Source organism: Drosophila rhopaloa, unplaced genomic scaffold, assembly GCF_018152115.1.
Source record: "Drosophila rhopaloa isolate 14029-0021.01 unplaced genomic scaffold, ASM1815211v1 contig_163, whole genome shotgun sequence".
NCBI classification, from domain to species: domain Eukaryota; kingdom Metazoa; phylum Arthropoda; class Insecta; order Diptera; family Drosophilidae; genus Drosophila; species Drosophila rhopaloa.
In genome coordinates this window covers 2,130,573-2,187,093 of record NW_025335043.1, presented here as the reverse complement: position 1 = coordinate 2,187,093, position 56,521 = coordinate 2,130,573, and the positions used below count along the sequence as shown (strand labels likewise).

The following is a 56,521-nucleotide window of genomic DNA, read 5'->3' as shown; positions in this document are numbered from 1 at the left end:
TTCGACCAGAAAATTCCAGCGACATTTGAAAGACTTTGAAGAAGGGGCGGCCGCCTTTAAGTGGTTTCCACAAATTATTCATGAGAACAAAGCAGTTTTCCTGGGGAAGAGAAAAAAGGATATGCGGAACCACCGAGAAGATTGTCGGAGGTGGCTCAAAGCTTTCCAAATTTAGACTTTAAACCATTTTAATTTAATTTAAATAAAAAACTTGTTACTTTAGTCGAAATTTCTAAGGAAAATTGCAAATAACCAAATTTTATAAATGGCATAAACTTTTTAAACTAAACTAGATGAACATTGTTGGGATTTAGATTTAATAGGGTTACAAGTAACTATAAAAATACTTATACACATTTTTACTTTAGCATATCATCTTAGATTTAGATTTTATTGCAGTAAATATAAAATAGCATAAAAGGATTTTTAGGTAATAGCTTTTACTTTTTTAAACTTAATTTATAGAAAAGGTTTTTACTTTATATCAAACAATATACACCTTTGAAATAAAGTTAGAAGTTAGAAGTTTATATTATACACAAAAAAGTAACTATTTAATCCCAACACTTAATTAATGTAATTTAATTATAATTATTTAATGATTTAGCTCAGCGCTACCAGTTAACAAAAAACTTATGTTTGTTACGCTAGTCAGATTTTGTGTTTAATGTCTCAGAAAATTCGTCTGCTAATAGTTTGTAGTTCCTGAATAATGGAGGTAAACATCAAAATCCTCCGCCATTTGAATAGCCACCCCTCAAGTGGGATTCTGCGATCATAATTGCTTTACGGCCTTTGTTCCGCCCTGCGGGCTGACGCATTTCAATTACCCAGCCCCCGGTTACAAAGTCAAACCGAATTAGGCCCGGCACGTGCCAAGTGTGCGTGTGCACCAACAACGGATCGCATCGGCTTGGATTGGCCCACTAAACTGGAACGGAGTCAAAGACTTTGAGCTACGATGTCAGCGATGCCAGCTGCATGGGTAAACGTAAGCGCGGCCTTCGTGTCCAAGTGGCTATGGCCACTATATAAACTGGCAGGCTCGATCGACTCAACATCAAATCAAGCTCACAGCTTCAAGTATTCACTACTAGCCAACAAAACACCAACCAAACCATCAACATGAAATTCGTAAGTGCTGTCAGGACTTGAACTATCTGAAGGATTTTAATAATTAAGGAGTATTTTGAAACACAGTTCGCCGTCTGCTTCTTCGCTGTTGTGGCTGTGGCTGCTGCCAAGCCCGGAATTGTGGCTCCTCTGGCCGCCGCTCCTCTGGCTTATACCGCTCCGGCTGTGGTGGGCAGTGCCGCCTACGTGGCCCCCTACGCCTCCAGCTACACGGCTAACACGGTGGCCCACAGCGCCGCCTTCCCCGCTGCCTACACCGCCGCCTATACCGCTCCAATTGCTGCCGCCTATACTGCTCCGGTCGCCGCTGCCTATACCGCCCCTGTTGCCGCCGCCTACGCCGCCCCTGCTGCCTACACCGCCGCCTACACCTCCCCCATCGCCGCCGCCTACACCGCCCCCATCGCCCGCTACGCCGCCACCCCCTTCGCAGCGCCCATCGCCGCCCCCGTGGCAGCGGCCTACACCGCCCCCATCGCCGCTCCCGTTCTCCTGAAGAAGTAAACAGGCCGTTTGTGCGTCCCATCTTGACCAATCTGTGCAAATAAAGAATTGTGAATACCAACGAATCCAAGCATTTATTTTCTTTATAAAAATATTCACACTGAAAAAAATTTTATTAGCAGGCATAACATTATGAAAACTTTAAAGACAGCGTTTGGGAAGATGGGAAGATGACTTAGCAAAACTGAACGACCAACAGAAATGAAATATATTATTATATGGTTTTGGTTTTTAGAAGACTTTATTTTCTACCAATATATTATATTATAACATTCTTTTTAATTCAGAACCACTTTTTGGAACATTTTAAAAATATCTTCTACTATCCGAAAATTTCCGATGAATATTGGATCTTTGCTTGTCGAATGCTTTTTTTTCTATTTTAAGTAAAATGTTCGTATATGTAGTGGGATTTATAAACCAAACATTAAGTTAATGATATTTTTAGTGTACTACATCCCCTACCGCTATGCAATTTTCCCGAACAAAATGAACTCCTTTGGCTTTGAGCAGTGATGGGGAGCAATTTGTACTCCGCTTTTTCCACTCGGTTCAGTTCAGCTTAGCTCTTATCGAAAGCCCGGCATCTGGCGTCCCCTTTCCGCGTTTTCTGCTCCATCGGCACCTAGGCGGCAAGTCTGCGCTTTGCCTTGGCTAGGATTAAACTTTCCATTTAAAAGGATTTCTTTTCTATATGAAATATGCTTCCTTTCAGCGTTTCCTGCGCGTTCTCTCCTTTTTTTCCACCCATCCGCAGCCAGCGGCTCCAGTCAAGTTTTCTGCTTGACTTTGTCCTGCGCGTTGAAAGGCCCGAGTGGAGCCTTCTGCCCCCGGCGGTCTCCTGCTGCTCCTTATCATAACTTTGGCATCGCCCCCGCCCCCCCCCCCCCTCTCTCAGGTGGTAAATGCCAAGTAGTTGTAAAGTTTGCTACCTAAGCGGAAAAGGCTAGTAAAATCCAGCGAGGGGAAAGTCGGCCGAAGGGAAACTGGTTGCTCCATTTTCGCAAGTTCTCGCAACAGATAGCGTCCAAATTTAATGACCTTTTATTCAATAAAACTGCGTTGAGCTCAGGCAACTTTTTGCCTCTCCTGGTTGAATATTACTTGTTGTCGCCCTATCGTGTTTGTCATCCCTTTTTTATTTTATACCTGTTTTTTGTTGGCCAAAAGTTGTCAAAGGTAAGCGAAAATATGATAAGCATGATGGCAAGTTTGTTGAAAGGATTTTGTTCGCATAATGAGCAAAACTTTAGGGGCTTCAAATAAAGTTTAGATTATTAAAAATGGTTTTATTTTATTTCGAAAATGGTCCTCCATATAAATCAGAAACGGTTTATGGGTAAAAAATAATTTATATAAAGTAAATTTGTGAGTAAAAAATAATTTACATTTTCTTATTCCATACCCGCCATTATTTTTAAAATTTGCCGACACTTAAACTTATTACGCTTTTAAGTGGCAGAATCAATCCTACATATATTAATACAAAACCAATTTTTTTAAGATATCCTTATTTGGCTAAATTTATAAAGGCAAATATTGTTTTTCCTTTTCAGGTATTTATATTTGGATAAATTTGAAAACACAAATACTTTCGGAAATCCCTCCAAATATCAAACTCTTTTTTCGAATTTACTCTACCTTTTGGCATTGTACACAAAATGATTATGCATCCCCAGCCATCCCAATAAGTAATCCTTTTCAAATCAAAATAGCTTTACCCATCGTTAGTGCCGTGGCAAAGCCGAAGTGTAACTATTTTGATTACCAACGCTGTGGCATTGGCAATTGGCAACCAATGTTTGTATGGCAACTGGCGAAGCAATAAAACCGAGCAAATGAAATTTGTATTCACTTTATATAATTTTGACGATTTTTCAAATCAAATACACACTCGCACACAAATACACACCGCACATATGTCGGTTGGCCCATACATACATATGTTAGAAAGATTCCCTTTTTCGAAACGAACACAATCATGTGCAAACGTGTTTTTCAAATGGATTACATGAATAAAAGATTTATACACGTAAGGTAAATCAGTAGCGGGTTACCAAGATACTCACCGACATCCTGCCCGTAGTCCTTCTTTTTCCCCGCCCACAACTCCCTATTCCCAACTGAAGACGTGCAAGTGAAAATATGCGCAGATGTAAGCAAATTTGAGGAACGACCAGAGGGGAAAAGCTGGAAAAGAGAAAACCCAAATGGAAAATCCCGCAGAACCCGGCTGAAGGTAGATGATGCCTCTTGCCATTTATTGATTTGTTTATCATTTTATGTATTTATGCCGCTTTGATTTGAGGCGCCAAATCGAATCAAGCGCGAGGGAAAATAAAACATTACCAACAGAATTATTCCGAGCACACAGCAAAGCGGCATAAAAATATTCACAGTGAGGCCTTGGCAGTTTATAAACTTTTCCTTCTTTTAATTTCTGGGTGTTTCCGAAACTTTTAGTAGGCACATTTTCTTCATTGTTTTGGTAATTTAATGTTGTTGGTTATTTTCTGATAAGAAGTTTACATTAAAACTTGCAATTGGCCATGGTTATGATTCATTTCATACACTTATATAAAAGGGCACTTGTTTAAATAAATATCATATTGAATTAAAAGTGAGTACACTTTCACTGATTGTTTGAAGCACTTTATATTGAGCTTTATTATAGATTACATGTCAGAAAATTTAACAGCATTGTTCAACAAGAAAACCTTAAAAGAAGTTATTTACTTAGATGAAATAAGATAAAACGTTGCATATCTTAATTAAATTACACGTCCTATAATTTGTGGAACATTCCGAAATGCCCATGTCTCCTTGTAGTACGAATAACTACAAATTCACTGAACGCATAAGTTAGCTATCTGAAAGGACAACAGCAACAGGCATCAGATTCACCGCCTTAGATACGGGTAGTAGGGATACGAGGCGTATGCGCCATAAACCGGTGCATACGCATACGCCGCGTAGGCCGGATAGCTGGCATACGCGTACGATGGATAGTAGGCGGAGGAAGGAGCCAGCCAAGCGCCTCCCGCTCCGGTGGCATAACTCACTGGCGTCGTGACCAGCAGCTGGGGCTTCGCCTGGCTCAGGACCGCGAGCAATGCGAGCTGGCAGGATTATTGATACGTTTTGAAATATCCACATATATATCTCGATTCCGCACTCAGGACGGCACACTCACCATTAAGACCTTGACCAACATGGCTCCCTTTCGATTACTGCTCCTCCGGCTGGCTTTACGTACGAAATTCAAAATTTAACTGCTCGATTGGTCCGGTTAGTCAATCATATTTATAGCCTCTGGCTGTATGGGATGACATGGGACCGGCGAAGAGAATCGCCGAGAATCGGGGAGAGAGCCGGAGAAGTTGCGACATCATTAATATTGCTAGACCTGAGCGCGCTGAGTGGCATAAATTATATTCTTAATGCTATTTGAAATTGCTGAGAAAGAATAAATATACGACAACGACCAATAAAGAACTTAAATTGATGAAATTCAGAATACTCTATGGGGCATTAAAATGTTATTAAAAAGTGCTTAAGATAAGAATAATTTGTGAATAATGACAGCCAAAAAAGGAATACTTCAATGTGGTATTTTAAATGAATCACGAGGTCCTTTTTATTCTTATATATTAAAATACAATAATATTTCAGTTTTTTAATGATTTTACCATGTAATATAAGCCCAAATTATTATACAACATTTTAAGAGAAGTACTTCTAACAATACCTTTTCTGATAGAACCAATTAACAAATTTAATATTATTATAACTAATCTAAAATAATCTATGTTTCTATGTAAATATTTATAACAAATCAGTCATTTGGATATAAAAACAAACCTTCAAATTAGCAGCAAATTATATTTTATTCATTATATAAGCAATGTTAAGAACAAGCAATATTATATTTTATATAAATTTTTTTTAGGTATTGGAAAAAGGAGCAATAAAACGTTTAAATTTAAATTACTTACATTTTTATTAAACAAAATAAAGAAACCAAGCACTGTAATGCACACAATGAACAATAACCATCCTTTCGCTTTTTCTAAACGAACTTTCTCCATATTTAGAATCACTTCCGGCTGCGTCACAAAGTTTGGCAAACGCTAAACAATTCAATTCTCAAGCTGATACCCTTTGTTTTTTTTACAATTAATGGCCAGCAGCGAATGTCGCGCTACCTTCTTTGGACTGTCATTCAGTACTACAGGTAGCACCGCCCTACCTGACTCACTGTAAAACCCCTTCCTCCCTCTGGGCATAACGTATCTGAGTTTATTTAGACGTTGTAAAAATTATAATTATGTGTGCGTGCCTGCCATGCACATGAGCCTGATATCGGGGATTGAAACAAAACCATATTTTGCGATCACTATGGTTAGATAAGACCCGAGGGTGACGTCTTGCTTAAAGCCTCCGGTCTAGGACGCAACCTTTAAGCCAGCAAAATTTGCAACTCGGCAAACATGGCCAACGCTGGGTAGCTTGTTTCGCAAGCTATAAATAATTAATTAATTCAGAGGCAGACAGGCGGGTGAGACGACAGCGTTCTATGCAAATTTCTGAATATAGACCATAAATTCACAACCAAACTGAAAGCCCGATGAAGCCATCATTTATGCCCTACCTATAACTGTGTACTATGTACAGTACAAACTATACAGATGCTTATGCTGGCCATAATTATATATGTGTGTCGTCGATACTTGCGGATATTAAGTTGCGGCAAGTTCACTGACCACCGATGGACTCCAACGGCCAACTCCGCTTGACCACGCCCAGCCAACTCGGTGGAAAGTACTTTGGAAAACTGCTTTTAGCGACAGTTTTCCCATGCTTTTTTCCGCCCTTTTTTCGTCGCTGGCTGGTTTTTGCTGCTAGTTCCCAGCTTGCTTACAAAATGGCAAATAGTCGCAGCTGGCAGCCATTTTTCTTGTATTTCGCTTTGTTATTGATACCCTGGATAAGTAAGGGCTAATTGGGGTTTATGGGCTGGAAAGCCAAGAATATAATACGAATGATCGATAATTATATCATAATTAGATTTACTTAAATTTAGTTTATTATAAACTATAGTATTGAATAATTTTCTAAAAAAAAAATCACATTATGTCTTATTTTTATGTAACTTAAAAAATAATATATATTAATATCCAGATATTCCTACAAGTCTCCATCCCCTTTTTTAAGCCAAAAAACTATTTATATTAAAGTGCACTAAATTGGAATACATATATCCATTCGAATTGGAATCTCAAAAGGTATACCCTTGTCCATTTTGCAGCACAGCTCAGCTTACTGTTTGTCGCAAAGCTGCAACGGAAACATTGCATAATTAAAAAATAGCTGCTGTTTACGAGTAGATTGTTTATTGTGTAGTCATCTCCAGCTTTATCCCTCCCCCTCGACCCCCCTCCCCTTACTTTGTTCCCTTTTCGCAAGTTTTTAATTTAATAAAGCGTAGTATTTAAATTAATTAATGAGCAGCGCAGCTGGCGGTGTTAATGTTGTTAAAAGTGGAAAGGGACTACACAAACAGGTACAAGGAAAGTTACGAATTCGGAGGGTCCTTTACTGAAATAGCTGCTCCTTCTGCCGGAACAATGAGCTGAGATCTCCGGACAGCTGGGCGTACTCTTCGTCCAGGCGGCTGAGCATCTTCTGAAGGACATCCGATCGGATGACTCCGCTGCAGTGGGTCCTGCAAAGCTCTATGATCTTGGCTAGGTGGACCATTCGCTCCCGCTGCAGTTCCTCCTGCAGCTCCAACTGGTGTCGCATCTGGAGCAGATCCGCAATGGTGGGTGATGGTTTCTTGGCCAGCATATTCCTGCGGTAACGACGCCAAGTGTTGCGTCGGCAAACGAGCATCTTCTGCCGTTGCCACTTGAGAGCCACCTGCTCAAATCTTCGATCCAGTGCCTGCAACTTCCCGGAGTACTCCAATCCACATCCCCGGAAGCAGGTCTTGAAGAACTTCAGCTGCTTGGGTTTTCCCCGCCAGCGTTTTAAACGTTCCAAGGCTCTGTAGGATCCAACTATAAGGCCATTAGCCCTAAGCTCAGCTTCCTTTGTATCATTTCGGGGAGCAGGCATGTCCTTCAAATCCTTCAGAGTGCCATCCGACTTGTAGTACTGCAAGCACTGAACACGCAGCTCCTCCCGCCGAGTTAACAAATCTTGAACAGTTTTATCCTTGAAAAAATTTGGGGGAAGGGACTGACCTCCAGTTTTCCTGGGCATCAAAGTGGAAGCATCCTCCTGGCAGCTTCGATAGTTCCTCGGGGGCACAGGTGGCGGATTCATTGTTTTGGGTACGGGTAAGCCATTTTCACCATCGGAACTGTTCCTCAAACGTTCGGCCATTTCTTCGAAACAGTTTTTTAGACTATTAACAGCACTTGATCGACGGGTCACCTGATTTATGACATTGGTAATCCTCTTAAGTTGCTCTTGCGACTTGGGCTTGGAGCCATCGGCTATTTCACTTTTAACAGGGCAATATTCTGGTTGCATATTGGAGGCCGAGTCCTCATCACTACTTGAGCTCTTTCGATAGTACTTTCTGACATTTTCCAAGGATCTTGTACTTAAAGTAGCCCGCTTGTCCTTTGAAAGCTCCTCCTCTAGAGCTTGAATTCTCTGCTTTACACTTTGTCTTTTTGCCTCTTGAACGCACTTTAAGCAAGTCTCGTTCAAGGGGTCCTGCGAAGAATTGGAACGGGAGTCTTCTTTTCGGATCACCGTCACCAAGCTGGCAAAACTGCTGGTTGTGCGTTCTTTTTCCGAGGGTTCAGTAACCTCCAGGATTGGATCCAGCTTCCTGGGGCGCAGAATGTGACTGGAGGTCCTTTTGAAGGATGCAGTCCGGGAAAGAGTAGAGGATCGTTGCTGCTCCTTTGCTTGAGTTTCCGAAACTCTATTGGTAGTTTTAACAGACGAAGAGCTGTTGATTTTGTCCTGAAGAGATGCCCCTTTGCATGATTCGCCCCTGTATTCGTCCAAAATATCATTAAGATTCCTGCTGCAATTCCGCACATCTGCGAAGGGTTCCTTGAGATAACCAAAGTCCTTCAAGTGGCCATGCATCAGCAGCATCAGACCATTTCGGGCCAACTTCTGGCTGAGTGGAGTCCTCTCGAACACCTTCATCCACTTGGCTATTATCAGGCGATCCGACTGATTGGCCCGCGACTGGTCCACATCCTTGTAACTGGCCACCTGCTGCCTGAAATGGCGATCCAGCAATTCCTCGCTTGGCTCTGTCATGGCCATATTTGCATTTTTAGCCAGATTGGACTATTTTTAATGCCAAAAATTTGTTTTTAGTTTTACCAGAAAATTTGTATGCTTCGAATGAAATCAACCCGCTGACTGAGATTGGGAAAGGGCAATGGAGTGGCACAATGTGGCTTTACTCTGCGGCTGTCACCGAGCGTTTCTCAACCGCAGGCTGCGGAATGGGTTAAAAGTGGAGCTCAGGGCTTCTCAGGGATGCATCAAGAAGTGGGCCCAGGTCTGGTAACAAGCACAAGAAGCTTCAGCTGTACACTATAAAAAAACAAAATATATATATATTTACAAGAACTGCAAGGAAAAATTAAAAATTTTGAATTTAATTTAAGTTTGGGGTAATATTGACATTACATCTTCAAAATTTCAATATCTATTCATTGTATTAAAAATATTATTTGCTTTGCCTTGCATTAAAATGTCAGGAATTTATAAAAAACAAGAAAGGAAAGCTAACTTCGGACGGAGCCGAAGTTGATATACCCTTGCAGAATATTCTGTAAATTATATTCTTCAAAATTATTCATATGATGTATTCTTAATACTCATAAAATGTCCCAACTTCCTAACTTTAAAAACACCAAAGTTATGTCATTTCCAATCGTTCAGTAATATGGCAGCTATAGGATATAGTCGGCCGATCCTTATAAAATTTGGTAGGTCGGATTGATTGGCCAAATATAAAACCCATAGAAAATCCCAACTTTCTAACATTACAAACACCAAAGTTATGGCATTTCCGATCAATCAGTTATATGGCGGCTATAGGATATAGTCGTCCGATCCTTATGAAATTTGGTAGGTCGGATTAATTGGCCAAACATAAAACTTATAGAAAATCCCAACTGCCTAAATTTTAAAAACACCAACGTTATGGCTTTTCCGATCGTTCAGTTATATGGCAGCTATATGATATAGTCGCCCGATCCGGCTCGTTCCGACTTATATACTACCTGCAATAGAAAGACAACTTTTGGGAAAGTTTCAAGCAGATAGCTTTAAAACTGAGGGACTAGTTTGCGTAGAAACGGACGGACGGACGGACAGACGGACGGACAGACGGACAGACGGACATGGCTATATCAACTCAGGAGGTGATCCTGATCAAGAATATATATACTTTATAGGGTCGGAAATGTCTCCTTCACTGCGTTGCAAACTTTTGACTGAAATTATAATACCCTCTGCAAGGGTATAAAAACTTCGAAAAAGATTTTTAAATTTTGAATAAGGTCAATAAAAAAATTTTACTTTAAAAAGGGGTTAATACCTATAAAAACATACATTTCTTATTACAAATTATGAATATAAAAATATGTATTTTTAAGAAAAATAATAAATGGGTATTTATAAATAAGGTATTGTTATGTTTAATAAATTAAAAGAAAGACATGACTACATAAAATGTTTTAACAAAATGGATTAAAAGAATGCCTCGCCAAAATATAGGTAATTTATGGAGAACATTTAAATTTTTAATGGCAATTTACTAGCGATATTTTAAAAGTGTAATAGCAGCGGCAACAAAACAGTGTGCAGTTGCGTTACCACGTAAATTTTCATTAGCACAACGCGCGTATAAATTAGGAAAATGAAGCAGCAGCGGCAGCAGGCACTTGAGTGCACCACAACCTCCATCAAGATGCCCCCTGGTGGGATGAGTGGGTGGTGGGTTAAGTGGGCGGTGGGTGGTAGGCAATGGGCGGCTTAACCGCAACGACAACAACAACGGCGGTACGTATGTATGTAGGTGCTGCGGCTTGTGGCGAACTGCGAGCAAAAGTTGCAAACGCCCGCCTGCATGCATAAATTTATATTGTTAAACATGAGCTAGAAAAAAGCACGCGCAGCCTGTCAAAACAAAGCAAAAAGCAGGCAAGAGCAAAGAAATGGCCTGACATGCAAAAAGCGGTTAGAAAAAGTAACGTTAAAGCATAGCGTACCTTGCAAAAATAGAATACCTTATTAATAGTGCAGTTCAGAGTTCACGGCAGGACTCAAAAAAGGCCTCACAGGCAATAGGGGCCTCTCGAGCTTCTTTTTTATAAAAAATCCGGTTTGTGTTATTACAAACTCGTGTCAAGCTGATGACAGAAAGAAAACTGAACTCTTGACAATAATTTTTTGGAAAGAACTGCTGGAAGAATCTAAGCCATATAAAACACAGAGAAAACTTGTTAAAATTTGTGGGGTTGAAACATTTTAATAAGAAAATCGATTTTAATAAAAGTAGCTTTGTAATTTCGTTTTAAAATGTTTAACTGATAAAATGTTTATAAATTGTTGTTGAGCCAAAAACGGTGTATTTTTTTAACATAAACTTCAATTGAACTTATTTTATATTAATGCTCTCGATATTTCAATTGGGTTTTTGATCGATTTCAAAGGAAAACCCACGATCTGGCAACACCACGACATCAATCTGTTATCAGTCTTATTTGGTCACACTGGTTCTTAACCTGCATTCTGCGCACGCGTGGCGTGGTTAATTTTTTATTTTATTTTATTTTTTTTTGGTTTAACATGGATTTTGAAAGCTTGTATCGCACAAGTCAGATCAATGGCACCATTTACATAACCACACGTAAGGAACTGGACGAGGAACTGAAGTGCTCGCTGGAGGAGGGAGCCGGTGAGGTAATTTCTAAAAAAACGCGTAGAATCAGAAAAAGTTTCGAACTTAATTGGTAAATTGTGCAGCTATTTCTTACTTCTATCCCCAAACATCCGCATTGTACTCCGGAAAAGATTGTGGAGTTGGCCAGCGAACTGGGTGAGATTTACGCCCTTCGCTTTAAGATCGATTTTTCTGGGCAAAGTCGTGGCTATGCCTACTTGCAATATATCAATGCGCCTCTCAAGGAGGCGGCATTGGAATAGTAAGTTATTTAGGGTGCCTGTAAGATACAATAATAACAATTAATTTGTAAAACCTTAGCCTGCCGAGGAGATTCAGCCAGAGGAACCTCAAAATCAAGGTGCTCACATCGAACAATAACCGCGAGTTGTTGCTAAATCGGGTCGAGAAGCTCAGTCCGTGGCAAGTTTACCAGGAGATGCGCAAGATATTTCCCTTCGCCATCCTTCGAGTCTACGAGTACCAATACGATGCGTTCATCTACATCTTTGGGTATCGAAACAACGATGCGGCTGCCAGTGCCCACCAGAGCATAAGAAATGCCATCAGAAAGTTCGGAGCACGTGCCCGCATCTCCTGGTTTAGTCGCGGGAATTTCTTGAGTGGTGCCAAGGTAAACTCCTATTGCTGTCGGAAATTGGACTTGAACAATATGGATTTCGTTCCAAGCATTGAAACTGATTGTTTCAAATTTTAAAACGAATTTATAAGTTTTTCGGATATATTGAGTTACTCTCTCGGTTGCACAAACCTAAGCTTGTGGGAGAATAACGTATAAAAGGGATTGTGATATGGGGATACTTCTACATAATTCCAAAATAAGTATATTAGACTTATTTTTTTTATTTCATAAAACAAAGTCCCCCAACAGCTGTAGCAATGGAAAACCTATTTACCCAAATAATAATAATTGAATAACAGATTATTGCTCCGAAACAAGTAAAGTAACAGTTTATTATTGTCAAACAGATAAATATTTTTTTTTGACTATCATCTATTTTTGATATTGAAATATCGAAAAATCCATCACTGCTATGAATGATTTTTTGAATAAAACAAAAAAAAATAATAATAAATAAATATGTATTATTTATCATTTAATGTTTTAGTCCAAAAACTTAAAAGAAACCTGGGACATGGAATGAGCTCTTTAGCGATTTTTAGACCACTCATATACAAAAACTTCTGGACATTTCTGTAACAACCCAGATATTTAATGGGTTTGCTTGACTATTCAAGAAAAAAAATGAACTTTCCCCAGATGTTGAAACTGACTAAAATTTCCATTGCATTGTTTCTGGAAATCCTTTTGCCCCGAAGCTCCTCAGTCTGACGAAATGCAGCCGCAGCTTGTTGACTTCATTAACTCTGGGTAAAAACAGAGAGCAGCAATAAAAATAACAACAAAAACAACAGCGGGCTGCAGTTTTTCACATGCAAATTAATGCAGTGTCTTTGGAGTGCCGGAGTGCCAGGACTTTCAGGGCAATGCGACAACCTGCGGCATAATGCAATTAAATGAGTGCAGCGAGCAGGAGTCGCAGCCCCCGGCTGGCATTGTATTAGACCCGGAGTCTGGGGTCCGTACCATGGACTACGGGCACCAGGGTGCAATGATCGACGGACAGGAGATGGGAGCGAGGCGGAGCACCTGCCAGCTCATCCGTCAGGCGTAGGATGCGATGCGAAGGACAGGTCCGCTGCGCATTCTAATGCGATTGCCGCACTTGACGGGATGTCGTGGCAGGCGGAAACGGATGTTGTTCTCCTGCTCACGCCCTCCTGGCTGCAATTAAATTAGAGCCTGAAATCGAAATGCAGTCAACACGATGATGCAAAAATAAGAAGCGGCAAAACAGGCACGGTCTCATAAATATTCATTAAATTAAGCATAAGTCGAGACATCTTCAGGCGGATGCGAGTACAAGAAGAGCTGAAGAAGAATGTTTTCCGAAATCATTTGCATTAATTTGTTAATTCAAGCGCGACAGCCACGCCCCTGTTCACTCACTTAAAAGCCATTAAAATTTCAAAGCCATGTGAGCGAGTGTGCGAGGCTTAGCTTAACCCATGGCAATCTGCGGCGCAAAGCTCTCCTCTCGCCGTTATAGGGTTAAAGTCATGAAGCCGCATCTGCGAAGCAATTACAAAGGCTCGAAGTTTGCTTCCAATTTTCATCTACTTTCCAAAACTGCGCTAGCATATTTCGACTTACAGATGAGATCAAAACAATAGTGTTTTCTAGGACTCGAACACAATATTTTGCGACAGTTGCACCTGTTAAGAAAGTTTTTAGATGTTCATTTTAATTTTGTATAACATTTACAAATTAGCCATTTTTAAATTTGGATTTACTATTTCTTAAGCGGTTTTTAAGAAAAAGCGGAAGAAAATGCTAACCCAAAAAAAAAACAGCTTTAACAAAATATTCTATAATTTTAACCATAAATCCATATTGCCAGTCAGTGAATACTTTATTTGTTTGTTATTTAAGTTCCTGTTTTAATAGGTTATTTTAATCTTTTAATTCTACTTTTTAAGACGTTATGACCTTGTGACCCATTACTTATTAATTTATTGTCTAAAAAACGTTCTTATTCTTGTAAATCAAAATTTAAACTTCGCAAGCTAATATTAAAGCGCATTCTAAAGTGAGTGGTTTCGTAATAAAACCCCTGTTTACCTGGTCACCACTGTAGGGTGACCCATTTTCGAGTCTGTGATAGAGGGCAACTCAGCCTGCGCTTACCTGGTTATTGCGGCAAGTGCCAATATTTGCCTTTTGATGCGAGCAGCGAAGGATATAGAGGGGATATGGTGTGGGGCAAAAGTCAAGTGGGGTGGTGGAGGAGTGGAGGAGCGGAGGAGCGGCTGCCAACTGACACAGTTTGTTTTAGGCTTTAAGGCGGTCGGTCTTTGGATTTGGGTCACAGATTGCCTGGGACAAAGGAGCCGAGGGAGCGGGTTCAGGGGGATCCTGTCACCGGAAAGCGAAAGTTATGCACATATTGAGTTCAAGCTTTAAGGGGAATGTGCCAGTCCAATTTCTTGTTAGCTTCAGCTTTTTGAGTGCGGTTTAAGTTTCGTTCTTGGCCCTTTACTACAATTTTCGTGCATTTCTCCAACCGCATCTGCAGCAAAGAGCATGACAGATGTGGATGGGGATGAGGATGAGAATGGGGATGTGGCGTTGGATATGGACGCGGATGTGGCGAGGGACGAACCGCCAACCTCCAGCACTTAACGCGAATTTTTTGATGATTTTTTAAGCAACTTGTCGTTGGCTTGGAAATGCCATTACCGACATGCATCATGCATATGGATGACTTTGCTTGTTTTTCTGTGCTCCTCCTCCTCCGCTGGTTTAGCCAGATGGAATACGAATAGTGGTTTTAGGGGAGCACGAATTCCGGATGAGCTGGAAACCATCTTTAAAAACTTAACAGATAGTTTGCCGCTGAAATTTGCATGTTAACCAGCCCAGAAAAACTGAAATGTTTTCATAACTGATGGAAGCACTGCAGCTGTGAATATAAGCACTGCGCTTAACTTCTGTCGCCAGCAAAATAAAAAATATGTAACAAAAAATAAAGTTTTTATAACAAAAGAAAATAAGAAAATAAATAAAGAAAATAAACTGCAATTACCTTTGTTGTTCCGAATCATAGTTTCAATTATGAGCTTACACATGTGCTTTACAAAATTTATTAAATGTTTGCAATTCGTTTAAAAGTTGTAATTGTTCCCTTTAGTCTTCATTTTTATACCCGTTACTCGTAGAGTAAAAGGGTATATTATATTCGTGCAAAAGTATGTAACAGGTAGAAGGAAGCGTTTCCGTCCCTATAAAGTATATATATTCTTGTTCAGGATCACTAGCCGAGTCGATCTAGCCATGTCCGTCTGTCTGTCCGTCTGTCTGTCCGTATGAACGCTGAGATCTCGGAAACTATAAAAGCTAGAAGATTGGCATTTTGCATGCAGATTCTAGGAGTTTCTACGCAGCGCAAGTTTGTTTCAAAAAGGTGCCACGCCCACAATCGCTTATATACGATTTTAAAAATTTAAATATTTCGGAAAAGTAAAAATTCAGTTTTATTGTGTTTATCAATACCTATCGAAATGTAGAAGAAATTTTTCAAATCGGACCATTCGTTAAAAAGTTATGCGTGATCAAAGTTTCTATCTCCATCTCCCTCGCACTCCCTTTACCTGAGTAACGGGTATCTGATAGTCGGGGCACCCGACTATAGCGTTCTCTCTTGTTTGTTATGAAAACATAAATATTAGTAAACATGTTATAACCTGAAAAACATTTTCTGCATTACCAAATTCTTTAATGTTTTTTTATCTCACGTGATATAAATAAAATACTGTGGTAATCTTAAAACTAATATAAATAAATAAAAGCAATCAAAACAATACTTCACCAATTCAAAGTTGTGTCTTTTACGCTTTTAAAGTGCACAAAAAGCTCAAAAAGAAGATTGCTATTTTAACAGGATTACATTCCTATAAATATGCCTGTTTCCTGCCTAAAGCAACTTCATAATCGACTCCGTGCAAATGGTAAAGAAATATTTTCTTGTATTTTGCCGTTGCAAAACTTCCTCTGCCCATCAGCTCATATTTTATTAATCAATTCAATTTCGTCGCCAAAAATTATGAAAATTTCCCCAGATGCTGCCTGGACTGCGATGACAGCACAAGTTGATAATGACTGGCGTGAAGAGGGCCAAAAGTGCCAGAAGTTAAAACAACACTTTTATTGACTTTTTCGAAATGCCTTCCGAGGGTTTTTGGTTTCTTGGTCGGGTACTAATCGCCACCTCCTTTTGGCACTCTGGATGTTTGCAAATTAATGAAAAAACTTGTGGGCGTTGCCGTCCGAGTCGGATATAAAACACAAAAATATTTATATTTCATAAGGCGAGTGGGTCCTTGAGGTCGTATTAAAAAATTCCCAACAGCAGCAAGTGGGAACAGTTGTTTTCGCTGGCAAATGAGTTTACGAGCGTGTCGTGTCCTGGCTGCTTTGTTTATGCTGCATATTAAATAAATTTGACATCAGCCACGACAAGTCCTCCGGCTCTGGCTTTCGTCTTCGGAGTGTTTTCGGCAACTTTGCTTGTTGACAATAAAATAACATTTTGCACTCACTTAGCCCAGCTGGGCTTCCCCACTTCTCGGCCAAACTTGCCACCATTCAAGAGTTTTAATGAAAAAAGTTTCAGACTACGAACCATATTTATGACGTTACATACAAACAGGCTCATATTTTTATTCCGGAAATTGGCATGCAATAGAGTTGATTTCTGTGCGCAATTTATTGTATTTATACATATATTTACGAACGGAGGCGGGTTCATTAAAATGTACACTTGATCATTGCTTGAATTTCTTGTGCAAACTTTCCATGGAGGAGCGTGCAAGGATGTGCCATAACAATATTACGCATACGCAACGTGAGCTGGAGCTGTTGCTCCATCGGAAGCCCGAGAAGCTGATTGTCAGCCGCTGGTGGGCATTGCAAATCAATCAATAAAACGCCAGGCCAAGTCAATCGTAAGGAATTTTGCGCAACACCCAATCAAACGCATATTGCGTACTGAAAAACACACTGAGGAAAGTGATTAATTCGTGATTGGTTGAATAACTAGCATTAAGCTGTTAAATAAAAACTGTTGTATGCACTTGTTAAACTTTAATTAAATTTGATTTCCTGCTAATTTAAAATTGTATATTAATTTGTTACATTCTGATTTTTGTTCCTTAACTTTTAAAAGTTTGGGTACTCGACACTTTTCATAAATAAAACCGTTTTGGATTGCAAATTAAATATTTATGTGTATATATATCAAGACAACAAAACGTGTTAAAACATTTTTGTTTTATAAATTTGTTTGTGCTGCAAATAAATAAAATAAAAATAAAAATGTATAATCATTGGTTTTGAAAATGTATTTAATGTATTTGAAAATTGTTCTGTGGTAGTATGTATATTAAAATAACTATTATTGATTTCATCATCATAATCCTAATTCAGTTTTGCACTTCGAGTGACCTATTTTGGGTTTTGTGTTAGTATAACAATTGACCAATAAATGTGTGTCAATAAAAGCGATATAATGCAAATAGTATTGTCAATTAATTTAAGTGTGTTCAAATTAATCAAGTGACTTATGGGAACCATTTAAATTAGCTAATTGAACTGTGAATTGAACTATTTGAAATGGTCAAGAGTGAGCCGTGGATTTTGCCCAATTTTTCAGCAGTGTGTGAAATTTTCAAATGCTATGCGCAATATTGAAGCAGCTGCTCATACTTTAGCTAACATTCCGATGGAGAGTCAAACGGCCCGTCAGTTGGTGCTGACTGACAATCGATTATTTGCAGAGTGCAAAATAAAACGTCAAATGAAATAAAGCAGAGCGGAGTGGAGTGGAATAAAAATATATAGAAATGTATTTACTATGTACCGATGAGTATATATAAGATCTGGTTGGCTGCCGGCATCGAATTCCTTCAGTCGGACGGCAATTTAATTTCAATTTCTCCGTTGCCAGGCTCCGCTTTCTCCTCCTTTCTCCGACCAATTTCAAATTATTTATGGTGCAATAAAAAAATATATATACCGACGTGCGGAGGCAAAACTTTGCATTAGCATAGCAACAATATTTGCCGACTCTTTTGTCCTTGCCACAATTTTGTTGCGAAATTTCATTATGAACGGATGTCGCTTAAGTGCACATGGAATTCAATTAGAGCCCGACAACCCATGCGATTCTACATTCTCCCGGTTATGTATAGTTTGTGGATGTCAAGCCATTTCTACAGGATTCAACCTGCCAATTGAAAATTGAATTATAAAATATTTCGCACACTCGCACACAACGGAATGCAAATATGTCCGATGAGATGTCCTTCTGAGACAGGACATAGGAAGCCGCAACCAAATGCTGTCTCTGTGTGCGTGGGTGCGGTTCTGATTGGAATGCGCTACATTAAGAAGTCAACTCAACCGGGTGTAAATAAAGCTGTTTTCCAAGAAATTTCGATTAAAAATGGTGCCGGGAAAGTTTCCCAGGGAGCATTGTTTCGCCAACAAAAAGTTGGCTAAAGTATGTGATGTGAGTGAAAAGTTAAGGAAATTTGGCAGTTAAAAGTTGACCATTAACTTGAACGTCAAGCCAGAACATTCCCTTTCTTCTATTTAGAACTTCTTAATTTGTTACCAATTTATTTGAGTTAAAATTCGCTCAACAGCCGCAAACGTTTCTGCGAAACAATAATGATTTTCGCATTACTAACTCATAATAATTTTGTAAATCAAACCTTAAGCTTTACTAGTAAAACATGAAGTTTATTTTATCGTAAGAGGTACACTTTTGGCACTCTGGATAAGAATATAAAGGAAAATCTGTTGGAATTTTGGATAGTTTGTAACCAATTCTACATTAAAAGTGAAAAACTAATAATTAGGAAATTTAAGTAGCAATTGAAAAATTAAACACTCTTTCTTTAGCTAAAATAAGTTTCTTTATACACTATAATTATTTAATTTTTCCACAATCATCCATCCTGAAATACTTGAAAGACAGATAGTCCCAGGCACAACCCATTCGTTTCTGAGATTCCCCTGGGCAATCTTCGTTTAATGTGTCTACATAATAGCATTCACCGGCTTCCATCTGGCCGAATGTTGCTGAATTCTTTCCGTTTCTAAATTTGCTGGCCAACAGCAGGCGGCTGCTGGCCGACCAAGATGCTGTGCGAGGGCTTCCTGCATCCTGTCCTTTCCTGTGCACCACCAGACCACCGATCCGCCTCCGAGACACCGCACCAGCACCAGCACCAGCACCACCCAGCTCCAAGTGGGGCAGGAGCTGCTTCTGCTAGTGCTGTGGTGGCCATTATTTCCTGTATTTAATTGCACTACTCTCGGCTGCGGTTTTCTGCTACATTTGTTGCCGCCTGCAACCGACCAAGGACTATAATGTACTTTGGCTAACCATCCGGGCAGTGCAGTGCAGTCAGGACTCCAGACATTTTCCTTTTTTTTGGGCTGATTGCCGGTTTCTTCTTTGTGACGTATTTGTTGGTCACTTTGCAGGAGCTGCCATCAAATGATTTATACTTTAATAAGCGTGCCCAGGACACGCAGAGAAATTAGATGTGACCACACCAACCAACTTTAGCACTCCCCATCCTGCTGACATTTTTCTTTGACGCTCACAAAAGGAATTTGCGCAATTTATGAGTGGCAGGCGGGCAGAAAAAATACCAACGCAGCATTCGAGAAATTAATAAGGAAGTCGGGCAGATCGGAAGTGAGAGCAGTGAAGGGACGAGGAAGGTGGCTTCTCGAAAGTATTTCCGGTATTTGTGCCATTAAGGCAAACGGCAGCGAAAGGTGACAAAAATGCAGGCAACCTCAGCCCGTGCGATTTTTAAGGGTTTTACAGGATGTGCGTCCATAAGTATGCAATGAATTTTCACCTAAAAGCCTTAACTTTTGTTCGAAAATCATCAAATCCCATTAAAATTTAAATATATAATTTAAATATTTAAAAAAAGGTGCAACACCATGTATGCATAAGAAGCGGATTATTTAAGCAATTTTACTATGTCAAGATTTATGTTTCATTTCAATGTCTGGTTAATCACAAGTCAGCAACCCTGCGTATGAGTGATAAATTTCCGAGGCATTTGAAACATTGCAAAAATACATCATTTTAGAAGGCATTAGAGAGATTTTGTGAAGGCGAATATTTTATTTACCTCATTTCGATTCTAATCAACACTAAAAAAGAAAAGATTAATACACTTTTAATGATAAGATTTCAAAATTATTTTTTAAAAATGTTGAAAAAGATTTTTAATTTTTTTTTTCTAATTTACTACAGGTTTGACTCCTTAAAAATCATCCCCGAAAGAAAACAGTGACCATTAAATTTTAAAATGTTTTATTTATTTTCAAAATCGCATGTTGTGGTCCGGGAAAATAAAAGCCAAGCCATGAGCAAAGCTCACGGGGTAATATTTTCGGCAAAGTTCACAATCCATTGAGTTACTTCTTCAGCAGCAGAGGAGCGGCTGCGGTGGCCACATAGGGCGAGCTGTAGGCCAGAGGGGAGGTGTAGGCGGCGGCGTAGGGGGCGGCAAAGCGGGCCACTGGAGCGGTGTAGGCGGCGGCAACAGGGGCGGTATAGGCGGCGGCAACAGGAGCGGTATAGGCAGGGGCGGTGTAGGCGGCGGTAGGCGGGGGAAGGCGGCGCTGTGGGCCACGGTATTGGCCGTGTAGCTGGAGGCGTAGGGGGCCACGTAGGCGGCACTGCCGACCACAGCCGGAGCGGTATAAGCCAGAGGAGCCACAATTCCGGGCTTGGCAGCAGCCACAGCCACAACAGCGAAGAAGCAGACGGCGAACTGCGGTTACAAATTTTAATTAATTATTTGATCCTTTAAATAATTCAAGTAATCATGTCACTTACGAATTTCATGTTGATTGTTTGATTGGTTTTTTGTTTGCTAGTAGTGACTACTTGGAGCTGTGAGCTTGATTTGATGTTGAGTTGACCGGACTGGCCAGTTTATATAGGGCCCATGCCCGCTTGGTTATCCAGCGAAGGCCGCGTTTACACATGCAGCTGACGTCGCTGACATCGCAGCTCAAAGTCTTTGACTCAGTTCCAACTTACTGGGCCAATACAAGGCATTGTTGTTGCACACGCACACTTGGCACGTGTGGGCCAAATTCGTAAAGGGCATTGCCGGGTTCCCTAGGCACAAGTGGCCTTCAGAGAAATGGCATTTAAATTGTGCTAAATTGAATACATATGTTTTTAAGCAATAAAACATTTTTTTGTTTTAAGTGTCCAGTTTGTAGTTTGGATTTTGAATAAAATAAATATAGAAATTAGATCAGTCTCTTTTGTTGGGAAATTAATATCATAACTCATTTAATACAAATGTTCTTAAAAACAAGAATCCCACAGATCCTATCTATCCTTAATTTAATTCATCAAGAGGATACATATTTGAGGGAATCAGAACCATAATATATTTCTTAAATATTTTTAAAATGTGTATAAGAAAGGATAATAAATATGAAAGTCAAATCAGTCTTATTTGTTTGGTAATTAATATCATATCTCATTTGTTACAAATGTTCTTATAATCAATAATCCTTCATATCTTACAATCAAATAATCCCAAAATATACCCTTAATTTATTTTTTTAGGAATTATTTATTTTTTTAAGGCAATCAATATATTTCTTAAGTATTTTTAAGCTGTGTATAAAAACCAATAAATCTATCAATATCGATCAGCTGTGATATTTCTATACCTTTTTCACATTTTCGATCAACTCTTCATTCCCAGCCTTTCACAAAAATCAAACCAAAAATAATACCCAAATTTCAAATCGAAATTCTAAAAACCTATAAAAAGAATTCCAAGGATGAACCCGCTCACAGAGTGCGGGTTGGACCGCCACTTTGCCACCCAAGTGCGCAATTTGCGCTTGTTCACGAGGGAACATCCAATCAGCCAGAAGGACATCGATCTCAGCCAGCGATGGCTGGATCACTTGCAGCAGGCCACGGGTCAGGACAAATACGCCCGCAACTGCATAATGCTGATGATGAACGACCAGTTACGGGAGATTGGACACTTAAGGAAGCCCTTCACCGAAATGAAGAACGTGCAGCGCTGCATGGATGATTTGCTAAATGAGTACGACGGGGGGACGGTGGAGGAGCAGCCGATGACGGCGGCCGTGAAAGAAGCCGAGGAAATAATGTCCACTGCCTCGAGCTATGGCGGAGGAAGTAGTCGGTGTTCAAAAGAAGCTACCGTAAAGAATCCCCTTCCCGAATTCGACAGCGTGAAGCAGGCGAACCAGGACCTCCTCAAGGAGATCGACTCGCTGCACAGCCGCACAGTCGAAGCGGAGCAGCACTACAGGAGCAGAAGCCTAATGCTGGAGAAGAAGATGGCCGAGAAATTCAAGGTGGACCAACAGGAACTCCAACAGGAATGTATCTATCAGGCCTGCCGTGAGGCCATAGCTCTTTTAAAAAATTGGTCGGGAGGAGAAATGCCACTCAACTTCCTGGCCACCTGCTTTGAGCCCTTTCTCCGGAACGAACTGGTTACCAGCCCGCAGATCTCGAAATTGGATTGCAGCTTGGAAGACATTTTGAATGGTATAATGAATCAGGCTTGCGCGCGAAGAGAAAAGAACGTACGCATGCTGTATGACCACATCCAGAAACATCAGCATGAGATTCTCAACGAAAAGGAGGGAAAAGTCCGCCAGATGCAGGAGTACTTGAAGCAGGAGCGGCAAAGGCTTCGAGTGCTCTCGGACGATTTGAAACGCCGGGAAGTTCTAATCTGGAGCCACCAGTCCGCAGTTACAGGACGTCCTCTTGAAGAGCCGTCCAGCCCTAGGATCACGGAGTGTGAGTACTGTCTCTGGGAAAAGTCCTTAAAAGCAAGGCCAATAGATCCAACGTGCAGGATTTGCCAACTGGAAAAATCCAAGAGCGCCGAAGAGCTGGAAAAGTTATCCGATGTACTCAGCGATCTGTCCGTCGACAAGTGGTAATCCTCCTACGAAAATCTCCTGCCCACACACATTTCTATATATTTTCCATTTTCTTGTTCGAATCAATAAATCGTTAAGTTGTTTTGAAAAGTTCTGCCCCCTCTCACACTTTTCAGCGTCTGCGTCAACTGCAAAACTTTTAATGTAGTTTTAATTTTCTCGTAATCACGGAGGGAAGTTGGCTGTAGTCCTGGAAAGTCGGCAATCATCTACGCACTTACACTTCGGAAAAAAATATTTATATTTTATTCTATGAACCATCGTTTAAAGCATTAACTAAGCCATCAACAATTGGTCTCGTAAGCTTATTTTCCGTAAACAAAATTGCATTTAATATATATTATTAAAATTGGTGAAACGAAACCAGAAATCTCTTCCATTATTGCTGAGAACTGCTTTATTTTATGACGTCTTGATACATTGAACTAGTGTACCACAGCCGATATTAAAAACGTTATGAAACATTTAGGAAACCATAGTTTAGCAGTCGATTTTCTCTCTGTGTATTGGCCATTTCTTCAGCCTGCACGGAGAAAAGAAAACGCAGCCAGAAACAACAAAGTAGGAAGAGCAGCAACAGCTTTGTTCGTAATTAGTTTTTAAGCGCTTCGAAAGAGCGTGTGGGAGAAGGATATATCCTAAGTGGGCCCAAACTGTGTGTGTGTGTGTGTGTGTGGGTCTGCGCCTTTGGTTATGACAACATGCAGTTAAGCACTTCTTAACGATGGCTGACTGCCGATAATGGCCTTGCAAAAATAAGTGCAATTGATTTTCTTGACAGCGAACATAAATTTCCAAAAAATAATTATTTGTAAATGGCATAGCTTTATAAGTAGTTTTGCAGGGTTACATTGCTTTGAAAAATAAAGATCAAGATTTCTAACTACCCCAAAGATCTTCTTAAGTTCTTGGAAATATTAAAAAAATTCTTTGAAAATTTTCACAAATTATACATAATGCATCATTTGATTTTCTCATTTTTCACACATGCGGAAGTACTAAAACAAAACCTCAAACTCAAAAAATGTTGGGGCTTTTAAAGGCGTATAAATTTCCCAAATTTGATAAAGCCAACATTTCTTGCCATATGCACGCTTAAGTACATATATAATAGTTTTTCTTTGCCTCAGCTCGAAAACCATTCATTTTCCGAAAAAAAACCAGCCAAAAGTTGCAAGCAGTTGCGAAAAAGTTGTCAAAGAAAATGCAGTGCCCCTGCAATCCCCAAACTTTCTGCCAGTCCATCTTTCTCCACTGCTGCCTGACAATAGCTCAAAATATGTAGCGCCAACTGTCGAAGCAGGCGGAAAAGAGGGAACAAAAAGTAAGTGTGCAAAAAAGTTTCCGCTCGGCTTTAATGATGCGTACAGACAGCCAAAGTTTGGTTGGCCAAAACGGAGGAAAATTTGAGAGTGACGGAAGCCGAGCGTTTACATTAGTGGCATAAAATTAATGACAAATTTCGTGGGCTTATGGGGATGCACTGTTCCGTCCCGGACAATTTCCGGCCAACCATAGCGAACTTGGCAAACAATTAAGGCCAGAAGTAGGGGGGGGATATTTGCGTGAAAGTAAGGCAAGAAGGAATATGGCATCTGTGACCACCGGCAAAAGTTGCATTTTTGCGGCACTCAAGCGACTCCGGCAGAACCATTACGGCGGAATGTGAATGGCCCGCTGGAGGTGGCCGAGTGCAATGCGGCTGCCGGTGGTGTTTATCACATGCAGCAAGCATCTCCGACGACGCTTAATGGCTTTCTGCCAGGACAGTTTGGATCTGGGCGGGGCATAACACTTCGGGGACTCCCATTCCGGACTCGCAATACGACCCATTTGCGGCCCAGCACCATTGCTTAATAAGTCACATCTGTGTTGATTGTGTTGTCCTTGTTTTCTCGTATATATTTACACTTGGTTAGTCTCTCGGGGCAATTCTTTGTCGTCGCAATGATGTCGCTTTGCAAAGGTTTCGCCCACTATCAAAGGAAAGACCAAACTCGCCTCAGCGTAGACTTTGACGGGAGTGGCATCTTTTCGGATCTTGCCCCATGATATGGCCTCATCCGGCCGGGCTCCACTATCGCTACCATCAAACTCCGAGGCGGTATTGATGAACACAGAGTAATCGGCACCATTTCGCATCAGATTCGCATTGCAGATGTGATGCTTAATGACGCCGCCGCCTACGATGATCATCCCGCTGTTGACGGCCTTCACGGCCATGGTGTTTAGCCTCCGCAGATCGGACAGAATGTCCACCACGAGTCCAGGCTGTCGGAAGGAGTGGAAGTACATCATATCGCCCAAGCTGCCATCTGTCAAGGCGGGGCAGAAGACGGGTATTTGATTCTTGGCTGCCCAGTAGTAGATAGAACTAGGATCGCCAACGCGCTCGCCCAATCGATGGATAATCTTCGAGGGCGACCAGACAGTTCCATGGGATTTCTGCTCCTCCAGCATTTCATCCAGCAGCGGCATCACCCAGTCCTCGAACTTGCAGTAGTTGTCGTTGGGCACCAGAAGGTTACCAATCCTGTTTATTCCCCGCTCGCGGAGATCCCTTCCACTCAGCTCAAAGGAACCCATGAACGTGGGCGCCAGGCACTTGATGAAATCCTCCTCCACGCCTCCGGCTGTGGTCACAATGCAGTCTATCATGCGGTGTTCGGCCAGGAAGCGAATAGTCTCCCGCATTCCTGATGAAACCAAGTTGGAAGTGTAGCCCAGGAATACGGTACACTTACTCCTCCGCCGGATAAAATCGTCGGTTTCATGACTATCCTGTTGATCCGCCTCCAGTGGCTGGTCTCTGCAATCCAACTGTCAGTGTTAGGGGTTTGTTACATATTGCAGCTGAGTAAAGATCCATTAACTCACCATTCTGTTAATTTCTCGTATGGCCAGGCCGAGATTCGTGGCCTGAAACCCAGTGTTTACATAGGACTCGAACAGTTTGCTATAGTTTACTCCCTCGTTGAAGTCGTAGCCCCGAACTTGGGGTGTGTCCTTCGCAAGAGCCTCGCTGCGCTTCAGCACTGCATCCTTGGCCACCGCTGGCTCCGAAGACATGGTTAAAAGCTTTGAAATTCAAAATATACAATGCGAATGAAGTTTTGTCCGGGAGTCAACGTGTGCTGGTATGGCATCCCTGGTTTCCGTTGGGGATGGCATTCACGAGTGGCGAAAAAAGCTAAAATTGGAAGAAAAATAGCCAAATGAATTAATAGCCACGATCCGATTTTAATTTTCCGGATTATGAAAACACTTTAATTATTGTTTCAAAAAAGTATAAGAACATGTAAGCATTAAGTTTAAAGTAAGAAAGCAGAAATGTTATTTAACTATATTTTGGAGCAAATGAAATGGTGTTAAGCCTAACGATTCTTTTTTTTGTGAGCCCTGTATTGAAATACTGGTCTGGTCAACATTCCACATGTGATTCCCAATTGTATATTAGTCTGACAGCAAATCAAATTATATTTTAATTTAGATAGAAGAAAGTCGTGCTAACGAAATAAAAATCAAGTAAATTTATATGTGTTGGCTTTGTGAAGTTAATCCTTTTATGGCAGTTTATCTTTTTTTTAAGAATTATTTTTTGACTTTTAAAATCCGCCAGGTCCAAAACCAGATAAGCCCACACCGCCGATTACCAACACTGCCCATCTATCGCCCAAAGCCAGCGCTGCCATCGAGCGCAAATATCGATTACGCACACTCATCGCTTGGCAGCTGCCATCGCCATCAAGAAACAAGGAGAAACGACCCTAAAGTAAAGAAAGCACTCGAAGAGAATTTCACATCACAAGTAGTGTTTACGGTAGGCAAATCAGTCAAACAATTGCTCCCCAACCCTTGAAATTTAAAACAATGCCACCTGCCCGATAAATAGGAAAGACTCCGAGGAGAACGAATAATCCGCGCACAGCCAAACGCAGAAGAAGAAACGCCAGCGAGACGAGGACGCCAAGATGATTAAACTCTTCACGCTGAAGCAGCAGAAAAAAGACGGCGAACAAAAGGGGAGCGGTGGCCAGCAGAAGAAAGCCTCCGCCGCCCAGCTGCGCATCCAGAAAGGTGCTATCCGGGATATATGTCTCTCGGCCATTACTTATCCCTCTCCAATACGATTCTCACCCTCAGATATTAGCGAACTGAACCTGCCAAACACTTGCGCCACAGACTTCCCCGATCCCGATGACTTGCTCAACTTCAAGCTGATCATCTCACCCGACGAGGGCTTCTACAGGGACGGGCGCTTCGTGTTCAACTTCCGCGTCGGATCCAACTATCCGCATGAGCCGCCCAAGGTGAAGTGCGCCACCCAGGTGTATCACCCCAACATCGACCTGGAGGGCAACGTCTGCCTTAACATTCTGCGAGAGGACTGGAATCCAGTGCTAAACATCAACTCCATCGTCTATGGCTTGCAGTTTCTGTTCTTGGTTTGTATTTGCCATCGGGGGAGGTTTTGGTTTATGAAAGAAACTTGTATAGATTGATAGGCTCCCTTCATCTTAATTTTTCAGTTAATTAGATCAGCATATTCGGACGTCCCTTTGCAAGCCTGTCTGTATTTGTCTCTCCGATTACTAATCTGTTTTAAAATTTGTTGATCTTATCATTCTATGACAGATAGTGCCCACATACACACAGGTCGCAAATAACTTATTTTTTACTTTGGATACCTTTTTTTGCTTTAGGTTACAAAATAAACATACAAGTACCCAATGCAACGTAATGATTATAGCAATTTTTAGTTAGATCAACAAAAAAAAACCTTTTTAAAACAAACACAATCAACTATTTTGCAGGAACCCAATCCCGAGGATCCGCTCAACAAGGAGGCGGCCGACATCCTGCAGACCAACCGCCGTCAGTTTGAGTACAATGTGAAGAAGGCGATGCGCGGCGGCTATGTGGGCGAGACCTACTTCGAGTGCTGTCTGCTCAAGTGATATAGGGAATCCCAAGGTCTCTTACTTTAAGCCTGCCCAAACAACCCTCCCTACCCCCGCTAACTGGAGAAGATGATGCAAACACAGACTAACATCGGCGACAACAAATTATTGTAATAAACGAAAGCAAAATCCACTGCGTGCGAAGAAGAAGCCGAGTCGAGTCACCAATTTCTAGTTTTTAATACAATTCATTTAGCAATTTCGCCCGCCCGTCTCTTAATCTTAATCGGCTCGCCCAAAGGGGCAATCCTGAAATCCCTCACAGGTGGATGCTGTGCCTGGCCATCTGCATGTTCCGCCACAAACACAAATCGGCCACCGCCGACTGCCTTCCCGTCTGGACTCGCAGGTCGTATAGTCTGCTGATCAGACCCACTCGTATGTCATCGGTGACCAGGACCTTGAGCAGCTGCTGCACTAGGCTGGCGGGCAGTAGACGCAGCACGGGAGCCACCCGCTCACCACCGCATTCCACCAGCAACGAGATGAACTGATAGACAAATACGGCCTTGGGTGAGAGCTCATCGCCACTGACAAACTGCAAGAATACTCCAAAAATATGCTGAACGCTTCTCTGCAGCGGTTCTCTTATTGTAAGTGGCGTGGCTCGCAGCTCGCCGGTGGATGTGGATCCCAGTATAGCTCCTAAACCAGCTCCAGCTGCGTTATCCGTAAAGTCGCTGGAATTGTCGCTGCCATCTCCAATAACCTTGCGGACTTTGGCTGCATTGGCCGTCAGCTCCTCTTCATCGTGGGATCTCGATCGCTTCTTCATGGCTGTCAAAGCGGGGAATACATTTCCGCTCCGGGTTTCCAGGCATGAAATAATACAGTAGACACACAGGCGGGCCAGCACGAGGGATTGCGGCTCATTGACGTCCTCGCTAGAATATAAAGAGGGTAAATTATAAGAAAGAATTCAATAATAGCAGTTTCAGTTTTCACATCTTTAAATTACCACTAACTCGATTCTATTCTTTGGATATAAATAAATTTTGTAACATACAACTAAGATCATTATCAAAGTGTTGCTTAAAAGTTTTAAGTTTAAATAAGACTTGCAGGCATTTAAAGTTTTAATATTAGAGATACCTTGAAATGCTGTAATACTGAGGTGAAAAAAATAAAATAAAATACTTACCCCTGTCTTCGGAGCAGTAGGGGAGCCACCACGTACAGCAACAAGGCCTCCGTAGTCTTTTCGATGTCCAGGTGCATTACGGCAAACACGACGTCCATTGTTCGCGACATATCCCTTGTGTACTTGCAGGCCAGCAGTTGCTCTACCAGCTGCGTGGCCAGCCACGCCGCTCCGCCGGCCAGCAGCAGCGACTCTAGTGTCTGAGCGGCGCGAACGGGTAGGTGGCCAGCGTCGACGACGATTCGCCACACTTCACGGAACTGCTCGACAAGCGGCGAGTGCGAAATCAGGCGGGATTTAGTGTTAGGGGCGGGATGCACATCGTGTTGCATTTTTCTTATGATCTGATAAGACAGAGTTAGCCGCTCCTTAGCATTTTCCTGACTGGAAAGTTCCTCGCTGCTCAACGGTGCCAGGAACTGCTGGATCATGTTCAAGGGCTTCAGAAGCTCCGTTTCCTTTACTGAATACATGTAGGCACACAAGAAACTTGTAGCGCAAACGGAGAAGCTGAAAAGGCGCCGCTTCATATTGTCCAAAATACTTTTTACATCCGCTGAGGAGAGGGTCTCCTGCTCCCAAGCTATGAGCACGTGATGCAGCACACCGGGCAGATTTAGGCAGGTCTCCTGCCAACTCAGGTTACTTGGCTTCAATTGGGCTGCCTCTGGTTTGCTTAAACTCAGCAGAAGTTCATCCACGATGCTGTCATCGCAAAGGGCAAGAATTTGCCGCGGATTCTTTAGTTTATTCCGCTCCACCATGCACTCCCGCACCCATTTCTCGAAGAAGGAGTCACCACGCTCAGATAAGACCACCTGAAATAAACAAGTTCTCATTAATATTACAGTGAATCATTTTAGGTAAACAAAGCTAACGTACATCCGATCCATAGGTCTGCACAATGCTGGTCAACATCAAGAAGGAGACATCAAACAGTGTGGAGCGGATAACGCACAGCTTGCCCAGCTCGCCTGGAACCGGCTTGGAGTTCTCATTGCACTGAATTAGGCGCGAGACGAAAGTCTTGAGACGTCCCTCGACGGTAGCCACCGAAAGGATCAACTCAAAGCTGTTGCCCACCGGCACCTGGCAGAGTACATTCACCATGTCCTGCACCTTGTTGGTGCACAGCGTCTTGAGCACTCCGGAGAGCGGAACTTCGGCCCGCTTGATGAAGTTTATATTAGAAGGTGTCTGTTGGCCATTGTCGCATTTTTTAAGTAGCTGAGAGGCAGTTTCCCTGGAGGAGAAAAAAAAATAGATTAGTTCGGTTATTGAAATCTCATTATTTCTAGACTTACCTATGACTGGCAAACTTCTTCACATGCACATCGTTTACCAACTGCTGCTTGGTCCAGTCATTCAGCAGGAACTCGATCATATTGCAAGAGCACTTTGTGTCCATAAAGTCCAGTAATAGATTGTCTTCGATAAGAAGCTCTAAGGCCTCAACCAATTCAGGTATGTAATCTGCCGGAGGTGGTTGCTCCCCTGGAATCCGCTGCAGTGCATGCAACTGCTTGATAATGTGCGGCATCTTGAAGAACATAAACGCACCCCACATTGTATCCGGACTGGTATCGGCCACATTGCTTAGCGTAAGGAATCCGGCCCGGATAATTTCATAGAAAATGCGCGTGTTGGTGTACCTCTTCAAACGCTGCAGCATCTGCAACTCAGCCACGTAGTAGCTGGTGTCTTTGCAAGGATTCAGCAGCACTTCAACCGCCAACAACGGCTGCACACAGCATGAGATCTTCTCCAGCGATGGTGGTGGATTCAGTGACTGCATATCCAGGTGCTTGGCTTCGATGTAGGCCAACTGCTGCAATTGCTGTTCCACGTTCGGTGCATTCAGCGTGAAGTTGGAGTTCGTCAGCGATCCCTTGATGCTGGAGTACTTATCCCGAATCCGACTACATATCTCGAGCTCTTCGTGGCAACCCACGTACAGCATTGAAAGCAAAAACTGCTGCTGGCTTAACCGATCGATCACTACGCAGATCTGGTCCAGCATGTATGATTGCTCTGCGCTAATCTCTCCGTACAACTCGTAGTGCTGCACGGTTCGGGCAAAGATCTGAAGCAACCAATAGACCAGGTGGACCACAGAGCTCGGCAGCACAGCCTCCTCGGATCGAATACTGTAAATGGGTATTTAGGGTTATGTAAATTAAGGTTTCAAGGGTTGAAAGACTCACCGGCAAGTCACGCCATCCACAATGCTGGCCAGGAATTCAAGGAGCGACGTGATGCAGTAGACCCGCTCCAATTTGTCATATTTGGAAATGCAACGCAAGACAGCGGCATGCGAGACGAGATGTGCGCACAGCGAGTGCTTCAGGTAGTTAAGAACCAACTGAAAACATTTCATTATAAATAAATAAATTTCATTAATCAGGTACTTTACTCACTGGATTTGCTGTGGAGCCTATGAGTGCCTGCTGCATCAGACAATCCGCCAGATTGTAAACATCTCCACTGACTCCCCTTGGTAACACCTGATAAAGTAATCAATAGAAATAGAAGTTGATTAGACCACAGTATTGACAATGACACATTTGCTTCTCCTGTCAAACTTTCACACAGAATCGGGATAACATTCCCATAAAATACAATAAAGCACAAATATAACATCGAGTTAGGATTTCCACTTATATATTATCATACTAAGTTGCATTCTTCGTTACGCGATAAGTGATGTTTCGTTTAAAAATCTTTCGCAGTCCAGGGGACGCACTAAGCACTTTGATCGGCGGAGTGGCGTCGGGGGGCTGTTGGAGGGTGGCACGACCTTGCCTGGAGTTGGATCGTGCTCCCGCTGCCGCCGCCTGCTGGATCTGGATGCGGTTGGTCAGTCAATATCAATTCAGGACCACGAAACAGGCCTACTATCCAGATCGCCAGCGGGAGGCGAAGCGACCGGGAGCGGGATCCACGCCCCAACAGGTGTTATCTCCGACCGTAAAGTCCTCGCAGAGCCGCGGCATGCCCAAGGACTACTACTACAAGGTTCTGGGCGTAAATAGGCACGCCTCCATTCAACAGATCCGATCGGCCTTCTATGCGCTGGCCAAGCGCTATCATCCCGACTCTACACACTCGGAGCAAAAGCTAAAGCACTTTCAAGAGCTGTCCAACGCCTACAATATCCTCACCGACGAGACGAAACGTTTGGAGTACGACCAGCTGGGCGGGATCAAGGACGAGCGCGCCTTCCTCGAGCAGGCGGGCAATCCCATGAATGTGGACCTCGAGGAGGCCAAGAAGTTCGACTCGGATAAGACAACAAACGATGGTGAGCGAAGGGAAGCAACTGTTTCACGAAACAATAACCGTTATTTTCGAAAGCTTACACTTTAATCCTCACGTTTACATATCTAACTGGTTTATAATACTTTAATTGAAAGCAAAGAAAATCGTTTGGGAAAGTTTAAATTAAATAAGATTTTAAAAACCTTACAAGCATTACAAACTGGGTATATACAATTCGTCTTTAAACACCCACAAAATGGCAATAAAGAATTAATATACATTTTATAAGAAAACAGCCGTTATTAGGCACTTTTAAATTAAAAACATTGCACTACACAATCTATTCAACTGAGAACTTTGAAAAGTCATCTTGCACATAGATCCGAATATAAATTTTAGAAGACCAGAACAGCACTTTTTATCCTCCCTTCAAATATCTTCCAGAGATCAACAAACTAAAGAACAACGAGTTCGATCTGCAACTGGACTTCTTGGAGGCCACAGTGGGCTGCAAAAAGCGGGTGGATCTGCGCTATCTGCGCAAGTGCGAGACCTGCAAGGGCAAGTCGCAGCTGATGGCGCACCGGGATGTAGGCAAGGAGCCTTGCCGGCGATGTAATGGGACTGGAAAGGTGACCACAAAGACGGCCACCTTCTCGTCAGTTAATACGTGCACACAGTGCAAGGGCAAGCGGTTTACAAATCGCAACGACTGCGAAACCTGCTCGAACCGTGGCTTTGTGGTGTCCAACGTGGAGGTGATGGTGCCAGTGCCATCCGGATCCCGGGATGGGGATGTGCTGACCCTAGTTAATCCAGCAACCAAGCAGCAAGCGACGTACCGCCTGTCGGTGCCTGGTAGTGACTATTTCCGACGCGTGGGTAACGACATCCTGACGGACAAGCACCTGAACATCTCGGAGGCCATCCTGGGCGGCACCTTTCAGGTGCGCGGTCTGTACGAGAGTGTGGAGCTGCGGGTGGAGCCGGGCACCCAGTCACACACCCAGGTGCTGCTCAAGGGCAAGGGAGTGCGCTCCAAGGAGGGCGTGGGCCACCACATAGTCACACTAAAGGTGCGCATTCCCGGAAATCTCTCCGTGAAGCAGCGCCAACTGGTTTTGGCTCTGTCCCAGGCAGAGGATCCGGTTTTTGAGCCCAAGGCCAAAAGTAAGGAGGCAGCCGGCTTAAGTCCTTAAAATTCTCTATGTGGCTTTATTGCGATTATAATATATTGGCAGACACGAATATTGATTGTTGGATTGGTCGGTTTTGTTTGATAAACTAAGACTCGCCTTTTTTATGTTGATGCCCCACTGGGAGTCCGACCAGCGCTCGCGCCACGCCACATAGATGAGCTGGAGGATCTTGTTGTTCTCCTTCATCACGTGCGTCCTGGCAATATCTTAACTTTCTTAATTTCCCGTATTTTTCGCGTTTTGTTAGAGTTCGACTTTTTTAGCTGTTTTCTTTTTACGCACCGCCGTTAGGGATGGGCGAAACTCATACCGCTATAGAGATGTAACCTGCAATAGTTATCGATACCTGCTGTATCAGTGTTGCACAACACCTTAAACGGTTAATTAACCGCCAAAGAAACCTTTTTTAACTAAATTTTTAGCAGGTAATTTAACTTTGTATATTTGTAGTTCAAAATTATCATTATAAAGGTTTTATACAAAAATCCACACCAATTCCAATTAAATTAATATTTTTCCTGCGTATTACGCAAACAAATGGTAAACATATTTCATTTATGCGTCATAAAAAATAAAAATAAAGGATTCTGTAAACAGCTCAATGAGCTTTCAGTGTGAAGAATTTTCTAAAACACCCACCAACACATTTAAATTCAAATAATTTATTGAATACAATAAAGTAGCGTATGAGTTTTGTTTGTAAACGGTTTTTTTTTCAATATTATGTTCTAAAATATTTGACTTTGTACAAAATATATCCTATTCATATATGCCGAAAATTGTTCCTCCATTGCGCACTCCGATTTTTTTGAATTTTTTTCACTCATGTGTCATTTGCTGAATGTTTGATTTTAAATTGAAGATAAAATATATGAGTGTTGTGTTTGTGGTTATGGGCTTAATCCGAGATATTTCGATTTGATTAAACAATAGCTAGGCGAGAACTTTACATATAAATCGAGTTCGGTGGATTGTCAAAAGGATGAGGGGTTGGTTAAAAGATATATGCGGAGAAATAAAACTAATTTGCAAAGGCCGTTTATTTTATATAAAAAGCGGTCAACTGAAATATCAAAGCAAATCTATAAATCATTTTAAATTATTAATTAACAACTAACTTAGGATTGTATGACAAAAGCATTTCCTTTTCCAATGGCAGCGCCAGGAACGGGGCTTAAAACTAAAAAAATTGCTTGGGTAGGGAGAGGCGGTACAAAGGAATAGTTGCTGGTACAAAACGAGGAAGAATCGTCGCTGACAACGTTAAGAGCTAAATTAAGTCTATGACCTATTTATTTACTTAAATACGCTTGACGCCACAGAGCCACCGTCGCTAAATCATCATCATCATCGCCGCCGTCGCCAGTCGCCAAGCATCATCGCAATCACTTTAGCATCATCGTCCTTAGTACTTTGAGGAGTGAGTTTCGTTACCATCTCTGCATTTCTTGTTCATGTTCTTGATTATTTTCCTTGTCTAAGCGGAGGAGGAGGAGGGTCCGGCGGGCTCGTCTCCCTTAACGGCCGACGCATAAGAGCCGCCCGGTTTGTCGCCACCGCCACCGGGAACAGGAGCCACCGACTTGCCATCGCCTCCACTCCCTCCGGCGCCTGCACCGCCTGCACCACCGGGCGGAACGCCGGCTGCTCCGCCGATGCTCACGCCACTGTTTAGGCCTAGAGTTTGAGGTGAATCAACTAGAGAATTTGTTTCGATTGTGGGTTTGGTTGGGATGTGTGTGAGTGTGGAGTGTGTGCGAGAAGCGAACTGTTTAAGCACCTTTGATATCCATGGCGTAGTGGTCCTCCAGCCGCAGGTCGTGCCTCTTTATCAGCTGGCACTCTGCGCCCTCGACGGTGGGAATAGAGTACACGTAAAGGTACCCATCCTGCGAGGCAATCAGCAGTCTGCAAAACAAAAAAGAAAGAAAATTATTATCAGGGCGTTCCACTGTAGAACATGCCAATTTGGACTTGATTATTATCAATATGAGTACTAGTTAGTTGCTAATTTCAAAATATAAGCTAGCTTTATATAAATAAAAGATATTGTAGAGTAAACTTATTTTTAGGCGGTATTTACTTTGCTTCGTCGTTATCGAATCTATACAACTAGAGCAAATGTAAATCATTTTTCGATCCACATAAGATTGAAAATTCGTTTAAACTTTATTTTTAAGAAATACAAAGAAGTATAGCAGCTAGCTTTTCCAAAAAATCCCTCATAAACGGAAAACAATAGGTGGTATACAGATAAATACTTTTCCTAGAAATTGGGTAAAGGCACTTCTCAAAAATCTTCCTAGGTAAATTTTACAACATTTTATTATAACTACAAAAGTTAACAATTCTGAAAATAAGGGAATAAGTGTGGAAGTAGGTAGAATTTTTTGGTAACTTTCCACTTGGACTGAGAATAATACTGTGCAAATTACCTGAAGACCGAACATCGATCCAAAACTCACCTTTGCTGCTTCTGTATCGTGGTAATGGCGCACATCCTGCGCACTCCCGCCTCCGGCAAAGTGACCGAGGCAAAGGCCCGGCCCTGGCTAAACACGTCGGTCACCTGCGTGGGCAGGTAGCTGGTGACCGTTTTGCTCAAGAATCTAAAAAACGAGTAACTTGCATGAGAGAGTAGATTTGGTGAGTGGTTGAGTTGTGGTTGTTGTTGTTGAGGTGGTTGGTTGGTTCGTGTTTGGTGGTTTCGCAAAATGAAAGAAAAGAAAAATAGATAAATGTCAAGTGCCACACGAGAAATAGAAGGAAATCAAAAACTTATAAGCCCTATTGAAAATATACTCAAATTTATACCCGTTTTAAAAATCGTTTTTAGCAAACTGATGTTTCTTGGAGATATTTTACCATCCGCATTTTAAGATTCCTGTTATTGCTAGTATACCTGTTTAATTTTCTGTTTTTTTTTAAATATTCAAGTATTTAAAATCGGTTTGGTTGAGAAAACTAGATTTTGAAAGCGAATTTAATTATAGTAAATATTAAAAAAAATAATTTGGATATGAATATAAAATGATTTTAATATGAAACTTAGTAAGTGGGTACATATGCAAAAATATATAAATGTATAGAAATATGCAATATCCAATTTTTATTTTGATATAATGTTAATCCAAAAATTTCAAATTTTGAGAACATACAAAAATGATTTTCAACGAAAATGAACAAAAGCCATGGACGATGAGAGTGGATGGGTTCAGATAGAAATGGTTCGGGAGAAAACAGCTATTATGTACAGAACACCCACACCTTAGGAATTGACCTTTAGCCATTACCGCACACTACAGTAAATACAACTATCTAAAAAGCTATAAAAGAGAAGTTGAGTTATCAGAATCCAACACCGCTTACCCCATCCAGTCATCGCTCGATTGCTTTCCGCCGTGGCCCTCGGCCGTCTCTGTGGCACTGCGATCCAGCCGGAAAATGTGCACCGTCTCCGTGTTGGAGCTCGACACCAGATACTCGGCGCATGTGCTGAACGACAGCGAAACAATGGACACACAGCGCTTGAGTCCACGCCGCAGTTCAAAAAGCCGACTACCATCCTGAGAACTGAAGACTCGGATCACCGTGCCACGTTCGCTGGCTGTGGCGATCTCCGTGCCCGAGGGACTAAAGGCCAAAGCCGCCAGCGGTGTGTCATGGGCGGGAATCATGGTCTTGGCGTTCAAGTTAATGGCATCAAAGATCTGCACCTCGCCGGAGGTCACGCTGCCCGGATAGGCCAGATAGCAGTGCTCTGAGGACGAGGAGAGGGCGCACAAACCTTGTTGATTGCTCGGCGTATCGCGGATGGTGTGCACCACCTTCATGTCCTGGATGTTGTGGATGTACAGCGACTCCTCTAGGCAGACTATAAGCCGCTCTCGATTGAGCTTCACCGCCAGAATTGTGTTCGCATAGGAGTAGTTGCAGATCTCGCTCTGCTTCTTGAAGTGACACACCTTCAGCTTTCGAGGAGCTCTCTGGGAAACGATGGCCACCAGCGAGCTCTCGAACAGGCGCTCGATGAGGAACAACTCGTCGCTTTTCGTGTGGTAGATCTTGTCCAGCGTCGAGTCCACGGAGCCGAGGCTGTACAGACTGTAGCCGCCACTAGTGGCCACGGCCAGCGAACTGTAAGGGCGTTCAATGTGATTAGGTTCAGAAGTATTAAGTGAAGCTAATAAAATAATCATTTCGCTATAAAAAAAATTATGGGTCACAGGGAAGTGCACTAATCTAAAATATATTGGCTTACTGAAGGTGTAATCCAATTATTCTTCGACTTTAAAATGTATATTTGATTTTGGCATAGCTGCTGTTATCAATTTAAAAACAAACCAGTACAATTGTTTTTAATCTATATAGTAATAAATAATTGAACCAGATATAAGTAAAAATTAATATTAATCTGCCTTGCTCCATTTTTTTTTTTTTTTTAGAATGTTGATAAGGCCCCCTAAAGGGATCTTACGGTGTGCTTTACTTAACTGTTATCTATTATCTACATACCTATCTATTATAATGTATTACTCAAAACAATATTGACTTGCCTCAAATAAAGGTGATCGCGGTTTTAACTTCAAATACAATTTTATGCGTCTATCTAATTTATACATTTTAAAAATTTATCGAATATAAAATAATTTGTAATATTCTGCTAAATTTGTAATCATGTATACAAAATCAAACTTCGATTCTGGAGTCTGTATATAATCCTGGATAAAATGATTATTTTGTGAGAAACAAAGTATATACTTATTTATGGTGTTTTAATACAAAAAAATGCAGTATATATTAACGATATTAATTTTTGGTACATAATTAACTTGTGATTTCGGCAACACATCCTGTAGACACCTATAATCCTTTCCCCTTAAACTGATTCTTTTCAGCAACACTCTTATCGAATGACAACTGTAATAAGGGACTTACGTTATGTTCTGGTTGAAATTGACGAACACTTCGCCCGCATCCACGTCCGGGCGCCCGAGCAAGCTCATCATGGTGGCTGTGTGGGAGGGGCTGGGGTCCTGCAACAGATTGGGCTTAATTCGTTAGATATATTAACTATTTGGGGATACTTTCCGATGGCGCATTACAGAATGGCGAAAGGTGCAAACAAAGCGTGGGCCAAAGTAATAAATGTATATGTACATATGTTAATAAATACAATAACAAACTATGCACACGCGCGTGTGTGTGAATGTGTGTACACTTTTTGGGGCTGCTGATAAAACCAACAACAACAAACAAAACACACACTCACACTTGCGAAATATACGTGACGGGGAATCGTTTATTTTTACCTCTTTGTAATGCTAACACCTCTGTTTCGAACTTTTTAATATTCGCAGGACACCTTTGTCGACTAGTTGTTGGCTGAAAGACGTTTACTTAACTGAAGCTATGTAATATTTAATGATATTTGGATTTCTTGTCGCGCAATTGTTTTTGCTCTGTTTTGCACACACACACACCAGCACCCACACTTAGACAAGGTGGACAGCAACAGAGCGAACCAGGGATGCCGAATAGAACGGAGTGCAGAGCTGCACTCGGTAGTGTTGGAAAGCGACTGGCGTACTCTTCGAGCTAGTTAAATAAGTTTATAATATATTTAAAATTTAAAAAGAATTTCACCTAATATTCTTAAAAAATTTTCCAAAAATAATTTCAAATCAAAGTACAAAATATCAAGTGATTTAGGGGCGACCTAAAAATTCTGGTGCTTAGAACAATGTTACTACAAAGTACGGTATTAGTGTTTAAAATACATAGACTTTTAAAAGTTATAAGCTATTAGGCACATTTATATATTTAATAGGGTCTTCCTTAGTTTTATCTATAAGTTTGTTTTGCAAAATGTAAATAATAAGTTAAATAATTTTAATTATATATTTAAATGGAATATTTTATTAAATAGCTTATAAATTTTAAGACCGATGACAGGGAACCAAGCCACCGATTCATGAACACGAACCAGCAGCATCGCCATCCCTGGCGAGGTAGTCTAGTGACTTCCAGCCCTCGTCCGTTCTGGTTCACAAAAAAAATAAAATTACATTTCAATCTTTCCAATATGCAAATATCTGTGCGAAATCCAGCGGAAACAGGATGCGGACAATAGAAAGCGTTCAAAAAACGTGACGTGTGCCTGTGCAAAAAAACATTTCGTGCCTTGACTTAGTGCTTAATCCCAATCCAGACGCATAAAATCGATGCAGATGCTGCCTGCATCGCTCGCACATTCTTATGGAAAGTGCATTAAATTGGTCGTCAGAAGCCACGATGTCAGTTATAAATGCTGTGAAAACGTATAATAAATAAACACGAAAGACTCGAATTTCGAAAGATGCAGACAAACGAAAACAATAGTAGTAACAATAACAAGGTGCTCGAATCGGACCAAAATAAATACATACATACAGACGGTAGAGCAGGCCGATATGTATTGACGTCGCCGCGCTGAAGTAGAGCTGATTACACAAAAGATCCTCTAAACTATTTTATGTAAGTATGTAAACAGATAGGGACAGGCCCACCTTGGGCTGTAATCGCCTGGCTTCGGGCTACCCAGCGGCTGATAAGGAAAGAGTGCCTATGCTTATCTTTCATCTGCAACCTGGCTGATGTCGTCCGCCGTCTGTCTACCTAATATACCACTACTGCCCCCCATTGTCTTTGCCAGCGCGCGTTTTATACCCTTTAGTGGAGTCGTTGTCGTTCTGATCGGGACTTTGCTACACACTAGGTTTTGGATTTACAAAATATGCATTTCAATATAAAATTTCCTTTTGAATAAGGTCTGTGATAGTTGCATTGACTTTATCTTACGGAATAGAAATATATGACTATTTGACTATAAAAATTTCAACCGAATATTTTTAAACATTACAAATTTTTTATTAAAATAACATCATTAAACATTATGATGCAAATAAAGAAAACCATAACCGGTCACTTCCCAATATTGATGTCATATTAGTTTCTAAAAGGTAAAACATTGAAAATTAAAATTTAAATTTTTATAAAAAATATCTAAAATCTGAAGAACTCAACGTATGAACTTAAAATTAGCTTATTGCAACGATTACAAATTTAAACAAGCTTGACAAAATCTTTTATTACGATTGATCAAAAATACACATAGAGCAACGTCCTTCCTTTTCAACAACCCAGCCAATATTATAGCAATCCCTTCCACGAAAACATCTGAAATCATTTAATTTCTTCAAAAAGCTCAACTCATTCATACAAAATAAAATTGCTTAAAAAAAATATTACTGACATCCTAAGCGAGCGGAATTTTTGCTAATTGATAATTAATTATTATGCTTAGAGTTTTAAAGCTTAAGTTAGCTTTATATAAATAAATAAATTAAAAATGTTTAAAATAACATAAATTAATTGAATTTTTATCAACAATATCTGAAGATAACTTAAGATAATTAGAACTAACATTTCTGAGTAAATTGAAGGGTATTTGATTTTTGATGTTCTGAATGTTCGGCTTTTAAATGTATTTCGCTTCTGCCTAATCAATGTCAGCACTGTGCGTCGTGATTTGTAGTACCGTTAGCTGGAAGGTACTCCACGCACAGTACCGTTATCGCACTACCAGTACGCTGTTCGGTTTGTTAAGTTCAGTTCTGTTCCGTACTTTTCCACGACCACCGATGAAGTTCTACGCGGGAGAAGGGTACGACTACGACTTTTGGATGAATATACTCTGGATTGGGGATCGCAACCCAGTGCACTATGTTTACTGTTGTTTTTGCTTAGGCGGGGCTTAATTACAATTACATTTTGCATTCATTAAGCATTCAGCGACCAAGTTTTGTGCGACTAGCCGTCATAGTAGAGCAAAGTCGGAAATCATTGATAAGTGCTGATAATAACTGTAATTTTAAACTAACCCTCTTTTGTGGCAATGCTTACCACTGTGCAATGTGTACTATTTGACATTTAGCAAAAGCGATCCCTATCGCGGTGAGTTGGCGAATTTGAACGTGTTTCCCACATTTTTAACCCTTTAGTTCTAAATATGTCACTGATTTTTGGGGTAAAAAAATGCAAAGAGCGTGCAATGAATTTGATGTTGCGATATTAAAGGTATATATACCTATTCCATTCTTAAGTATTAAAGTCTTAATGCTTTTGCTTGTACTTAAAAACCTTTTTTTAGTTTAGCATGAAGAATGGTTCTAGACCTCAGGGGTTTGGGTGGTAATACAAACTTATAGATCTCGTTTAAATAAGTGTGTTTATTTAATGTAACCTTACCCACTTTTTTCTTCGACAGTCAAGGCTCGAATATGTCCGACGGCGTCGGTATCTTGCACATCAAGCAGGAGGTGGACACTTCTTCAGCGGGCGGCGGAGCCTCCTGCTTCAGTCCCACTTCCAAGTCAACGGCCCAACAAAGTGGTACAAACGGCATGAAGTCCTCACCCTCGGTTTCACCCGAGAGACAGCTCTGCAGCTCGACAACCTCCCTTTCCTGCGATCTGCATAACGTATCCCTCAGCAACGATGGCGATAGTCTTAAGGGCGGCGGAGCGGGCAGCGGCACCAGTGGCGGAGGAGGAGGTGGTGGTACCAGTGGAGGTAATGCTAGCAATGCGAGTGCTGGAACAGGATCCGGATCCGTAAGGGATGAGCTTCGCCGGTTGTGTCTAGTTTGTGGGGATGTGGCCAGTGGATTCCACTATGGCGTGGCCAGCTGCGAGGCCTGCAAAGCATTCTTCAAACGCACCATCCAGGGCAACATCGAGTACACTTGCCCGGCAAACAACGAGTGCGAGATTAACAAGCGGAGGCGCAAGGCCTGTCAGGCGTGTCGCTTCCAAAAGTGCCTGCTAATGGGCATGCTCAAGGTAAGATCTGATTCCCAAGATGGAACTATTAAGTACTTATTGCTTCTTAAATTCTTCTAAATCAGGAGGGCGTGCGTTTGGATCGAGTGCGTGGTGGGCGGCAGAAGTACCGACGGAATCCCGTCTCAAACTCTTACCAGACCATGCAGCTGCTCTACCAATCCAACACCACCTCGCTGTGCGATGTAAAAATCCTGGAGGTGCTCAACTCCTACGAACCGGATGCTTTGAGCGTCCAAACGCCGCCACCGCAAGTACACACGACTACCATTGCGAATGATGAGGCGTCCTCCTCTTCGGGCAGTATCAAACTTGAGTCCAACGTTGGAGTCACGCCCAATGGCACTTGCATTTTCCAGAACAACAATAACAATGACCCCAATGAGATACTAAGCGTTTTGAGCGATATTTACGATAAGGAGCTAGTGAGCGTGATTGGTTGGGCCAAACAGATACCTGGCTTTATAGAGCTACCCCTTAACGACCAGATGAAGTTGCTCCAGGTGTCTTGGGCGGAGATCCTAACCCTTCAGCTGACCTTCCGTTCACTGCCGTTTAATGGCAAACTGTGCTTCGCCACGGATGTCTGGATGGATGAGCTATTAGCCAAGGAGTGCGGCTACACTGAGTTCTACTACCACTGTGTGCAGATCGCGCAACGCATGGAGAGGATTTCGCCACGAAGGGAGGAGTACTACTTGCTAAAGGCGCTGCTTCTGGCCAACTGCGACATTCTGCTGGATGACCAGAGTTCACTACGCGCCTTTCGCGATACGATTCTAAATTCCCTTAACGACGTTGTCTATTTGCTGCGTCATTCTTCGGCGGTATCGCATCAGCAACAGTTGCTACTGCTGCTGCCTTCGCTGCGACAGGCGGATGACATCCTGCGGCGCTTCTGGCGAGGAATCGCACGGGATGAGGTAATCACCATGAAGAAACTTTTTCTCGAGATGCTCGAGCCGCTGGCCAGGTGAAACAAATTATGCGGACGGCCAATCTAGTTGATCTAGCTGATTAGCAAAGGTGCAAATATAGTCTTAAGTTGGACGTATACTGGCGTAGATTAAGCGTAGGATAAGCCATGTACATAGATAGTAAAATACTTGTCGGGTTAGATTAGTTTGCAGAGAAAAACCTCTTTTTAATGGCCTACCAATTACAGCAACTCAAAAACCTACTTAAGCCTAGAATCGGGGCGTGTTAACACTGGATAAAGGCGCATACAGGTGTTTTTTGTCCACCACGAATTGTAAATGAGTCACAGTTCTCCAATAATTTGTTCAAATTAATTCTCACTGGTTTTGATATGCTATTCATAACCTTCTGATGAAATTCGGGCTCATTTCTACTTTGTAGAAAATTTATTACGAACGATTATACGGTTTTTTAGTTGCATATGCCCCAGTGATTTTGTTGTTTATGTGGTGCACATGCGGTCAAACAAAATAGCACTTTAGAGACTTATACAATAAAATAATTAAATTACTAATGTTTGTAAAGACCTAAAACAGTTTCCTTTAGTTAAGTCTTTTGTGGAATTCCTTTATAATTCTCAGAATTTTAGTTTTCGTTTGGGTTTTCTCGTTAGGCTCTACTTGTCTGTTCAGAAAAGTTAATGTTATTTTAGATGGTTTAAATGTGATTCAATAAATGTGAATTTATTCAACACTTCAAATGATATTCCCTAATTTCAGTGCTATAAATTTGATCGCATTTGTACACCATTGGCTCCCAGTTTCTTACAACAAACCCTACGTTCAAAACTTCACAAAAAGAACCATGCTCATGACCTTAAAAATTTCGCGTGGTCCTAAAGGCTTACAATTAGTGCTATCGATGGTCATATTTACATTTGCAGACTAGAGACTTTGCATCATCATTAACTAAAGCTAATCCCAATTAATTCTACGGTGTATCGAAGTACTTGTTGGAGCTTTCCTGGAAACGGTCGCTGCGCGCTAGTTCGTTTCGAAAGTAGGAGATGGTCCGCTGCAGTCCAGTTTCAAGGGGAACCTTTGGTTCCCATTGGAGATACTGCCGGGCACGCGTTATGTCCGGTTTTCTGCGCTGCGGGTCGTCTTCCATGGCTTTCGTTTGCTTTATCACACTGGGCCCGCCGACCAGTTGCTTGATGATCTCGGCAAATTCGCCGATAGTCTGCTCCACAGGATTGCCCAAATTCACCGGCTGTGTGAAGTTGGATCCCATTAAGGCTATCATTCCATCCACCAGATCCGAAACGTACTGAAAGGAGCGGGTTTGCTTGCCATTTCCATACACCGTGATGGTTTCATTTCTAAGCGCCTGGAGTATAAAGTTGGACACCACACGTCCATCGTTCATGTGCATCCTGGGTCCGTAAGTGTTAAAGATGCGCGCCACGCGCACTTGAACCTTTTCCTAACGATACAGATACCAGACAAAATCAATTAGTATGAAAGTCAGATTCCCGGCAGAGATCGAGAAATGTGGAAATCTTATCTCGTGACAAGCAGCGAAGCAGAACACCAATTAATGGCATTCCAATTGAGATCATTTAATGACCAGCTACCGATCGAATCAAGAAAGATCTGCTATATTTCTGTTTTCCTTTTAAGGAATGTGGTTTTCGGTTCGCTATTTAAATTTTTTTAATTTTGGAAATATTATTTGAATTAATACTTAAATCACGAAAATTACTGCAGTTTAAAAAATATTTGTAGTGTATCAAAAGACATTTTTTAATGAATTGCCTTTCTTCAACACGAAAAAAGTTATAATTTTTTTTTTTGTGACCATTAATCTTTTCTTTGTCTAAAATGGTAAATATTATTTAATCAACATTAGATATTGAATGTATAAGTTGTATTAACAAAGAGGTCTATTGTTTGATAAAAAAAAAGCAAATTAAATTTGAATTTTGTACGATTAGGAAAAGTCAGTCGAAAAGAAATTATTTTCGCACTGATAGCAATATCATACGAAACAAAGGCTAGGTATAAAAAAGTTTTTAATATAGATATGGATGAGGGGTTCACCTGTTTGGCATACGCATAGCTCAGAGTCTCGGAGACGCGCTTTCCCTCGTCGTAGCAAGCCCTTGGTCCGATGGGATTCACATGGCCCCAGTAGGTCTCAGGTTGCGGATGCACCGTGGGATCTCCGTAAACCTCCGAAGTGCTTGCTATCAGAACTTTTGCCATCACACGCTTGGCCAGTCCTTTTTAAAAAGTTGAATTAATCAAAAAAAAAATTCAACTATATCTTATTAAAAATACTACCCACCCAGCACATTGATGGTACCCATGGTGTTGGTCTTGATGGTCTTAACCGGATTGTACATGTAGTGCGGGGGCGAGGCTGGCGAAGCCAGGTGGTAAATCTCATCAATCTCTATGAACAGAGGATTTACAATGTCGTGGTGGATGAGCTCGAAGTTTTCGTGTCCCAGCCAGTGCTCCACATTCCGCTTGCGTCCCGTGAAGAAGTTGTCCACCACGATGACTTCGTGACCCTGGACCATCAAGTCGTCCACCAGGTGGGAGCCCACGAAGCCTGCTCCTCCAGTGATCAGGATGCGTTTGCGGTTCTTGTAGTTGAGGTACTTAACCTTCCGGTACTTTCGCGGTGTACTGGTCTGCAGACTACGAATCTGCTCCTCCAACTGGGCAAGCTGCTCCCTAGTGCGCTGCAGTTCGGCCTTTTGCTCGCGGATCAGTAAATTTTGCTCTTCGTAGGCCATCTGAAGGCTTCTCTGCAGAGGGCTCTCCGTGGGTGGCCAGCGGGCCTGAACCTCCTCGCCGGCGGAAATGGAGGACATCCCGCCCGCCGAAACGCTGATCGCCCGGTATAGGTAGACCAGGAACAGGATGACCAGCAAGGCGGCCGCCACAATCTTCAGGCGCTTCTTGGTGGCCGTCATTGTCGTCGGGTGGCGGAGGCGGATGTGGATTTGGAGGTTGTGTGTTGCAGGGTCCCAGTGCTTATCAGCAACTGATATCGCCACATTGCATTCTTGTTCGGCTAAGCTATTGCAACTATATAAACAATACGGCAACCAGAGTGGCCAGTTGGCGTTAACTAAATCCCAACAGCTATTTTAGTCTATCGCCAATAAACTTTTAACAAAGCTCGCGCCCTATATTAAAATAACGGAAAAATAACTATATAACAAATAATCTAATCACTTAATAACTAAGAGCTTCATTAAATCATTTAAGGATAAGCTAACTGACCTAAGTGCTTAACAATTTTGAAACATTTATTTATTTATTAAAGGTGGCAATTTAAACAAATGTTTACATAAATTACATTTGCTTTTAATAAAATTCGAACATTTTAACAAAGTTTGCGCCTCATTAAAATAACAGAAAAATAACTATATAACAAATAATCTAATCACTTAATGACTAAGAGCTTCATTAAAGCATTTAAGGATTAGCTAACTGACCTAAATTCTTAACAATTTTGAAACATTTATTTATTTATTAAAGGTGGCAATTTAAACAAATATTTACATAAATTACATTTGGTTTTAATAAAATTCGAATTTTATATTCAGTCTATTTTAAATTTTGTAGCCATCTTTGCAAGCCAATTTAATTAAAATGAACTTATCTTGCTGTTCTTCAATTTAAAAGTAATATGTCGTAAATGCCATTTAAAATGGGCGGGCGTAAGATGCACACTCCTCAAAATCATGAAAAATACAACTTCTTAGTAAATAGCTTTTGCAGTTTTGATTCCTTATTGCTGACATTTTAAATAATAATGTTAACAAATTAACCGGTTCGCATTTAACCCGGTACCCGGTGCGAGCTTTCAGCTTTGACTGCCGTCGGGCACACTGCTTTTTGAGTCAGCTGCTTATAGTTTTGCGATTTCATTGCAATTATAATTTGCCAAGCTATTTAAACAGAAATACTGTGCGGACCATGCCGAACGAAAATGCGGACGACCAGGCCGGCCAGGAGCTAAAGCAGAAGGTCAAGGAGGTGGCTGTCGCCTCGGAGGAAATGCTCGAGAAGGTTGTTGCCGGCTTAAAGATCCAGGATACGGGAACGTCGAATATAGCCGGAAATGAGGATTCGGAGCAGGCGGATGGAGCCAAGAATGCGGCTTCAGTGTCCGCGGATGCAAGTAAGTGTACCGAACGGCAGAAAAAGCCTTTTTTGAGGCACCTCCTTGGGGCTGGCAAATGAGGTTAGGTTCGGTCGGGGACTACAGTCAAACGACTTTAACTTGAACTTAACTTGAAGTAAGAGAAATAGTGATTTGTTTCAATTTTTTAAACTTTTACAACCGTTTATTTTACAACAACAATAATTGGAAGATAAGCTTGTGCCAAACAATGAATAAGTAATGAATCATAAATTCTTTTTTTTTTAACATCACTGAATCGTTCTATAAAGTTTGTAATATTGCTTACTGTAAGCTCATCTACAAACATCTGCTTTAAGAACAAAATAAGAATGCTGATAGATTTTGTAAGATAACATCTAATTATAAATAAGTTTTAAAAATGACCGAAGACAATAAACTAAACTAAAATTTACCTTTCGGAAAATAAACAGTCAACCTTCGTTGATTTCATGATATCATGTTTGGTAAATGTGTAAACACCCCAATTTGGGGTGTAAGACAGCAGGCTATGCTTGTTAAACTAGTTTACTGTCATTTCCCCTTATATTTTTCATTCGACACATTTCATTTAAGTGACAACAATTCGAGGGTAATATAACTATTTATTGGGAAGGGTTAGCAAGTTTAATAGTTTATTAAAATCGATACTTCCTCCGTTTCTTTTTCAGGCAAGCAGGCCTTGCTACAGGCCGTATCCGATGCGATGGCCAGCACCCGCCAGATGGCCAAGAAGTTTGCCTTCTGGTCCACACAGCCGGTCACAAAGCTGGACGAGCAGGTGACCACCAACGAGTGCATCGAACCGAACAAGGAGGTCAGTGAGATCCGGGCGGAGCCATACACTCTGCCCGGTGGCTTCAAGTGGGTGACTCTTGACCTGACCGATGCCAACGACCTCAAGGAGCTGTACACGCTCCTTAATGAGAACTACGTGGAGGACGATGATGCCATGTTTCGGTTCGACTACCAGCCGGAATTCCTCAAGTGGTCGCTCCAGCCCCCGGGTTGGAAACGTGACTGGCATGTGGGCGTGCGGGTGGAGAAGTCCGGCAAACTGGTGGGCTTCATTTCGGCTATTCCCAGCAAGCTGAAGTCTTCCGACAAGGTGCTTAAGGTAGTAGACATCAACTTCTTGTGCGTTCACAAGAAGTTGCGCAGCAAGCGGGTGGCTCCAGTGCTGATCCGTGAAATCACACGTCGCGTCAATTTGACGGGGATATTTCAGGCGGCCTACACGGCTGGTGTGGTGCTGCCCACGCCGGTGGCCACCTGTCGCTATTGGCACCGCTCCCTCAATCCCAAAAAGTTGGTGGACGTGCGTTTCTCGCATCTGGCCCGCAACATGACCATGCAGCGCACCATGAAGCTGTACAAACTGCCTGATCAGCCCAAGACAAAGGGCTATCGCCGGATCACGGCCAAGGACATGGACAAGGCCCACAAGTTGTTGGAGGACTATTTGAAGAGGTTTAAGCTGAGCCCGGTTTTTAGCAAGGAAGAGTTCCGCCATTGGTTTACCCCCAAGGAAGGCATCATTGACTGCTTCGTGGTGGCCGACGAGAAGGGCAACATCACTGATCTGACCAGCTACTACTGCCTGCCCTCGTCGGTGATGCACCATCCGGTGCACAAGACCGTGCGCGCCGCCTATTCCTTTTACAATGTGTCCACGAAGACGCCCTGGCTGGACCTGATGAACGATGCACTGATCTCAGCCCGCAATGTCCAGATGGACGTGTATAATGCCCTCGATCTAATGGAGAACAAGAAGTACTTTGCGCCGCTGAAGTTCGGTGCCGGGGATGGCAACCTGCAGTACTACCTGTACAACTGGCGCTGTCCATCGATGCAGCCGGAGGAGATTGCCCTGATACTCATGTAGTCACCTCAACGCCTATGTTTACATTCTCGCCCTGCCTTTCGCCGCTCTCCCCCCTCCGCTTTGTCCACCCCGCTGGAAGTCCTGTGCGGCTGCTTTGCTTGGCTCCTATCCATATCCATGTAGCTATTACCTTTATCTTCAGTTATTCCAGCGAGGGAAACCCATTGCGAGTCACTTACCCAGCATTATTGTGAGAACTGCATTTTGCAACGGCCAAGCTTGGATATTTTTTACTACAGAAAACAAAACGAACACAAACTGAATAAAATGCGCAGCAATATCTATAGAATTTTGATGTGTATTGAATGCTGGTTTCCGGTTGAGCTTATAGCTGACATTCACTGTATTTTGGTCAAAATATACGCCTACTAACAGTCCGACATAACTCTCAGTTCTGCGAAAAATCGCTCAAATCTCAGTTCAAAATCTTGAAACAGGAAAATTATTTTTTGATGTGGTTAAATATAAATTAAATTAAAACATCTAATAAAATTAGATTGAATAAAATCATGCAGAAAGTATTTATTGTATCTATTTTTACACAAGATAATATAAAACATATTTTTTTAAATAATCCTAGAAACCTATCAAAACCAAAAATTTTAAATAATGAAAAAGAAACATTACAGTTGACTTTATGACTTTATTTCGTAAATTAAAAAAAATTTAGTCTTTAAGAGCTATAATTTATACAATAGAATAATTAAAGCAATTTGTTTTCGAAGTAAAGCCGTTAAGCTATATTTACTGTATTTTAGAACGGTGTTTCCATGTGCGACAGTATGGCAACTCTCTTGTATCGGCATCGATCTGGCAAGGGCGACGAAAAAGCGCGCGCTCAGCGAAAACAGCTGCCATTGTGTTGGTTTATTAGTTGCTAAAATCTTGCTCCAAATGTTTGTTTATTAATATAAAAAACAATTTAAAACGTCCACCGATATGGACGATTCGGTGTTTAAGATTAAATACCAGAAATACAAGCTGCGTGTCAAGTTGTGGGAAAAGGATTTCAAGAAGAAGAATGGGAGGGTTCCATCGAAGGTGAGATTGGGATCTGGATAATACTATTGTTAAAATAAGCTAATTTCTTGATCTCTTGTGGCAGTATGATATTCGGGAGGCCAGCCAGGAGATTCGCGACTCCTACAAGATGTACTACAAACTGAAGACCTCATTCCTAGAGGAAACTCTGAACGATGTGCTCAGCGAGGATGGATACGATATCTTGGAGATGTCGCAGGCCAGTGATCTGGGTGTGAGCCTGCTAGATCAGGACATCAGTCTAAATGGAGGACCTCAACTACCGATGGATATATCCGCACTGGTGGAGCCACAGGTATCTGCCATTCTGGAGGAGATTCCGCAACAAGAACAAGGATCATTTTCTAATCTTCAGGACCTGCCCAATCGGCAAGTCCTCACCAATCTAGTTAATCGCGATGAGAACCATGTGATCCGTAAGTTCGAAGCTGTGGAGGAGCTGTCAATTAACCAGAATGCCTGGGGCAAGGAGGTCAGCAAGAAACAACCTGATCTGGTAAAACCCCTAGAGGCTTCTCTTTCCGCTCCGGCGCAGGGAAAGCCGCTTAAAACGACCGCTAGTCTTAAACCCAGCCTGAGTGCCAAGTTGTTCAAATCCACGAGCGGATTTGCCAAACGAAATCCCCGCAAGCCGCTGTCACACAGTTCCGTAAACGCCTCTAGTTCCAACAGTTCCCTCAGCTCGGTTTCTTCCACTCTGGTGGAAGAGCTGCCTGATTTCGAGACCATACTAATACGCAAGGCGCAGGAGTACAAGGAGAAGGAGCTGGCCCTAGCTTCTAATCCGCTTTTAGCCGGCGATCACAGTAAGGAGACCATCAAAACGCAGGTGGACGATGGCTGGCTGCAGCGAAATACAAATGAGAATACTCTTGAGGCGGAGATGCCCTTTGCAGAAGCAAATAATAATAGTGCTCCACCAAAGAAAATCAACTTTGGACTAAAAAATCTCGATTTAAGTAAACTAAAGTCCACTACTAAGGAGGAACAGCAGGTGCAGGTGAAGACCGAAACGGTAGCAACCACACAGCCGTTGCAATCTGTTAACAGTTTTATAATAAACCAGAAACCAGTTTCCCCTAGTCAGACACCCTCTGCATCCATTCAGAAACCACTTGCTCCCAGCCATAAACCTCGCCCTGTAGAGGAGGACACTGATTCCGATTCTGACTCTGTTGTGGCTGAAAGTGAGGAAGAGCCGGAGCCCCAGGAGTACCGACAGCTCGCCAAACGTCGCAGAATTATGCCAACCCCTGCAGGATCTTCCGAGGTAGCCGAAATAGCGGAAATAACCAACAAAGTCGAACCGGAACCTGAAGCGTTGACTCTCGCCGATCCAGAGGATGAATATGGAATGGATTTCTCTGCGGACGAAGAAACGGATGCAACCTATGAGCCCGAGAAGGGCAAGAAAGAGAAGGCAAAGCGCAAACAAGCAGCCGGAAAAAGGAAGACCACTAAACCTAAGGCGGAAGCTAAACCTAAAGCTGAAAAGAAACCCAAAATCAAAGCAGAAAAGAAACCCAAGGTGGAGAAGAAGCCAAGGAGCTCTAAGAAAGCTATTGCTGCCGAACCTCCTCCTGTTCCAGAAGAAGAGGATCAGAGTCAGCCTCTAAATCCGGAAGATCTTAAATACGTGTTGGCGTTGGAGGCAGGCGACATAACCTCCGTTCCTCGAATTAATCAGCAGGATCTGGAAAAAGCAGACGTCACTGCACAGCGCTATATTAGCACCTTTGCAGCAGGACCCATAACAGGAACAGCAGAGGGATCCAACATCCGAGTGGATGAAAAGCGATCCGCTGCCCGAAAAAAACTGGAGGAAAGAATAGCTTCTGGGAAGTTAAACGAAAACTTTGTGACTATCAACATCCAAAAGAAGAAATTTGTGCGCGGCAAAAAGACCGTGAATTTTAGCAAGTACAAGAAGACGCAGTGGCGGCATAAAAAGCGAGTGGCTGCCCTGAGTGGGCCAGGTATGGACATGGGTGGCTGTGATGGCGGAGTGCTCACCTGTTTCCAGTGCGGCGGCGTGGGCCATTTCGCCCAGCAGTGCAAGGTGAAGGGGGACAGCCTGTTGCCCTTATCTGCGCAGCTTGAGGAGGATCCCTCGCCATTCCCCACGCTCGCCGAGGCGCAGGAGATGGCCAGCCAGGGCGCAGTGGTGGCTCACAGTCGCAACATCTCAAGACTGCCCCAGGCGGCCAATGCGGCCATTCTGCAAGGTGAGGAATCAGATGAATCAGAGGAGGAAGTTCCAGACAGTAGCGGTGATGAGGACGGAAAACCGCATCCTGAGCCGGATTGGTCGAGCGATGATCCGGACATCGATTTTGAGGCACTGGATGCAGCCGTCGAAGCCTCTCTAAGTCAGCCGGTTAGCCAAGAGAAAGCAGCTTCGCCTATTAAAAGCTACGTTGGTCACAAAATTCCGGAGGAGTTCCTCAAGCAGGCTGGCCTGGACACCAACGTCGCCACTGCGAATCACAGCCGGCACGGCGGGGTGAAGCCACTCTACGATCTCCTGCCGGATGGAACTGTTCAGGACACGTCACCCGAAGTCCTGGAAGCGCTGCATATGTTCGGTCACAAAAACTTCAGGAAGGGTGAGACGAAGATTTTATTTGATTTCACTTTATTATTATAGTTTTAATTATTCCCACCAGGTCAGGATCGGGCCATCATGCGCACCCTTTCCGGCCTCTCTTCGCTGGTTACCCTCAGCACAGGCAGTGGCAAGTCTCTGTGCTACCAGTTGCCCGCCTATCTGTTTAGCCGCAAATTGGGAGCCATTACGCTGGTCATCTCGCCGCTGGTATCGCTTATGGAGGACCAGGTGACCGGGGTGCCGCACTTCCTGCGCGCCCACTGTCTGCACACCAATCAGACGGGGCCGCAACGCATTAAGATTCAGCAGATGATTGCCAACGGTGAAATTGATATTCTGCTGGTTTCTCCGGAGGCAGTGGTTTCCGGGGAGCGGGCCACGGGATTCGGTGCCATTCTTCGCCAGCTGCCGCCCATTGCATTTGCCTGCATTGATGAGGCGCATTGCGTGTCCCAGTGGAGTCACAACTTCCGTCCCAGCTACCTGATGATCTGCAAGGTGCTGCGAAAGAATCTCGGGGTTCACACGGTGCTGGGACTTACGGCCACCGCTACGTTGCCCACGAGGGTGAGCATCATCAACCATCTGGGCATCGCGGACGGGGAGCGCGGCGTTATTAGCGACATACCCTTGCCAGACAATTTGGTGCTGTCCGTGTCCAAGGATCACAACCGAGATGCAGCGCTGCTCCAACTACTTAATAGCGAACGGTAGTGAATATTTTAACCCATCAGAGTCACGATCATTAACTTTTTCCGATCGTTTCAGCTTTGAGCCCTGCCAATCCATCATCATCTACTGCACTCGCAGAGACGAGTGTGAGCGAATCGCTGGATTCATTAGAACCTGCGTGCAGGATCGGCGTCAGCCAGCCCAGGATCAGGGCAAGAAGCGCAAGCGGGTGAACTGGCAGGCGGAGCCATACCATGCCGGAATGCCGGCTTCGAGGCGTCGCACTGTCCAGAAGGCCTTTATGGGCAACGAGCTACGCATCGTGGTGGCCACCATCGCCTTCGGCATGGGCATCAACAAGCCGGACATTCGCGCCGTGATCCATTACAACATGCCAAGGAATTTCGAGAGCTATGTGCAGGAGATTGGACGAGCAGGTCGCGATGGCTTGCCGTCTCACTGTCATCTCTTCTTGGATGCGAAGGGTGGCGATCAGAGTGAGTTGCGTCGACATGTGTACTCCAACTCCATCGATCGGCATGTGATCCGCAAGCTGCTGCAGAAGATTTTTGTGCCGTGCAGCTGCGACAAGGAGGCTTCCAAGGGAGCTGCTCCTCCAATGGCCCTTGAAGGCGATGGTCCGAGGGTTCATGTGTGTCCGGGTCACGAAATCGGCTTCTCTGTAGAGAAAACTGTTGAGATGCTGGACATCCCGGCGGAGAACATTTCCACGCTGCTCTGCTACATGGAGCTCGATCCCCGCTGGTGCATCAGTGTGCTCAGCTCAGCATACGTGATGGCCAAAGTGATCTCATACGGTGGACCCAAGTACCTGAAGTGAGTTCAAAAGTTATTAAACGTTTTTAGTAATATGGTTATTTCGTACTTTACTTTTAATGCCTTTATGAAAATGCTTAAGTAGAACATGGTATTTTCCCTGCTAATTCTGTTCCTTCCATTCACAGGCACGCAGCAAAGGAATGCCCACCCTTGGCCATGGCCATTGCTTTGCAGATTCGCGACAAGACCTTCAAGGAGGACTCGAACATCATAGAGTTTTCTGTGACAGACATTGCAGCAGGAATTGGTTGGAACAGCGGCGTGGTAAAGTACCAACTTAAGGACCTGGAGTGGGTGAAAGGTGAGTTGGTACCCCGTTCCTTAAGATCTTTTTAGTTTCTTAACCACCATCCCTCAATAGTAAATGGATTTCCGAAGCGATCGCCCATCACGGTGAGCTTCTATGATTTGGGATTCCGCATCAAGGTCCCCGGTGATTTTACAGAAACGGAAATCGACAGTGCTCTGGACACGCTCTATACGCGATCAGTGAAACAGGAGCGCACTCAGCTAATCCAGCTGCAGTATGTTGCCCACGGATTGGCGGCGGTGGCCTACAGTTCCTGTGGTCAGTGCTGCAATGCGGACTTTCCTCAAGATAGGGGCGAGCAATTAAAGGCTATCGTGCGCAACTACTTTGCCAATGACTACCCGCAGGACTTGGAGTTAGAAGTGGAGGTAATTTCTTGCCACCACATGTTACAAAATATTTATTTGACGTTAACTTCCATATTACTTTTGTCTTTCAGCCCAGCAATGTGCCCGATGAGAGCATCACAGACGACGTGCACGCCCTGATCAACATGTATCCGGACAACACATTCAGTGGACGGAACATTGCCCGCATCTTCCACGGCATCATGAGCCCCAACTATCCGGCCGTCATTTGGGGACGCTGTAAGTTCTGGCGTGCCCACGTCAAGGTCGATTTCAATCGCATCCTGCAACTTGCGAACATGGCTATCATTAAGAGGCGTACCTAGCCATGATCATTGGAAAATTCTCTTTGTGATGCACCGGTAAACTTGTTCAATCTTGATGAATTTAAAAATATGTGATGCCATTCAATAACATTTGTTGCTTTTATTCTTTTAAGTCTGATAATAATAATAAAAACTTTAGTTATTAACCATGTTCTGTTGATGCTGAGCTTAAATAAGTTCTGGCAATGCTTGAAGAGCTGAAAAGTTATTTGAATAGAATTTCAGTTCTGTTATTTTTCTTATTTAATTAGTATATGTATTAAATTGTTTTACCCATTTACCCTAAAAGTAGTGAGCAGTAAGCCAATTGGTCCAATCGTTCTTTATTTTGCTCAGCTATGGCGGGCATTATCGTTAACACTGGATATATACCGAGAAAATTAGTCTTTACATATATATATTTGGAGGTTTTAACGGCTATGGATCTAAATGAGGAGTAGAGTAATGCTCCCTTATTTCTTCTTAATACTATTACCGAAATTAAGCCGCTAAAAAATTAAACGGGATTGCGTCCATGCTTTTATGTTATGGGCCTTTTATGTGACAGTCCGCTATAAAGATTGTTTCGGACCTATTAGCTATAGTCAGTTAAATCGTAAAAGCTTGCTATAATTGTTTCGGATATATCAGCTTTTTGTTAGCTTTTAGCTTTTATCCTGCCAATAATATTATAGCAACAAAAACCAAGTTTCGCTTCTACAGATGTTTGGGAGCGCCATT

The 56,521-nt window shown here is 42.5% G+C and overlaps 15 protein-coding genes across 23 annotated transcripts; 8 read left to right on the top strand and 7 right to left on the bottom strand.

The window, feature by feature from the left end:
• Positions 1-1,078: 1,078 nt before the first annotated feature.
• Positions 1,079-1,703, top strand: LOC108037108 (vitelline membrane protein Vm26Ab). The gene is made up of 2 exons (XM_017113589.2): positions 1,079-1,134; positions 1,201-1,703. The coding sequence occupies exons 1-2, from the start codon at positions 1,126-1,128 to the stop codon at positions 1,636-1,638; spliced, it is 447 nt and encodes a 148-aa protein (XP_016969078.1). The 5' UTR covers positions 1,079-1,125; the 3' UTR covers positions 1,639-1,703.
• A 2,571-nt stretch (positions 1,704-4,274) lies between these two features.
• On the bottom strand, positions 4,275-4,903 carry LOC108037110. The gene is made up of 2 exons (XM_017113591.2): positions 4,832-4,903; positions 4,275-4,757 (listed from the first exon to the last, which is right to left on the bottom strand). The coding sequence occupies exons 1-2, from the start codon at positions 4,850-4,852 to the stop codon at positions 4,539-4,541; spliced, it is 240 nt and encodes a 79-aa protein (XP_016969080.1). The 5' UTR covers positions 4,853-4,903; the 3' UTR covers positions 4,275-4,538.
• Positions 4,904-7,104: 2,201 nt separating this feature from the next.
• LOC108037106 lies at positions 7,105-11,038 on the bottom strand. 2 transcript variants are annotated; one of them, XM_017113586.1, is made up of 2 exons: positions 10,899-11,038; positions 7,105-9,213 (listed from the first exon to the last, which is right to left on the bottom strand). In XM_017113586.1, exon 2 carries the CDS (start codon positions 8,935-8,937, stop codon positions 7,234-7,236), a length of 1,704 nt encoding a protein of 567 aa, XP_016969075.1. In that variant the 5' UTR covers positions 8,938-9,213; positions 10,899-11,038; the 3' UTR covers positions 7,105-7,233. The 2 variants fall into 2 exon arrangements, with proteins under 2 accessions (XP_016969075.1, XP_016969074.1); XM_017113585.2 differs by having other exon boundaries at positions 10,917-11,037.
• A 370-nt stretch (positions 11,039-11,408) lies between these two features.
• On the top strand, positions 11,409-12,609 carry LOC108037107 (probable RNA-binding protein 46). 2 transcript variants are annotated; one of them, XM_017113588.2, is made up of 3 exons: positions 11,409-11,592; positions 11,704-11,834; positions 11,894-12,609. In XM_017113588.2, exons 1-3 carry the CDS (start codon positions 11,479-11,481, stop codon positions 12,288-12,290), a joined length of 642 nt encoding a protein of 213 aa, XP_016969077.1. In that variant the 5' UTR covers positions 11,409-11,478; the 3' UTR covers positions 12,291-12,609. The 2 variants fall into 2 exon arrangements, with proteins under 2 accessions (XP_016969077.1, XP_016969076.1); XM_017113587.2 differs by having other exon boundaries at positions 11,656-11,834.
• Positions 12,610-20,588: 7,979 nt separating this feature from the next.
• Positions 20,589-21,159, bottom strand: LOC108037109 (vitelline membrane protein Vm26Ab). The gene is given in 3 exon segments (XM_017113590.2): positions 20,589-20,855; positions 20,858-21,022; positions 21,088-21,159. Coding segments are annotated over 3 exon segments (366 nt in total). The 5' UTR covers positions 21,097-21,159; the 3' UTR covers positions 20,589-20,663.
• Positions 21,160-21,961: 802 nt separating this feature from the next.
• On the top strand, positions 21,962-23,300 carry LOC108037069. The gene has a single exon (XM_017113521.1). The coding sequence runs from the start codon at positions 22,059-22,061 to the stop codon at positions 23,208-23,210; it is 1,152 nt and encodes a 383-aa protein (XP_016969010.1). The 5' UTR covers positions 21,962-22,058; the 3' UTR covers positions 23,211-23,300.
• Positions 23,301-25,082: 1,782 nt separating this feature from the next.
• On the bottom strand, positions 25,083-26,380 carry LOC108037099 (probable deoxyhypusine synthase). The gene is made up of 2 exons (XM_017113572.1): positions 26,088-26,380; positions 25,083-26,030 (listed from the first exon to the last, which is right to left on the bottom strand). The coding sequence occupies exons 1-2, from the start codon at positions 26,277-26,279 to the stop codon at positions 25,116-25,118; spliced, it is 1,107 nt and encodes a 368-aa protein (XP_016969061.1). The 5' UTR covers positions 26,280-26,380; the 3' UTR covers positions 25,083-25,115.
• Positions 26,381-26,898: 518 nt separating this feature from the next.
• LOC108037100 (nedd8-conjugating enzyme UbcE2M) lies at positions 26,899-28,374 on the top strand. Its single transcript, XM_017113573.2, has 4 exons — positions 26,899-27,030; positions 27,103-27,287; positions 27,354-27,655; positions 28,025-28,374. Exons 2-4 carry the CDS (start codon positions 27,182-27,184, stop codon positions 28,166-28,168), a joined length of 552 nt encoding a protein of 183 aa, XP_016969062.1. The 5' UTR covers positions 26,899-27,030; positions 27,103-27,181; the 3' UTR covers positions 28,169-28,374.
• LOC108037097 (mediator of RNA polymerase II transcription subunit 24) lies at positions 28,328-34,066 on the bottom strand. Its single transcript, XM_017113568.2, has 7 exons — positions 33,866-34,066; positions 31,730-31,816; positions 31,517-31,674; positions 30,617-31,459; positions 30,195-30,555; positions 29,313-30,130; positions 28,328-29,055 (listed from the first exon to the last, which is right to left on the bottom strand). The coding sequence occupies exons 1-7, from the start codon at positions 33,953-33,955 to the stop codon at positions 28,431-28,433; spliced, it is 2,982 nt and encodes a 993-aa protein (XP_016969057.2). The 5' UTR covers positions 33,956-34,066; the 3' UTR covers positions 28,328-28,430.
• On the top strand, positions 31,894-33,818 carry LOC108037098 (dnaJ homolog subfamily A member 3, mitochondrial). The gene is made up of 2 exons (XM_017113571.1): positions 31,894-32,613; positions 33,015-33,818. The coding sequence occupies exons 1-2, from the start codon at positions 32,016-32,018 to the stop codon at positions 33,767-33,769; spliced, it is 1,353 nt and encodes a 450-aa protein (XP_016969060.1). The 5' UTR covers positions 31,894-32,015; the 3' UTR covers positions 33,770-33,818.
• Positions 34,067-34,785: 719 nt separating the features above from the next.
• Positions 34,786-39,290, bottom strand: LOC108037105 (WD repeat domain phosphoinositide-interacting protein 2). Of its 5 annotated transcripts, none has more exons than XM_017113579.1 (6): positions 39,082-39,290; positions 38,708-38,805; positions 37,139-37,906; positions 36,235-36,393; positions 35,550-35,677; positions 34,786-35,467 (listed from the first exon to the last, which is right to left on the bottom strand). In XM_017113579.1, exons 2-6 carry the CDS (start codon positions 38,776-38,778, stop codon positions 35,247-35,249), a joined length of 1,347 nt encoding a protein of 448 aa, XP_016969068.1. In that variant the 5' UTR covers positions 38,779-38,805; positions 39,082-39,290; the 3' UTR covers positions 34,786-35,246. The 5 variants fall into 5 exon arrangements, with proteins under 5 accessions (XP_016969068.1, XP_016969070.1, XP_016969069.1 ...); XM_017113581.2 differs by having other exon boundaries at positions 34,786-35,446; XM_017113580.2 differs by having other exon boundaries at positions 36,235-36,378.
• A 486-nt stretch (positions 39,291-39,776) lies between these two features.
• LOC108037101 (steroid hormone receptor ERR2) lies at positions 39,777-43,831 on the top strand. 3 transcript variants are annotated; one of them, XM_017113575.1, is made up of 3 exons: positions 39,777-40,285; positions 42,078-42,651; positions 42,717-43,831. In XM_017113575.1, exons 2-3 carry the CDS (start codon positions 42,091-42,093, stop codon positions 43,626-43,628), a joined length of 1,473 nt encoding a protein of 490 aa, XP_016969064.1. In that variant the 5' UTR covers positions 39,777-40,285; positions 42,078-42,090; the 3' UTR covers positions 43,629-43,831. The 3 variants fall into 3 exon arrangements, with proteins under 3 accessions (XP_016969064.1, XP_016969063.1, XP_016969065.1); XM_017113574.1 differs by lacking the exon at positions 39,777-40,285 and adding an exon at positions 41,376-41,474; XM_017113576.2 differs by lacking the exon at positions 39,777-40,285 and adding an exon at positions 41,522-41,764.
• LOC108037102 (UDP-glucuronic acid decarboxylase 1) lies at positions 43,766-46,740 on the bottom strand. Its single transcript, XM_017113577.2, has 3 exons — positions 45,919-46,740; positions 45,672-45,853; positions 43,766-45,054 (listed from the first exon to the last, which is right to left on the bottom strand). Exons 1-3 carry the CDS (start codon positions 46,553-46,555, stop codon positions 44,560-44,562), a joined length of 1,314 nt encoding a protein of 437 aa, XP_016969066.1. The 5' UTR covers positions 46,556-46,740; the 3' UTR covers positions 43,766-44,559.
• Positions 46,741-47,477: 737 nt separating this feature from the next.
• LOC108037112 (glycylpeptide N-tetradecanoyltransferase) lies at positions 47,478-49,946 on the top strand. Its single transcript, XM_017113592.2, has 2 exons — positions 47,478-47,772; positions 48,444-49,946. Exons 1-2 carry the CDS (start codon positions 47,568-47,570, stop codon positions 49,655-49,657), a joined length of 1,419 nt encoding a protein of 472 aa, XP_016969081.1. The 5' UTR covers positions 47,478-47,567; the 3' UTR covers positions 49,658-49,946.
• Positions 49,947-50,477: 531 nt separating this feature from the next.
• On the top strand, positions 50,478-55,885 carry LOC108037103 (ATP-dependent DNA helicase Q4). The gene is made up of 7 exons (XM_017113578.2): positions 50,478-50,698; positions 50,763-53,304; positions 53,365-54,016; positions 54,075-54,815; positions 54,944-55,119; positions 55,180-55,496; positions 55,568-55,885. Exons 1-7 carry the CDS (start codon positions 50,597-50,599, stop codon positions 55,799-55,801), a joined length of 4,764 nt encoding a protein of 1,587 aa, XP_016969067.2. The 5' UTR covers positions 50,478-50,596; the 3' UTR covers positions 55,802-55,885.
• Positions 55,886-56,521: the final 636 nt, after the last annotated feature.

Coding starts and splice junctions, on each gene's coding strand:
- LOC108037107 (XM_017113587.2), top strand. CDS start 11,479: ATGGATTTTGAAAGCTTGTATCGCACAAGTCAGATCAATGGCACCATT. Junction 11,593..11,655: donor TGGAGGAGGGAGCCGGTGAG/GTAATTTCTAAA, acceptor TAAATTGTGCAG/CTATTTCTTACTTCTATCCC. Junction 11,835..11,893: donor AAGGAGGCGGCATTGGAATA/GTAAGTTATTTA, acceptor GTAAAACCTTAG/CCTGCCGAGGAGATTCAGCC.
- LOC108037099 (XM_017113572.1), bottom strand. CDS start 26,279: ATGTCTTCGGAGCCAGCGGTGGCCAAGGATGCAGTGCTGAAGCGCAGC. Junction 26,031..26,087: donor TACGAGAAATTAACAGAATG/GTGAGTTAATGG, acceptor TAACACTGACAG/TTGGATTGCAGAGACCAGCC.
- LOC108037102 (XM_017113577.2), bottom strand. CDS start 46,555: ATGACGGCCACCAAGAAGCGCCTGAAGATTGTGGCGGCCGCCTTGCTG. Junction 45,854..45,918: donor GGGTACCATCAATGTGCTGG/GTGGGTAGTATT, acceptor CTTTTTAAAAAG/GACTGGCCAAGCGTGTGATG. Junction 45,055..45,671: donor GCTATGCGTATGCCAAACAG/GTGAACCCCTCA, acceptor CTGTATCGTTAG/GAAAAGGTTCAAGTGCGCGT.
- LOC108037069 (XM_017113521.1), top strand. CDS start 22,059: ATGAACCCGCTCACAGAGTGCGGGTTGGACCGCCACTTTGCCACCCAA.
- LOC108037097 (XM_017113568.2), bottom strand. CDS start 33,955: ATGAAGGAGAACAACAAGATCCTCCAGCTCATCTATGTGGCGTGGCGC. Junction 31,460..31,516: donor GTGGATGGCGTGACTTGCCG/GTGAGTCTTTCA, acceptor ACCCATTTACAG/TATTCGATCCGAGGAGGCTG. Junction 30,131..30,194: donor TGCAGACCTATGGATCGGAT/GTACGTTAGCTT, acceptor TGTTTATTTCAG/GTGGTCTTATCTGAGCGTGG.
- LOC108037105 (XM_017113579.1), bottom strand. CDS start 38,778: ATGATGAGCTTGCTCGGGCGCCCGGACGTGGATGCGGGCGAAGTGTTC. Junction 37,907..38,707: donor AATTTCAACCAGAACATAAC/GTAAGTCCCTTA, acceptor ACGCCCTTACAG/TTCGCTGGCCGTGGCCACTA. Junction 36,394..37,138: donor TCGAGCGATGACTGGATGGG/GTAAGCGGTGTT, acceptor CTCTCATGCAAG/TTACTCGTTTTTTAGATTCT.
- LOC108037106 (XM_017113586.1), bottom strand. CDS start 8,937: ATGGCCATGACAGAGCCAAGCGAGGAATTGCTGGATCGCCATTTCAGG.
- LOC108037101 (XM_017113574.1), top strand. CDS start 41,452: ATGAAGTTCTACGCGGGAGAAGG. Junction 41,475..42,077: donor AAGTTCTACGCGGGAGAAGG/GTACGACTACGA, acceptor TTTCTTCGACAG/TCAAGGCTCGAATATGTCCG. Junction 42,652..42,716: donor TGCTAATGGGCATGCTCAAG/GTAAGATCTGAT, acceptor CTTCTAAATCAG/GAGGGCGTGCGTTTGGATCG.
- LOC108037110 (XM_017113591.2), bottom strand. CDS start 4,852: ATGTTGGTCAAGGTCTTAATG. Junction 4,758..4,831: donor TGTTGGTCAAGGTCTTAATG/GTGAGTGTGCCG, acceptor TAATCCTGCCAG/CTCGCATTGCTCGCGGTCCT.
- LOC108037112 (XM_017113592.2), top strand. CDS start 47,568: ATGCCGAACGAAAATGCGGACGACCAGGCCGGCCAGGAGCTAAAGCAG. Junction 47,773..48,443: donor TTCAGTGTCCGCGGATGCAA/GTAAGTGTACCG, acceptor TTTCTTTTTCAG/GCAAGCAGGCCTTGCTACAG.
- LOC108037103 (XM_017113578.2), top strand. CDS start 50,597: ATGGACGATTCGGTGTTTAAGATTAAATACCAGAAATACAAGCTGCGT. Junction 53,305..53,364: donor TCACAAAAACTTCAGGAAGG/GTGAGACGAAGA, acceptor TATTCCCACCAG/GTCAGGATCGGGCCATCATG. Junction 55,120..55,179: donor GGACCTGGAGTGGGTGAAAG/GTGAGTTGGTAC, acceptor ATCCCTCAATAG/TAAATGGATTTCCGAAGCGA.
- LOC108037098 (XM_017113571.1), top strand. CDS start 32,016: ATGTTTCGTTTAAAAATCTTTCGCAGTCCAGGGGACGCACTAAGCACT. Junction 32,614..33,014: donor GGATAAGACAACAAACGATG/GTGAGCGAAGGG, acceptor AATATCTTCCAG/AGATCAACAAACTAAAGAAC.
- LOC108037100 (XM_017113573.2), top strand. CDS start 27,182: ATGATTAAACTCTTCACGCTGAAGCAGCAGAAAAAAGACGGCGAACAA. Junction 27,288..27,353: donor CCAGCTGCGCATCCAGAAAG/GTGCTATCCGGG, acceptor TCTCACCCTCAG/ATATTAGCGAACTGAACCTG. Junction 27,656..28,024: donor GCTTGCAGTTTCTGTTCTTG/GTTTGTATTTGC, acceptor ACTATTTTGCAG/GAACCCAATCCCGAGGATCC.